Source organism: Triplophysa dalaica, chromosome 18, assembly GCF_015846415.1.
Source record: "Triplophysa dalaica isolate WHDGS20190420 chromosome 18, ASM1584641v1, whole genome shotgun sequence".
NCBI classification, from domain to species: Eukaryota; Metazoa; Chordata; class Actinopteri; order Cypriniformes; family Nemacheilidae; genus Triplophysa; species Triplophysa dalaica.
Window position 1 is genome coordinate 224,881 of NC_079559.1, and position 69,527 is coordinate 294,407.

At 41.1% G+C, this 69,527-nt stretch overlaps 6 protein-coding genes across 12 annotated transcripts in view; 1 reads left to right on the forward strand and 5 right to left on the reverse strand.

The window, feature by feature from the left end:
* Positions 1-3,603: 3,603 nt before the first annotated feature.
* On the reverse strand, positions 3,604-7,752 carry ppic (peptidylprolyl isomerase C). Of its 4 annotated transcripts, XM_056773464.1 has the most exons (5): positions 7,561-7,750; positions 4,667-4,780; positions 4,495-4,588; positions 4,140-4,324; positions 3,604-4,062 (listed from the first exon to the last, which is right to left on the reverse strand). In XM_056773464.1, exons 1-5 carry the CDS (start codon positions 7,663-7,665, stop codon positions 3,934-3,936), a joined length of 627 nt encoding a protein of 208 aa, XP_056629442.1. In that variant the 5' UTR covers positions 7,666-7,750; the 3' UTR covers positions 3,604-3,933. The 4 variants fall into 4 exon arrangements, with proteins under 4 accessions (XP_056629442.1, XP_056629441.1, XP_056629443.1 ...); XM_056773463.1 differs by having other exon boundaries at positions 3,604-4,324; positions 7,561-7,752; XM_056773465.1 differs by lacking the exon at positions 7,561-7,750 and adding an exon at positions 5,871-7,198 and having other exon boundaries at positions 3,604-4,324.
* Positions 4,484-29,574, forward strand: prdm6 (PR domain containing 6). Of its 4 annotated transcripts, none has more exons than XM_056773461.1 (8): positions 4,484-4,622; positions 10,969-11,407; positions 13,081-13,388; positions 18,254-18,381; positions 19,951-20,075; positions 22,291-22,639; positions 25,701-25,887; positions 28,712-29,574. In XM_056773461.1, the coding sequence occupies exons 2-7, from the start codon at positions 10,975-10,977 to the stop codon at positions 25,879-25,881; spliced, it is 1,524 nt and encodes a 507-aa protein (XP_056629439.1). In that variant the 5' UTR covers positions 4,484-4,622; positions 10,969-10,974; the 3' UTR covers positions 25,882-25,887; positions 28,712-29,574. The 4 variants fall into 4 exon arrangements, with proteins under 4 accessions (XP_056629439.1, XP_056629435.1, XP_056629437.1 ...); XM_056773457.1 differs by having other exon boundaries at positions 25,701-25,877; XM_056773459.1 differs by lacking the exon at positions 4,484-4,622 and adding an exon at positions 7,724-7,784 and having other exon boundaries at positions 25,701-25,877.
* Positions 29,575-32,954: 3,380 nt separating this feature from the next.
* On the reverse strand, positions 32,955-44,089 carry cep120 (centrosomal protein 120). The gene is made up of 20 exons (XM_056729906.1): positions 43,931-44,089; positions 42,769-42,925; positions 42,583-42,697; positions 42,290-42,425; positions 42,011-42,159; positions 41,732-41,929; positions 41,417-41,641; positions 39,605-39,821; positions 39,347-39,512; positions 39,127-39,276; positions 38,582-38,764; positions 38,203-38,296; positions 37,982-38,122; positions 37,735-37,824; positions 37,465-37,557; positions 37,222-37,383; positions 35,214-35,336; positions 35,028-35,126; positions 33,829-33,974; positions 32,955-33,736 (listed from the first exon to the last, which is right to left on the reverse strand). Exons 1-20 carry the CDS (start codon positions 43,977-43,979, stop codon positions 33,535-33,537), a joined length of 2,895 nt encoding a protein of 964 aa, XP_056585884.1. The 5' UTR covers positions 43,980-44,089; the 3' UTR covers positions 32,955-33,534.
* A 701-nt stretch (positions 44,090-44,790) lies between these two features.
* znf608 (zinc finger protein 608) lies at positions 44,791-53,427 on the reverse strand. The gene is made up of 7 exons (XM_056730073.1): positions 52,511-53,427; positions 51,424-51,559; positions 50,974-51,061; positions 48,592-50,848; positions 47,892-48,276; positions 46,849-46,988; positions 44,791-46,634 (listed from the first exon to the last, which is right to left on the reverse strand). The coding sequence occupies exons 1-7, from the start codon at positions 53,234-53,236 to the stop codon at positions 46,464-46,466; spliced, it is 3,903 nt and encodes a 1,300-aa protein (XP_056586051.1). The 5' UTR covers positions 53,237-53,427; the 3' UTR covers positions 44,791-46,463.
* Positions 53,428-53,701: 274 nt separating this feature from the next.
* On the reverse strand, positions 53,702-65,822 carry LOC130440008 (solute carrier family 12 member 2-like). The gene is made up of 26 exons (XM_056772754.1): positions 65,003-65,822; positions 63,169-63,291; positions 62,773-62,848; positions 62,595-62,690; positions 62,370-62,509; positions 62,172-62,282; positions 61,990-62,098; positions 61,721-61,848; positions 61,552-61,636; positions 61,319-61,470; positions 60,646-60,753; positions 60,351-60,474; positions 60,168-60,269; positions 58,718-58,873; positions 58,538-58,637; positions 57,673-57,784; positions 57,462-57,602; positions 57,266-57,372; positions 57,112-57,185; positions 56,888-57,028; positions 56,512-56,634; positions 55,397-55,508; positions 54,927-55,013; positions 54,711-54,846; positions 54,420-54,487; positions 53,702-54,345 (listed from the first exon to the last, which is right to left on the reverse strand). The coding sequence occupies exons 1-26, from the start codon at positions 65,405-65,407 to the stop codon at positions 54,210-54,212; spliced, it is 3,252 nt and encodes a 1,083-aa protein (XP_056628732.1). The 5' UTR covers positions 65,408-65,822; the 3' UTR covers positions 53,702-54,209.
* A 216-nt stretch (positions 65,823-66,038) lies between these two features.
* Positions 66,039-69,527, reverse strand: part of LOC130439744 (GRAM domain-containing protein 2B) — a 5,254-nt gene continuing 1,765 nt past the window's right edge. Inside the window, exons 4-14 of the mRNA XM_056772257.1 lie at positions 69,448-69,517; positions 69,271-69,371; positions 69,097-69,192; positions 68,944-69,015; positions 67,492-67,551; positions 67,297-67,402; positions 67,130-67,216; positions 66,978-67,053; positions 66,797-66,898; positions 66,647-66,716; positions 66,039-66,532 (exon numbers count right to left, since the gene is read on the reverse strand). Coding sequence (XP_056628235.1) covers positions 66,485-66,532; positions 66,647-66,716; positions 66,797-66,898; positions 66,978-67,053; positions 67,130-67,216; positions 67,297-67,402; positions 67,492-67,551; positions 68,944-69,015; positions 69,097-69,192; positions 69,271-69,371; positions 69,448-69,517 — 888 coding nt within the window. The 3' untranslated portion in view covers positions 66,039-66,484. The remainder of the gene's footprint in view (positions 66,533-66,646; positions 66,717-66,796; positions 66,899-66,977; positions 67,054-67,129; positions 67,217-67,296; positions 67,403-67,491; positions 67,552-68,943; positions 69,016-69,096; positions 69,193-69,270; positions 69,372-69,447; positions 69,518-69,527) is intronic.

The window sequence follows — 69,527 nt, forward strand, 5'->3', positions numbered from 1 at the left end:
CTGGAGAGAAATAGAAATCTAAAAAACGACAAATATGAACTAGGGCCGTGTGAAATCACAAATAAACACTTTAAAACTTTACTGTAGTTTTGCAGCAGGTTTGCCAGTATCTTACTGTAGATTTAATTTAAAATTTAGTTTAAAACATAAACGAACTTAGTTCTTAAATTTTCTTTCATAAAATGTGTTAATGTATGGTAAATAGTGTTGGATAAATTCCTCTGAAAATGTAATCCATTACTAGTTACATATTCAATAGTGTAATTAGATTACTGTACAAATTACTCTCTCCTATAAAGTATTCAATTCCTCATTTCAATATTAAATTAGCCTACATAAAGTACTTTTATTAACAGTCAGACGTACTGCAAATGTGAGAATTATATATTAAAGCACAGAGATAGACTTTGTATTTTGATGTCAGCTCCACTATTGCACGCACATATATAACATACAGTATTTAGTTGAATTACATCAGAAGTAACTGATATTCAATTACAGACAAAATAAGAGTAATCCCTTACTTTACTTTCTCAAGGGAAAGTAATTCAATTACAGTTACTCATTACTTAGTAACTAGTGACAACCAACACTGATGGTAATTAACAAGTTTTAAATATTATTACCAGAAAACAAAACAAAAACGCTTAGAAAAAGAATGTCATTGTTTGCAGTGTTGCTGTGCTAACATCAGTGATGACACCAGTCTCTTCAAGCTTAGTTTGAATCTGACAAGTCAAAGTGTTTTCATTTGGATTAAAGTAAAGTTGAACTCAAATTAAAAATAGCACTAATAGGAAAATATTATGTACTAATTAAATCTACAGGAAGTTACCAGAAAACCTGCTGCAAAACTACAGCAACGTTTTACAGTGTATATACTGTGCATATATATATATATATATATATATATATGTGTGTGTCTCTAGATATTTATTATTGTTTGCTGTCTTATTATTTGCATATTTTGTCTTTTTGTATAACAGGGATATCATTTCAAGCAAAATAAAAGGTGTGCATTGAGCTAACAGTAAACACAGATTCAGGCCGAGCGTCACGCTAAATGTGACTGAATGGAAATGATCATACGGTTATAATGAGGAGATCAGGTTATCTGTGCTTCAGCACTTCTTGTTTCAGAGGTGATGAGAGGAGCCGTGAATCCCCCTCGCTCACCCGTCCGGCCCGCCGTGTCTCTCCCGGAGCTCCGGCCTTCAGCGCTAATGAGTTTCAGAGGGATCTGCTCCACACACATGAGAGAGAGAAGAGCTCACATTAAGCAGACAAATACAGAGAGGCTTTATCCTGAAGAAACATTCAGGCTCATCAGCAGTAATCTGTGTCTTTAGTTCAGCTCATTTGTGATGGTTTATTTAAGCGTCTCCAGCTCAAGATCAGCTGATCTGTGATGTGATGGGCGTTGAACGGCAGCTCATCTTCATGAGCACACAGAGTTGCTTTCATCTGTCATCCACCGTCAGCGTCTTCCGCTTCTTGCGTCTTGAGGTCTTGGGATGTGACGCCGTCGCCGGTGGAGGACTTTTAGAGAGATGTGATGTATTTTATCCGCTAACAAACGGCCAGTTTCATCGTCCTCTCTTTCTCCGTCCGTGTGAAAACAGGGCCGTCATTTGCTGCGAAAAAGTCTTATTACAGGGCCGTTTGATCCAAAGCGCTTTGAGTTGATTTATAAATAGTTCCTCTGGGCCGCGGGGCGGTCGAGGCTGTTTTGGCAGTGGTAATCTCAGAAGGTTCGTGGCATTCTCGACCGCGCTCCGAGAAGCCGGCTCTCCAGTTACGGCGGTAATTGGCTGATGAGGAGGCTCGGGCCCTAAAAAGAATGTCAGGGTTCGATTTCCCAGTGATACTGACTGAGGATATGTCACCATTTATGCCGCTTTCATGTGACACGGGCTGCTGGCAGAAACTCTGGGGAAATCATTAGACTGTTTATACCTCTCCCCTGTCGGACGGCTCTTCCCTCTGATATTTTCACAATGTTTTTCCGCTGAGTGATGGTACCTCACCCTGGGCGGGGAGAACAAGTCCCTTTTGTAAATTTGTGAGCGCGTTCTAACGGGTGAAAGAGAAAAAGGCAGACAATTGGTGAGGCGGAGGGGGACGAGTCTGAGGGTCCTGAAGGGACAATCGATGTCGTCCAGCAGGTGTCTGTTCAGCCTTCAGAGATGAAACTCCATCGATTTCTCACGCCACACACACACACTTTTACACCACAGAGGTTTTGGGCTCGCGGAACGTTTTGTCACTTTTATCTCATCCTGGTTCAGGCTCGTTTGAAGAGAACGGCCGTGGTGTTTTATTAAGATTGCGTGTTGTGATGAATTCATTTATTACGGAGTCTGAAAGGTCTTATGCAGAGATGATGTCGGGTCATTCATTTATTTCAATAGAGTTTTTGTGTTTGTTCGATGTGAGTCTGAGTGTGTCTGATCTCTGGACGTGTTGTCAGATCCGTCAGTGCAGTGATAATTCACTCTTTAATTGTAAAGACCTGCAGGACAGACTCATAATTGTCAGAGTTTCACAGGGTTAGATGTGCCATTACAGGGACGTCAATACGGCAGAAACTGAGAGGAGATTTCTAAATGATTCTCTTGTCAGTCCAGGGACGATCAATATACGCTCCAGACCGTATTGCACAAAAGTGCTGGTGTTGGCACAATGTTTATGCGCGAAACGTTAGAAGAAGGTTTTGTTTTTCAGGAATCGCCGCAGCCTCCCTGTGAGCCGGTGGTGTGATAGAAATGAGAGACGAGAGTTTCTTTCTTAGCGTCTGATGTCGGGGCAGAAGCGCCTCTATCAGCGGCAGTTTCAGATGCTTTCTGCCAGGCTGATTTGTCTGCTCTTGACCTTTCCAGCAAACTGTCCCATCATGCAGCGGGAGCATTCCTGAGGGACTCGAGCTGTGCTGTAATGAGGCCTGTCATCTCCGCTCACCTCCTCGTTCAGCTCCAAACAGCTCGTGAATCGATTCTCCTCTGAAGTCTCCTCCCAGAGCTCCTCGCATGTTCACTTGTTGGTGGAGGAATCAGAGCTCGTCATGTGTGAGTCTTGTTTGCTGTTCTATGAGGTGGACCTCACTTTAAAATAAGAAAAATCTTCAAAATACGTCTTCACAAAAAGTTCAAATATGGAACATTAATGGTCTCAGAAATAGTAGTGTCACTTCATAAACCTTAACACCCCCAAAACCTGTATTAGTCAAGAAGACAAAAGAAGATATTTCGAAGAATGTTGATAATCAAACAATGCTGAACTCCATTGACTTCCATCGCATGAACATAAACTCGGAGACATTTCTCAAAATATCATCTTTTGTGCTCCACTGAAGAATGAGTCACAAACAGGTTTTGACAGAAATGCATTTTGATGTTTTGGTGAAATGTTAAGCATTCAAGAGTGTTGTGACATCATCACGTCTACACAAATTCTTCACGCGTGTTCACGTCATCTTTGACCTTTCAGTGTTTCTGTCCTGATCATCACAACATGAAACGCAGGTGAGATGAACAAATGGCGTGTTATTTTGTGATTCAAACCACCAGAAAACGCCGGAGCCGTTACATTACATCATAAACTCACTCAGGATTAAAGTTCTTTATTCTGATACAACAGGGAAATCTCTGGAGGATCTTAAAACACAAACACATCGACAGAGCAGTTTTACATTTCACATGCGTCTTCACGAGTGAATCTGGGTAAATTAGGACAGTCTTTTTTTACATACAAACATTTGGCAATTGCACAAGAAAGCATCACATATGGTGTGAATGACCTGATGACGATACAGATTCTGTGATTTGAGACCATGAGACATGTCAGTGTAGAAAAGTGTCTGCATAGACGTAGAGATGATTGTTAGTGTGACGTGTGCAGTACACGCGTGTTAACAATGAGAACACATGCCTGATGTTACCAGCCCTCCACTTCTACTATGAAGGGCTCTTTGACTTTAATGCTTCCGCTGTTGATGATCACACATTCGGTGTACGGCAGATTCCTCTCGTTAGTGTCCTGAAGTTCGATGGTGTGAACGACCGACTGAAAGAGACAGACGGACAGATGTGTGACATTACGAATAAAAGATTTCCTGCCGTGTCTGTAGAAGATCTCCTCACCATTCCCTCCAGAACTTTGGCAAACACAACGTGTTTGTTGTCCAGCCACGGAGCTCTGGCCAGTGTGATGAAGAACTGAGAGCCGTTGGTGTCGGGACCGGCGTTCGCCATGCTGACCCACCCCGCACCCAGATGCTTCAGTCTGAAGTTCTCATCGGCAAACGTGTGACTGTGAATACTTTTACCTGTACAGACACACACGCACCGACACTGAAATACACTCTACACACACTCGTGATGATCAAATGATGATCGGAAGGATCTTCTGTGTTCTCTAACTGTGTCTCCATGTAGATTCTGATGATGATGATGATGATGATGATGATGCAGAGGGGACGGTGTTGCTTCTCCTCACCTCCTGTTCCATCTCCAGCTGTGATGTCTCCTCCCTGGATCATGAAATCTTTGATCACACGATGGAACTTGCTGCCCTTATAGCCGTAACCTTTCTGAGGAGAGAAGTGTTTTCACTGACAGCACAGGGTAAGTGACACAACAGTTATTTCTGTTAAAAGAATGATTCAAACCTCTCCGGAAGCAAGCGCCACAAAGTTCTGCACGGTAACGGGCGCGACCTCTCCGAACAGACCGATGACAATCCTGCCGACCTCATGTCCTCCTACAGTGATGTCAAAAAACACCTGCAGCACAAAGAAACCAGCAGCATTTTACACAAAACAATGACATCACTAGAGGCTATTACTGTACTTTTTTTTTCCCAAAATAGAGAAATAAATAAAATATTGAATATTAATGATAAAAATATTTAAAAACTAGCACAGCTTTATTCTTTCCTATAAATTCACATCTATGTATTCAGTAAGATGATGATGTTATGATGACGCTGCTGTGTGTTTCTTATAGGAAAATTAACCAAAGTGTTTGGCAGATTGCATAGGAAAAATGACTTTCTTACTTAGTCATTTTCTCTTGTTTTTCTGTTTAAAAATTCTTGAATCAAGATGCATTTTCTTGATGAGCAAACTGACCTGAGAAAATAAGTCTCGTTTTTTGTAAAAATATATATTTATTTTCTCAGGTCAGTTTGCTCATCAAGAAAATGCATCTTGATTCAAGAATTTTTAGACAGAAAAACAAAAAGTCATTTTTTTCAGTGTGATTTCAGTTTTTATAACTACACTAGTTTATAACTACAAATAAAGGCGCTCACAAGGTTCCTCACAGTGATATCATACAGGAGTAGAAGACCATTCAGTCAAAGGTTCCCATCTCTTCATAATCTGAAGAACATATTTTTGCCACAAAGAACCATTTGTGAAACAGAGATTTACATTTACATTTACATTTACATTTAGTCATTTAGCAGACGCTTTTATCCAAAGCGACTTACAAGTGGGGTAGGTAATGGAAGCAATTAGGACAGCATAAGTACAACAAAAGCATAAGTGCAATTAAAATGAAGACTAGTCTCATATAGCCTAACACAGTATACGTAACCATTCACTCATTCATACATTTTTTTTTTTTTTTTTTTTTTTTTTTTTTTTTTTTTTTTTTTTTTTTTTAGTTGAGTAGAGAAGAAAAAGAGTAGAGAAGAAAAGAGTGGAGAAGAAAAGAGTCAGAACAGATCAGTCAGATGTTGGCGGAAGAGATGTGTTTTCAGGCGTTTCTTAAAGATGGCTACAGAATCTGCAGATCTTGTAGCAGCGGGCAGATCATTCCACATAGGTGGAACAGATCCGGAGAAGGTGCGCGAGAGAGATTTTTTACCTTTATGGGATGGCACCACAAGACGTCGTTCGTTTGCAGAGCGTAGGGATCTGGTGGGTACATATGTCTGCATTAGCGATTTAAGATAAGGTGGTGCCGAACCAGTAGTGGTCTTGTAGGCCAGGAGCAGAGTCTTGAATTTGATGCGAGCGACTACGGGAAGCCAATGTAGCTTAATGAGTAGAGGAGTGACGTGTGCTCTCTTTGGTTCATTAAAGATAACTCTTGCCGCAGCATTCTGGATCATCTGTAGAGGTTTGGTTGTGCAAGCTGGAAGTCCTCCCAGTAGTGCATTGCAGTAGTCCAGTCTGGCCAGGACAAGAGCCTGGACAAGGATCTGTGTAGCATGCTCTGATAGGAAGGGTCTAATTTTTCTGATATTGTAGAGGATGAATCTACAGGACCGGGCGGTGTTGGCAACTTGATCTGTGAAGTTGAGCTGATCATCGATTACCACTCCCAGGTTTCTTGCTTTTCTGGAAGGTGTGATGGTTGATGAGCCCAGTTGAATGGAAAGGTTGTGATGAGTCTTCGTGTCAGCCGGGATTACAAGCAGTTCTGTTTTTGGAAGGTTCAGCTGCAGGTGATGGGCGTTCATCCAGAGCGAGATGTCGGCTAGGCAAGCTGAGATGCGTGCAGAGACAGTCGGATCGTCAGGGCGAAAAGACATGTAGAGTTGTGTATCATCCGCATAGCAGTGATAGGAAAAGCCATGTTTCCTAATGACAGAGCCAAGGGATGTCATGTATACAGAGAATAGCAACGGACCAAGCACTGAGCCCTGAGGCACACCTGTGTCGAGATGATGTGACTCCGACACCTCACCTCTCCAAGATACTCTAAAGGACCTACCCGAGAGGTAAGACCTGAACCATTGTAGCACCATTCCAGAGACCCCCATCGCCTTGAGGGTGGACAGGAGGATGTGATGGTTAACGGTGTCAAAGGCGGCAGATAGATCCAGTAGGATAAGAACAGATGAGTTAGAGGAGGCTCTTTCCAGTCTCAGGGCTTCAATAACAGAGAGCAGCGCAGTCTCAGTGGAATGACCGCTCTTGAACCCAGACTGGTTGCTGTCCAGGAGGTTGTTCTGGGAGAGGAAAGATGAGAGCTGGTTACAAACAACACGTTCTAGAGTTTTAGCAGCGAAGGGGAGTAGGGATACCGGTCTATAGAGAGATGTTCCTAAGATGTTAAAGGTTCTTTACGGAACCATTTATATAAAAAGGTTAATTTGTTGCAAAAAACAACCTTTTGAAGCACCTTTATTTTTAAGAGTGTATACCACTGAAACTGTGTTCACTGTAGTCAGGCAATGTGATTATGTTTTACTAGTTAAACTGTGGTTACTGACAGTATCTGTGTGATTTTGCACTCAGTGTTGTCACGTGATTTTGTTTAGGTAAATAATCCAAATTAAAATAAAAAACGCAAAGCTTCGCCCTCAGATACGACAAGGTTGAAATGCAATGAGCAGAAAAACATTATCCACGCACGCGCTTGATTCCTATAACGGCCAATAACAAATAACACGACGAAGACATCATTTGTCTCTTTGTGTATTTGTATGTATATATAAATCTATTTCGTGTTTGTGTGTAAAGGTGAATCTATGCAGTGTTCTCGCTGTGATGATGCGCGTGACACGTCGCCTCGCGCTACCAGTATGCAGAAAACGCGCGCGTCTCACCTTGTCCGTGACTTTCGGTCCGGTTCGCGTTTTGAAATCTGCATCGATCCCTAAAAACGGCAAATAAAACAAAGCCAACGTGTGCCAGATCTGAGAGTGGTACATCGCAGCGCGTTGGACAGCGGTGATATCTTCCTGTGTGACGCTCCTCCTCCCGCGCGTCACAGCGGAGCGTCAGATGCGCTGCGTCTTTTCTGCAGTGTGTGAGCCCCCTCGGCCTTACAGTAAGTGAAAATATTGCGAAAGTATCTTAAGGGCACTTTTTGCCTTTAAGATGAATGTGGATCGATTTCTATTGATTCAAACTTAAAAGTTTAAAGTGCGTGTGTGAAATTAAGTGAAATAAACGAGTTCTTCCGTGTTTTTTACTTTGAAGTAATCGGAAAACGCCAGAACTCAGACACGCCACTGAATACGTGTAGTAATCGTGATTTTCTCTTGTGTTGGTGTCAGGTTGGGTGTGTTGTTTTCTCAGTGTACTCAGTCTATAGGGTCCAGTGGTCGGGTCTTTAATCTCTCTTGTGTTCTTCATCATGTAAAGCAGCACTCTTCTGTTCTCCTGACTGATCCAGTCTCTGCAGAATGAAATCAGCCCTATACTCTGACTTGTATCAGCATGTGGAGCATATTACATATTTGAGAATTTTCTTTTTGTGCATCACAACTGTAAATCAGTAAATATTTCATTATATTTATTAAGACATGAGCTAGAGTTCATGTGGGTTCAGCATCTGTTCTGGGGTCAGTGCTGTGATGTAGATTACAGCTCCTCCTTCAGTGATTCTACAGTGACACTAAACTGTTCAAGTCATGTCGGACAAATGACATTTCATTCGAATACAAACCTTTTGTTTCTTAACTAGAAACAGTGTAACTCACTAAAGTGTTTATAAAATATTTGTTTTATATGAACCCATAGAAGAACCATTTATGGCTGAATGGTTCCAGAAAGAAACATTGCAATTTGAAAACTTAGTTTTCTGTTCCACACAAGTTTCTCTGCATGTGTGGAAAAAGGTTTTTAAAACTGAAATAGGTTTTATAAGAACATCAAATGATTCGTCGTGGCATTGCTGTGAAAGTAATGTAAATAAGAATTCAAAGGTATTTTCATAGGTGATTTTCAGATTTAAGGCATGAGGCCTTCAGTTAAATAAAAACCTTGAAGTCTTTTTTTTTACAAACGTGTGTTACTGAGAAACATGTCTGGTGTGTATGTTGAGACAAAACAAAGGCAGTGATTTATTTGCAGGTGTCAGTGCGAGTGGTTTCTAACATGTATTTGAGTCTGGGACTGAAGCTCTGTCTCTCATGTGTGTGCAGTGAATCACATGACTTTAATATGTTTCTTTCATTCAGGCTCTCGTGCGCCCTCTCTGTTCTCCACAGCACGTTCAATGATCTTTTTCCCTTTGACTTGACATTAGACTAAATGAACATTTAAAGACGCATAACTTCATTCTATCTCAAGAAAACACCATGTGAAACAGAAGACATTTAACACGAGTTAACATTCAGTCGAATAACAGAAATACTAGAAATATTAGTAACCCAGAACGCACGAATGTCACAGTATCGTGAAGATTTTAAACTCGGTTTAATCCTGGAAAATATATTTATAGACAGTATTAAAAGAAACAACCCAATCCGTGCCCTGCACATGATGTGCCACTAAAAAAACCGCAGTCACAGATCAGGAGTGGACAAATATTAGATTTTATTTAACGACAGACACAAAAATAGAATTTTACTTTAACGAATGGGCAGCAAATATACTGAGAATTAAATACAATATTTACATAATTATTAGATTTCACTAAAACGCACCCGCATTAACATACATATATAATATTTTCGCCAGGCCATTAAAGGGAAATGTAGGGCTATATAAATTTGTGAGGTCACGTGTGTTCAAAAACGACCATCATCTCCCATCTGAATATACGTCTATATTAATGAATTATATACTCAGCAGCCCGTGACCTTAAAACTATAATAAGAGGGCTGGTGGCTGAATTCTTTATCGGACTCCTGTCACACAGCCTCGTTCATTTGTCTTTCAGCCAACAGCAGAATTCATTAACAAGAAATGCAAAGGGTCTAAGTGAATGTCAAACAGTGGTCTATGCAAATGAAACACTCTTAAAAAAATACAAATGAAGCCCAAGTTTCCACGCAGCTTTGATAATGCGGGCTTTTTTTGGCACAGAAAATGATATATTTGGGCAGTTAATGTATTGATCCTCTCTGCCCCTCGAGTGCACTTTATTTCACTAGTCATTTATCAATGAATAAAAACACCAATACGCTGTCATAATAGCGATGTTATTTCCAAGTATGACAACTAAATTGTTTTGAGGTTAATTTTGACACGAAGCACTGCGATGACACGACGAAATGAGACAATGTATTATTTCTATTAATAACCATTTGATTAGTTTAAATTATAGTTGATTTTTTATGAAGGCGTGGAAGTGTCGAGTTAAAATGTTGCGCATTACATCCTTTTAGAAAAATTTAACAATACATGTGAAGCCGGTAAAGTGCTGTTATTTCTCGCATTCTTTACGAGTGAAATGCATTTGTAGACAAGAATTCATGTTCAGACGATTATGTTTGTGTTTTGATTTGTTATCAGAGAGCTGTGGATGATGAATGACTCTGTCAAAATGTTGCCAGTCAAAACATTTAGCCCCTGGACGGGACGCTGTGAAATGCATCATGATACTGAGAGTCTGTGGAAACTCTTTCACGAGAGTCTGAATGATGCGAATAAAAGCGCGTTACACGAACATTTTCAACCAGCAAGAGCGCGCACCCGTCACCAAATGAAGTTTGCTAGCTGTGCTTGTAATTAATTACAAACGAAACTTCAGTAGAAAATTATGCAAATAATGTTTTATAATGTTTACAAATATTAAAACATTAATATCTAATCTAAGTGTTTTCGTTCAATTTATTTTAAGTTGAAAGGTTTATTTTAAATAATCGTTTATCGTGAAAGATTAAAATCTAAAATGATATAAAGAAAGTGAAGAGCAATAATATGAGTAAATATGAGTGACAGTGTGAGAGGTAAAGAGTAATAATAAACATAGAGAGGATCAGCATCAGTTCACTTCTGCGTGTCCCCCACAACCCACGTGCTCGTGCGGGAGCGCGAGACGAGGACACGCGTGAGGGTGGGAGGACGTCTCGCGCAGAACTCTCACGGTCAATACTGTGATGGTGCGAGTGTCCGGGAGTCACAGCCTGGACTCTTCCTAGAGGGTAAGACTTTCAGCAAAAGAACAGCGCACTATAGTTCCGCTCGTGCCGCGTGAATGGCCCACGAGCGCTGTGTTGGAGAAACTCTTTGGTCGATTCTAAGTTGAACTGCTAAACGTCGTCATGTGTTCTGTGTTACAGTCGGATATGCTGAAGCCGAGCGAGCCCAGCGGTTCTGCTTTCCTCAAAGTGGACCCGACTTACATCCAGCACTGGCAGCATCTGTTCCCGCAGAACCCGCTGAAAACAGCCGCGCTGGAGAACCTCCGACAGAGACCCAACCTCATCTCCTCGACCTCATCGGCATCGTTACCGGCGCCCTCGAGCGGTCCCTCCGTGTCGTCTTTAGCGGGTTTGAGTCAGCTCGCGGTCCCGCAGATCGCGCTGTTCGGACAGACGGAGAGCAGCGGCAGCGGCACCGGCACCGGCGGCTCGTGTCAGGCCAGAGAACTTTCAAACTTTCAGAATGATCGCGCGTCCCGTCTGAAGCTGAGCTCCGAGGAACTGGACTTCTATCTGTACGGCCAGCAGAGGATGGAGATCATCCCTCTAAACAACCACAGCGGAGACGTTCATAACCGTCCGTATAGCTTCATAATTCCATATATACAGCAGAATGAATGACGAGTGTGTGTGTGTGTGCTGCAGGTAGTATACAAATGTCGCAAATTATTATAATAATTCGCCTATTTTAATTTCAATTTAACATCGTAAATTAATTTCGGTTTATGATAAAAATAGGGGTTAGTTAATTAACACTTTTCTCGTTCGTATTTTTGTATTAGGCCAGAGTGAGCAGCTAAATAATCTTGTACAGGATAAATTGAATTTATGCACGCGCAGGTGCGACTCGATCTTTACGAGTTTTACTGAGCAATCAGATGAAATATCGACGAGTTTTAAACACATCGTCGCACGAAATAATTAACGCGCTTTAAACAAACATTATTAGAAAAAGAGGCTGGAATATTTCTCAGGAAATTAAAGAAATACAAATAATAATAAATGTAGAATTTACAAATTATTTGCTGTCCAACAAAACGGAAAAAGCTTTTGCTTCGGTTATTATTTATATTGGCCAATTAATAAAGATTTACCCTAAAATTCTAGTTATTTACATATTTAATTATTTGCTATTTATGTAGGCTATTATAAATTAAAATATGGAAAAATATAATTGTGTTAATTGTTTTTTTATTTTAAACGCTTTATTAATAGAAGTGAGGCGCTGAGTAGATTTGTATCTCCTCCCGGTTTTCGTCTTTAATTAAAGTTTTTTATTTAGTTCACAGTTTTTTATGGGATAAGAAAATAAAGTTGATTTTTTTTCGTCTTGCATGAGTGTAATTGTGAGGTGTGAGAGGTGAAGAGTGTTTATTTAGAGTGATCAGCAGTAATCTTCATCGATATATGCCGCATCAGATGAGCGATGATCGGACTCAACACAATTAATTGCTGTATAGTTTTGTAGAGGAGAGTCACATCACTGATCGATCTGAAGCATCGGCCAACATTCATCATCCCAACACGGGATATGTGTGTCTCCCGGGGACACAAAGACTTCTTTATCTACATTCGCGATTTTAAGCCCATATTTCACACCACGGGAGCTCATTTATAAAGCGACACTTGTAGTTTCAAGCGCGAGCGGAACAAATTCTGTGTGAAAAACAAATCGTGTTTATTATTGTAACAACACGCGCTTAAATGAGGGAAAAACAGCTTCATTACTTTACAATACAGAAGACGTATAGTGATAAATATTTCATTGCTTTTAATGTTTTAAATTACCGGGGCAACATCAAATTATGAATCTCACATTGGGATGAATAAAGTACATAAGTAAATGAAGAAAAAGATGAATAAAGGGTCTTATTTATCACAGCTAAATAATGAAGCATTACTGGCGACCAGTGCAGTGTTACACATGTTCATCTCCAAAGTCTAAAATTATTTAAAAACGTCACAACAGTTCACACCAAATAAGGCCGTATGTCAGTCATGATATTTAGGTAAATACTCTAAATATTAAGATAAATAAATTAGGTGTATGCAGGATTATATGACAACTTTTTGAGTACCTCAGTAACACACTTTTTATTTTATTTCACTCATGCTAAATCTTGAGATATTTTTAAGATGTTCTAAAATAAGCGCATGACTTGTCTTTATTGAGTGTGAGTGGTCAGGGTGCACAGGGTCCCATCTGTGTCCAGGGTAAATAACTGCCCCTCTCGCTGTGCCGTCCCCCAGGCTGTGACATGTGTGCGGACAACCGGAACGGGGAATGCCCCATGCACGGCCCCCTGCACTCGCTGCGGAGGCTGGTGGGGACCAGCAGCGCCTCGGCGGCCGTTCCCCCCCCAGAGGTCCCGGAGTGGCTGAGAGATTTGCCCCGTGAGGTGTGTCTGTGCACCAGCACCGTCCCGGGTCTGGGCTACGGCATCTGTGCCGCCCAGCGCATCCCACAGGGCACCTGGATCGGGCCCTTCCAGGGAGTGTCTCTACCGCTGGACAAGGCTCAGTCCGGTTCCCTCCGAAACACAAGACACTTATGGGAGGTGAGAGAGTTTGCTTGTCTGGTTTTTCTTGATGTGAATGTGAGAACCCTAAACACACACACACACACACACACAGAACTAACTTTAAAGGGTTTGACACATACAGAGAGAGAGAGATGGCACTGAAGTTCATAACAGTACACTGCAGTTAGAGCATAAATTCTGGTGGCTGAGACGCGTTTACAATCTGAACTGTCTAACCATAAATGTGGACGTTTATGTGTAAAGTCAAACTTCTTGTGTGGCAAATGAGAGATTTTTATGTGATATAAAATGTGACGTGAAAATATGATGTGAGAGATGTTTAATGTTCTCAGGAGACAGATGGAACCGAACATTCTTACACTGGTTCTCATGTCAGTTTACAGTGGAGCTCATGGATGACTGTAAAAATTCCTCAAGATTAAACAGACCTGTGGTGTGTGTGTGTGTGTACGCGTGAGTGTATGTGACTGTGGTGTGCGTGTGTATGTGCGCGTGCGTGTGTATGTGCATGCATGTGTGTGTGCGTGTTTGTGTGCGCATGCATTTGTGTGTGCTTGTTTGTGTGCGTGTGTGCATGATTGTGTGTGTGGTGTGTGTGCATTTGTGTGTGCGTGTTTGTGTGCGTGTGTGCATGATTGTATGTGTGTGCGTGTGTGTGTGGTGTGCGTGTGGTGTGTGTGCGTGTGGTGTGTGCATGTGTGTGTGTGCGCATGATGTGTGTGCGATGTGTGTGTGTGTGTGTGTGTGTTCCCGGATGAAATCGCTCTTATTGTGGCAGTAAAGTGTAATATCCAAACATGTGATTCCAGATGTGTTGTGATGTTGGATCTCTTAACATGAAGAGTGAAGTTACTCTCTGTATTCATCAGGAAATCAATCACAGGACGCTTTTGCTGTTCTCTTTAGATTCTGTGAGATCATCTGTGACGTTTAATAGCAGTTACACACATGTGACGTGTCTCAGATCTTTGTGTGTTTGAGAACGTCTGACCTTTCATCGACAGCGAGCGCTTGGGTTTGTTTGTTTTGTGTCAGCTACTGGTTTGGTGTTTGTCATGTATTTAACGCTCACGTCAGTCGTGTGGAAGATCTGACGGCAGTCATTTCTTCAATCTATTAGGAGAAAAAGAGAGTTTGTGTTCAGACACAATATCAAACAGATATGACGAGAGAAACAGATTTATATGAACACAGATGTGCGCTGTATAGCGGCCGGTGATCTCTCTCTCTCTCTCTCTCTCTCTCTCTCTCTCACTCTCTTTCTCTCTCTCTGTGTGTAAATGAAATCTTTGTGATTTATTGATGTAAATACAGAGACATGAAGACAGATTTACAGCACAGAAAGCATATTTACTCTGTGGTTCTCAAACATGTTTATTCTTCAGCTGGTGTCTGGACATTCGGCTCATAGCGCTGGAGAATTATTTCAGGATTTCTCCCCCGTGTCTGGAATGCTTTTCATCGCTGATATCAGCTGTTATAAGTCATATTTAGCAGCTATAAATGCTGTTTTAAGTCTCTGTAGTGACACGCTCATCAGGTTCATCAGTTTTATGTTCGTACAGTTATAATATAAAGCAGCTGTATGACAGTGACATGATCGCTTCTGAAACCGGTTGAGTCACAATCTGGTGTTTGTGCTGAATTCAGTTGGTTTTGTGTGTTTTTATAACGTGTTCAATATTCATAGGTGATGATGGGGTATAGTGACCTCCGATGGGCATCATCATATTTTCAACGGTGGGCAAAAGGTCATTGTCACGCCTGTGGTCTGCTGTCATTGGTTGCAGATGACAAAGCCTGATGATGTCATTCTCGCAGCGGGTGTTCTGAGTGAAATGTATTGGGCGACGGGCCAGAGTCATTATTATTATTATTTGTGCTCTTGTATGGAGGGGAATTGTTAAACGCGGGTTTGCTGATATAGAAAAGCTGTGCGATTTGTCATCCAAGGGATTTTCTAGTTCATCGGTGTCTGTGTTATGAGAGAAAGCATCTCGATGGTGATCCGCACTCTCACACCTTCAATAAAAACCTGAAAACTGAAATGAATTTCCTCTGGCTTTTATTTCCAATAGTTCAGCTGTGGAATGGGAGTGTTTGGACTGGATGTTTAGTCTGTGTGTTTATAACCCGCGTCTGACACTTTTAAAACACTCTTATGATGTTTTTTTTCACATTTCAGAGATGATCACGGGTGATATTTCTGTGTGTGTTTGAACAGCGTGTGCTTTATGTGAGCCGAGAAGCAGGTTGTTGGTGTTTCCCGGTTGAAATTTTGCAAATGCAGTTTGAATTATTTTGGTAAAAACGGGAACGGTTCTAGAACAAGAGTGTTTCTGGCACAAAGCCGATAGAGAGAGAGTGAGAGAGCAGAGGCCGGCGGCTACAAGAGGCTCTTTTAATACAGTTGAAGTGATAACAAGGCGGCGGTGACCTCCAGAGACACACACGGACTAAATCGCACCATTTACATGCTTGAATCCTCTGTTCTCATGGCCTCTGCTGTGATAAAGCTCTCGGGCTCCATTATCCAAAGTGTCCGTCTCTCCCGGCGCACCGGACGCTCTCGGCACGCTGGCTGCAATCAGGAGCGCAGGACTCGGAGCCGAGCCGGGCCTCCACTTACCCGCTGTAATAAGGGCAAAAGGTCAAGCGTCTGTCAGCGCTCTCTCTGCGGCCCACTCATCGACGTTCAGATGTTCCAGGACTATTTACGGCCGCCGGTCAGTGACACGCTCCAATCAGTTCGGCGTAAATGTCGTCCGGAGAGATTGAGCAGTAAGTAACAGTGTGACAGATCCCCGTCAGGTCCGATCGATGGCTGAACGAGGGGCTCTGGAGTCCACCGGAGTCTTTTAAAGAGCAGAGATGCGTCCACCGTCGCTCTCCTCACCAGCCCCTGCTCCGTTTAACAACAATCCCAGAATCCCCTGCAGGCGTCTGTGCTTCATATGCAGCGAGCAGAGGTGATTGATTTGATTATTGAGATCATTTACTGTATGGATCACTATAGACAGATTGAGATGAGGAATAATCACACACACACTGATCTGTCATTACAGTATAAATCCTTCAGCAGGTTTTCTGTAACTGATGGTGAAAGTTGATTTGAAACTGAGGGAAAATCGGATCCGTTTCGTTGATGAATGAATCTAATTGTGTGGAAACAGGCGTTTGGTTTGACGTTGCTGTTTGTTTGTTTGTTATGATGTGGGTCAGTATTTCATCTTTTGCTGTCAATCTAAATCCCCTGAATCACGCGGTGACTAAATATATAGTGTCATTGACAATAATCATGATATTAATAATCGCATAATATTGTAAATCATTCAGGGTCAGTATCTGGTGATCTTGCACCCGTTTAACATTTTCAAACTCTGTCTCCCTACATTAGCATTCTGAGTGACATTCATTGAACAAAAAAATAGAAATTACAGATGAATGTGATGGATAGCATAAATATTTGTATTTTATATCATTTTTAAATTCAGTATTATTGTCACCAGTGTTGTGTTTCACTAGTTACTAAGTGATGAGTTACTGTAATTTATTTACATTTCCCTTGAGAAAGTAAAGTAAGGGATTAATCTCATTTTTTCTGTAAATTAATTACAGTTACTTCTGATGTAATGAAACTAAATACTGTGTGTAATATATGTGCGTGCAATAGTGGAACTGACATCAAAATACTAACTTTAAAATTCTCACATATGCAATACTTTGGTCAGTTAATAATAATAATTAATGTAGTTTAATATGATTTATTTGAATGAATTATAAGAGCCATTTCATGTCTGTCATTGAATAACTGAACTAATCCAGGTTGATGTAGGATAAAGAAAGTCATTAGTCATTAAATACTTATTGGAGAGAGTCATGTGTACAGTAATGTAATGACACTATTGAATATGTAACTGTAATGAATGAGTTCTTCAGAGTAACTTACTCAACACTGTGTTGTGCTGATACGATTCTGTAGATATTGTGAAAGAAATATGAACAATAATTAAGTCTATCATGTATTTTTTGGTGACTTTCATGCTTCTTTACAAATGTAAGTGCTTGATATTATTTACTGCTTGTTTAGTGCCTCTCTAAAGGTAGCTCGGGTAAAAAAATGAATGCAAAGAAATCCCCACTTGGACTACATTTACATTTACATTTAGTCATTTAGCAGACGCTTTTGTCCAAAGCCACTTACAAGTTGGGGAAACAAAGGAAGCAATTGGGTCAAACATTAAGACTACAAAAAGCATAAGAGCAATAAAAACATGTCTCACAAAGCCTACTATAGTGTACAGAGTCAGGTTTAGTTCATCTAAGCTTAAATAAACATCCTTTTTTTTTTTAGATATTATAGAAAAGATATAGAAGTCAGAAATGATTGGTCAGGTGCTGACAGAAGAGATGTGTTTCAGCCGATTCTTATAGATTCTGTTGATCTTGTAGCAGCACGCAGATCATTACACAAATGTGGAACCGATCCAAAGGAGCATCGTAAGAGCAATTTTCTACCTTTTTGGGATGGTACCACAAGACGTCGTGCGTTTGCAGAGTGTAGTGACTAAACTTAGAACGTTTTATAGGGTTCATTTTCTCTCTCTCTAGTTCATGTTGTACTGTATTTATGTAATGCTGTTTGACAAAGTCAGAACACATATTTAATAGGGTTATATATTGTCTCTATTCTAGTGAGATACTGCCAAAAAGGCAGCCTATTTGCACTAATACATTTAGAATCGTTTTATTTTAAAAATAATTAAGATTTTTGGTTCCACCCCAAAATAAAACATCTCATGGTGTGACCCCCGCATACAGTTAGTGAGACATGATTTGAGCGCTGAGTGAATGTTTGTTTGTGACTGTTTCTCCTGTAGATTTATGATCAGGAGGGAGCGCTGCAGTACTTCATTGATGGTAATGAACCCAGTAAATCCAGCTGGATGAGATACATCCGCTGTGCCAGACACTGTGGAGAACAGAACATGATGGTGGTACAGTACAGGTCAGTCTCTGACATACACATCAACCCAACCAATCACAAAAGACACACAACTAAACCCCGCCCACTCTGAATTGAAATATCAGTGAGGCGATGGTGAACTTTCGCCTTTCAATTGAATTTTTTGTTGTAGAGTATTTTTGTTGTTGTTGTTGAGTTCAAGGTGAGATAAGGGTGAGATAAGGGTGAGATCAGGGTGAGTTAAGGGTGAGTTAAGGGTGAGATCAGGGTGAGTTTAGGATGAGATCAGGGTGAGTTTAGGGTGAGTTTAGGGTGAGATCAGGATGAGTTTAGGGTGAGTTTAGGGTGAGTTTAGGGTGAGATCAGGGTGAGTTTAGGGTCAGTTTAGGGTCAGTTTAGGGTGAGTTTAGGATGAGATCAGGGTGAGTTTAGGGTGAGTTTAGGATGAGATCAGGGTGAGTTTAGGGTGAGATCAGGGTGAGTTTAGGGTGAGATCAGGGTGAGTTTAGGGTGAGATCAGGGTGAGTTTAGGGTGAGATCGGGGTGAGTTTAGGGTGAGATCGGGGTGAGTTTAGGGTGAGATCGGGGTGAGTTTAGGGCGAGATCAGGGTGAGATCAGGGCGAGCTAATGTTATTCAGAAAGATAGATTATATTTTCAGATAAGGCTCTTTATTTAAAGGAGGCACTTTGGGGGAGAGACGTTCCCTCATGTGGGCTGTTTTTCCAGGTCATGCAGGTTGTGTGATGAGAAATGTAATCCGTCTGCTGGATTTAGTTCCATATGTTATGATTTGCAATATCTAAATGGAATTCTCTTCAAAGACGACATGATGGATGAAGACTGAACGGACTGTTTTGTTTTGCTCTGACAATAATGTCCATTGGCATGTTCTTCACATCTCCAGCGCTTGGACGTCCCGCCGTGTCTTTATGAGTCATCCAACCACAATACTAAATACATGTCAGCGCGGGAAACGTTTTCCAAGACGCGGGAGAAAAGCGGCCTTTGATCCGCTGGAGATTTGTGTGCGTTTGGAAGTGACGGCGGGCTTGTAAGAGATGGTGTACGTTTACAAACGCTGGCTTCTTCTGAACGTGTGTGAGACCACCCATCGCTCTGAAAACAGCGCTCTTTCAGCGGCCCGCTGACTCATTTAGTCCCACTACATTTATTTGTTGTTCCAGTGTTTATGTTGAGTGAAGCCAAACTGAGAGACAAACGGCACATACTGTACTAGAGCCACTGTTACGGCATGTGTCTCAAATATTTACCATTTATTTCACCTCAAATCACACAGTCACACTAATGACACACACACACAGTCAGATACATCACATGTCAAGTATACACTATATATAACCACACATACTGTACACAGCCATATGAATAATACTGTAGTATACTGAAATATTTACTGTAGTAGAGTGTAGTGAAGTCTATTATCAGTATGTTTCAGTATTCTGTAGTATATTGTGTAATGCTTTAATCCTTACACTATAGTATATTAGGATTTACTTCAGTTTACTATAGTAAATATGTTTCATGTGAGTATAAGGAAAAGAAGTGAACTTGTGTTGGATGATACATGTGTGTGAACGGTGTGTTTCAGGTCGTGTATTTTCTACCGGGCGTGTACAGATATTCCTCGTGGAACAGAGCTTCTGGTGTGGTATAATGACAGCTATACGTCTTTCTTTGGAATTCCGCTACAGTGCATCGCTCAGGATGAAAACTGTGAGTCTCTTTCAAGAATGAGAGTTTGTGATGGTGTGTTATTGTCCTTGTGTATTTGATAGTTGTACAGTAGTATATCACTGCTGCTGTATTTCGTATTGAGGAACTCATGAAACATTCCTGAAGGCATCTGTGTGTAGTTTTCAAGTAATCATTGATTCTCTCAATATGAACCAGCACTTACTGCATACAGCTGAGTGTTGTTTCGGTTCTCCGGTTGAGATTCTGGACATGAGACAAAATCTGACAGTTCACTGTTTATATCAGACAAACTTTATCACTTGAGTCTGCTCACTGTGTGTCTATCTGTGTGTGTGTGTGTGTGTGTGTGTGTGTCTGTGTGTGTGTGTGTCTGTCTATGTGAGAGAGAGTATGTGTGTCTGTGAGAGAGTGTGTGCGTGTGTGTGTGTCTGTGTGAGAGAGTGTGAGTGTTTGAGAGAGAGTGTGTAAGTGTGTTTGTGTGTGTGTGAGATTGTTTGTTCATGTTTGTGTGTGTGTGTGTGTGTGTGAGAGAGTGTGAGTGTTTGAGAGAGAGTGTGTAAGTGTGTGTGTGTAAGTGTGTGAGAGAGTGTGAGTGTTTGAGAGAGAGTGTGTAAGTGTGTGTGTGTAAGTGTGTGAGAGAGTGTGAGTGTTTGAGAGAGAGTGTGTAAGTGTGTGTGTGTAAGTGTGTGAGAGAGTGTGAGTGTTTGAGAGAGAGTGTGTAAGTGTGTTTGTGTGTGTGTGAGAGAGTGTGAGTGTTTGAGAGAGAGTGTGTAAGTGTGTTTGTGTGTGTGTAAGTGTGTGAGAGAGTGTGAGTGTTTGAGAGAGAGTGTGTAAGTGTGTTTGTGTGTGTGTGAGATTGTTTGTTCATGTGTGTGTGTGTGTGTGTGTGTGAGAGACTGTGAGTGTTTGAGAGAGAGTGTGTAAGTGTGTGTGTGTATGTGTGAGAGAGTGTGAGTGTTTGAGAGAGAGTGTGTAAGTGTGTGTGTATGTGTGAGAGAGTGTGAGTGTTTGAGAGAGAGTGTGTAAGTGTGTGTGTATGTGTGAGAGAGTGTGAGTGTTTGAGAGAGAGTGTGTAAGTGTGTTTGTGTGTGTGTAAGTGTGTTTGTGTGTGTGTAAGTGTGTGAGAGAGTGTGAGTGTTTGAGAGAGAGTGTGTAAGTGTGTTTGTGTGTGAGATTGTTTGTTCATGTGTGTGTGTGTGTGTGTGTGTGTGTGAGAGAGTGTGAGTGTTTGAGAGAGAGTGTGTAAGTGTGTTTGTGTGTGTGTGAGATTGTTTGTTCATGTGTGTGTGTGTGTGTGTGTGTGTGTGTGTGAGAGAGTGTGAGTGTTTGAGAGAGAGTGTGTAAGTGTGTTTGTGTGTGTGTAAGTGTGTTTGTGTGTGTGTAAGTGTGTGAGAGAGTGTGAGTGTTTGAGAGAGAGTGTGTAAGTGTGTTTGTGTGTGTGTGAGATTGTTTGTTCATGTGTGTGTGTGTGTGTGTGTGTGTGAGAGAGTGTGAGTGTTTGAGAGAGAGTGTGTAAGTGTGTTTGTGTGTGTGTGAGATTGTTTGTTCATGTGTGTGTGTGTGTGTGTGTGTGAGAGAGTGTGAGTGTTTGAGAGAGAGTGTGTAAGTGTGTTTGTGTGTGTGTGAGATTGTTTGTTCATGTGTGTGTGTGTGTGTGTGTGTGTGTGAGAGAGTGTGAGTGTTTGAGAGAGAGTGTGTAAGTGTGTTTGTGTGTGTGTGGGGACCAACACCTGAATGCTTTTTGAAAATCTAAACATGATCTTTAGGGGATAAAATATACAGTTTGTACAGTATAAAAACAATTACGCCTATGGACCGTCCCACGGGGGCAATACACCAGACATGTGTGAGTGTGTGTGTGTTGAAAGAATGCACAATGATTGTGAGAAATGAAATAAAAAAGAACTGCTGAAGAAGAATAAAAGACTTGAAAAGCAACAGGACGTGATTGTTGTACTTCATGTTCAGTTGTGTTCTCTTTATGAAACGAGACGTCTCCCACATGTCTCTTCTTACAGTGTTTATGTTCACAGTATGATGTGGAATGTGGTTTGCTCCTCTGCGTTACTGAACGTAAAGTTTCCATATAAAACTGAAGTGACTGTAGGAGACTCAGAGCCGTTTTTGTGTTTGTAATGATCATGAATAACCTGATGGAATGATGCTAATGTGGCGTTTTAGAGATGGAAGGATACAGAAGTCTGAGTGGTGTATGTTTGTGTTTCCTTTTCAGTAAACGTGCCGACAACTGTAATCGAGGCCATGAGTCGACAGGAGACGCTTCAGTCCTTCAGTAAAAGTCCCAAATCCTCTTCACTGGTTCTGCAGCGTTCACTGGTGTTTCCCCAGTCGCCCTCCTCACGGAGCTTCTCTCTCCTGGACAAGAGCGGACACAATGTCACAGAGTCCGTTTTGAACCAGATGAGCTCTAAAAACCAGCGCGTGCTGGCGAGTCCCACATCCACCAGTCAGCTGAGTTCAGAGTTCAGTGACTGGCATCTGTGGAAATGCGGCCAGTGCTTCAAAACCTTCACTCAACGCATTCTGCTGCAGATGCACGTGTGCACACAAAACCCCGACAGGTAACACGCTGATCTCTCACCTCACTAACACCTGACGTGATGATTGTGTATCGTCTCATTTCATTTCTGTTGTTTTAACTGACCCAGCCATTTACATTTAGTCATTTACAGACGCTTTGATCCCATTTACACATGAGGTGAACAATAGAAGCACTGGGAACAAAATAAGGACAAAAAGCATAATTGTAGCAAAAACTGGTCTCACAAAGCCTACCATAGTATACAGAGATACGTTTTTAGTTTTTTTAAGAGTAGAAAAGAGATAGAAGTCAGAAGTCATCAGTCAGGTGCTGATGGAAGAGATGTGATTCAGACCATTCTTAATGATAGATACAGAATCTGCTCTGATCTTGTATCAGTGGGCACAGACTGATCCGAACCAGAGAAGGTACATGAGAGTGTTTTTTCCCCTTTTTTGGATGACACCACAAGACGTGGTTCATTGGCAGAGCGTAGGGATCAAGCGGGTACATACATCTGCATTAGTGAGTGAAGATAAGTCTTGAATTTGATGTGAGTGACTTAATGATGAGAGAGAGAGAGAGAGAGCGAGAGAGAGAGGAGTGACGTTTGTATCGTGAGTGTAATTCCGTTTGCAACATCCCATATTTTCTGTTACTGTACGCACTCGACTTTTACATGTTTAGCCAGAAAATCATGAGGTTACAAATGTTCACTCAAGAAAAACACAACAACCCTGCTGCCGATATAAAACTAACACACGCGCGCATGCACTCACTCACACTGGCACACAAACACATGGACACACACACACACACACACATTAACAAACATGCACACACACACGGAGAAACATGAACAAGCATGCACACACATATGCCTACACACACCAGTGCACATGAACAAACATTCTCATGTAATCATAAAAGGACACACACACACATGCACACAAACACGCACACATAAACCCAAAAGCACACAGGCTTATACACACACATGAAAGTTAGAGAGGTGAACATGTGAACCGTTTACAGATGTAGAGACACGTACAGGTCGTGTCTGATGGTAAGACTGTGTCTGTAATCTCTGATGATGAAACACGTCTGGGTTATTTTCTGCTTAGCTACGTTGTCTCTGGCACACATTATATAAAGGTATAGATCAGGTGAAGTGACGCCGATGAAATACTCCCAGAGAAGGTGATGCAAAGGAAAACACATGCCACTTATTCAATAAACTAATATTCATAGAGAAGAAAAATGTTTGCGGGATCCTCGAGCAGATGAAGTCAAAGTGAGGCTTTGTCAATATTCAACTTTATGACCCTGAGGAGCTGATGAAATTTAGCTGAACAAGGCATTCTGGGATTGGCTGTTGTTTGCTAGCGGATGATGCTGTGAATCTGTTTAAAATGATCTGGGATTTGCTTTATGGTCTTTGGCTTATACATATTTATTGATGTTTAGTTTATGTGTTCGTTTTAGAGAGGATAAATTATCGGATCATTGCAAAAAATCAGTTTTCACTGCTGTGTTTTGCTGAGCTGTGTGCTGTGTTTTTCTTCGTTCTGTTGGAATATCAATCAGATGTATGACACCCGTATGTTAATGAGTACAGCCCTCAAAAGACTCATTCATTACAATATTGAGTGTTGTGAAGAAGAAAATACTGCCCCTAACAAGCTGAAATCAAGAATCCAGCTCTGCATCACGCTTGCAAACACCGGAGGACTGTGAATCGGAAGGTTTTGGGACGCCAGCGGTTTATTTATATCTGGAGGTGTACTGCAGTAATAAACAATAATGTGACGTTCATCTGGAGAGCTGCTTCAGTTAACACACCACAAACATTCATCATCATCATCATCATCACTGTCAGGGCCGTCAAGAAAAAACACTAAAACACCAGCAAACCTTTCATATCTGTTTTTCATTTCATAAAGTTACTAATACATTTTCTCAAAATCTTCTTTTCCACTTGAAGTACGAGGACTGTCATGTGATCAATGAAGAGATCGAACAGACACATTTAGCCTCAGACCGGCAGCAGATGTTCACAGCTCTATTATAAACATTAATGTTGAAATCCATACATTTACACATTTACTGTTTTACTCAAATGAGTTAAACACTTTATCATTTTTTCATCAGACGCTCAAAGAGTTCATAGAGAATGCTCAGTTTTAATGGTTGAATTTGTCACTTGATTCGGTTCTGATTTCTTCAGAGAAGTTGAACATGTTGGCGATAAAAACGAATAAAGACAATTTAGTTGTTTGCCAAACAAATGACAATAACTTTTTAAATAAGATAGATTCCTTTTTTTTTTCTCAAACAAGCAATACATTTCAGTCAGATGTACCTCAAATATTATATTGAATATCTTCATATCAAATACATACACGTACAAATATATGCCAATACATACACCATACAGTCGTGTGTGACGGACATCTACTCATCAGAAATTTAAAACCTTTTTTTTTTAAACAAAACAATAGATTCCTAAGATATTTGTGTTTTTCAATGACAGATGCTCACATACATTTGTTAAGCAATGTACATCAAAACCATTACACAGTGAAAGCATGAGAGTTTATTTTCACTAAAGTGTGGGTTAAACCACTTAAACTTGAGTTGAAGAATTTGAATCAATTTATGAAATGAGAATCACATTTATTTACTTCGTCTCGATAAAGACATAATCACAATAATATATATCAGTCAAGTTCATCTTGAATTTTGTTTTGTGATTTTTTGTGGTCGGAGAATCACACTATAATATAAAGAGACATTGAGTTTAAACAGGTTTGTGTGTTTGTGTAACATTAACACAGTAATCGCACATCAGTGTCTGCTCAGATACTTTAGTTTGTTAAACACAGTTTATTCACGTCAGTCGTTTGTCTCTGATGTGACATCACTAAGGAATCATTCATGTAGAAGTTTACTGCGGTACAGACCGTGATGAGAGTCTCTGAGCACAGCGTGACCGCTGAAAATATTGATAGATGGACCAAACCTTGTTCCTGCCCTGTTGTTGATGAGGGTCATGTTGCCGTGGTAACAGCTTAGGGATGCTCTGCTCTGTGTGTCTCCAGACCGTATCAGTGTGGACACTGTTCTCAATCCTTCTCTCAACCCTCGGAGCTGAGGAATCACGTGGTGACACACTCCAGTGACCGGCCCTTTAAATGCGGCTACTGCGGCCGGGCGTTCGCTGGGGCCACGACTCTCAACAACCACATCCGCACACACACGGGAGAGAAGCCTTTCAAGTAAGTAACAGTGAGTACCATCCATTCTTATGTGTCCAGTGGGTTCACTTACAAACACGTCGAATGGTTTCATCATGAGATCGCTTCTTTGTGTAAACTCACACACGGACCACACGTCATGCTTTATACACCAAACACTCAATCATAGTTTGAAAAAAAAAAAATCTGTCATGTGATTGTAAATCGTATGACAAGCCCAATTAGATTTAAATCATTCTCAGGATATGATTTTTTGATATCAACAATTACATTTTTACCATTTAACAATTGTAATTCTAGTATCAAAAAATCATGCTTTTTACAAGTAAGAATTGCTGATATAAGAATCTGATATCTGAAAGATTTTTGACATGTAAGAAATGAATTATTGATATCTGAAATTGAATGGAACACAAAAGAAGATATTTTGAGAAATGTCTGACTGGTTTAATGTTCAACGAAGGAAATCGGGTTCAGTGTTTTTGTTTAATGATCAACATTCTTCAAAATATCTTCTTTTGTGATCTGAAGAAGAAACTCCTACAGGTTTGAATGAATGATGACAGAATTCATGATTTAGGTTAGCTGCAGAGATTTGTGTGTCTGTGTGTGTGTGTGTCTGTCTGCTCTGTGATGAGGGTTTGAGTGTCATCAGCGTTTCAGAGGCTCCAGAGAGACACACACAGACAGAAGCACAAAGACAATAATGACTACAGCAGAGAAATCTTTAGTCAGTCGATGATCTCACTTCTGCTCATTGAGCCGATGCGCTTGAGAGAATCCGTCTGTCCTGCACAACACTGACGCTCAGCAGTTTACCTTAAACATTCATAAACTATTCAAGTGTTCTTCAATGATTTCAATGATGTGTAATGTGACTCTGATGCAGCAGCTTTCAAACTGAATCAAACTCACACACACACAGTCACAGTTCTTTCACATGCGTGCTCTCATGATTTAATCCACACGTGTGTTTGTTATTTACTGTGTTCTCGTTGTAGGTGTAGTTATTTTATTTGTTTGTGTTATTGTGAGCAGCAGCTGTAACACATCACTCAGAATGAAGGTAAAGCATTAAACACAGCTCAACACACACGCGCGTTTGCTTTAATAGAGACAGAAATAATGACCCTGGACACAATCATTTGTGACCCTGGACAACAAAACCAGTGTCATGTGTCAATTTTTTGAAATTGAGATTTTTACATAATCTGAAAAAACTGAAAAAATACGATTTCTATAGATGTATGAGTTGTTAGAATAGGACAATATCTGTCCGTTTAGAAATATAAATATTGAGAAAATTGCCTTTGAAGTTGTTAATCAGGAGAACTGTAGCAGGACATCCACTCACAAAAAATATTTTTTTTATATTTAAGGTAGGAAATTTAAAAATATCATCATGGAACATGATCTGTACTTCATATCCTGATGATTTTGGCATAAAAGAAAAATAGATCATTTTGACCCATACAATGTTTCTTTGTCTTTTACTTTAAAAAAATCCGTACTACTTAAGATCCAGGTTCATATGTATAAACTGCACATTCTGTCCCATAACACAAAACCTCACTCACAGAAAATCTTCTGCGTTTTTACAAAACATTCAAAGGAGAATTTGTTTTGATTTACGAGCTGTTCCTCCACAGGTTGCGTAGCGCCTCTGCACCACCAGGGGGCCCCATGAGTACCGAATCAAAAACACGATACGCTATTTTTATGACTTGCGGGTTCGACTTTACAGGAATCATTTGGAAATGTCCTTTTAAATACGTCATTTATTGAATTACTTTGACAAAACCTTCTTGATCTCGGACATCGTGTATAGTGCGCGGCAGGCGACGACATGCGCGTGATGTGAGGATGCACGTTCACATTTATCTAATCGTGCCTAAACGGAGTTATAGCGGGAAAAAACGCCAAAAAAGAGAAGCAAAACAACAAGAAGACATGTTTAGATTTTTTTTAAAATCTTAAATTTTAGTTTTGCTAAATTATGTCCAGTACAGATTTACAAATTCAGTATTTGTCCACTGGCATAAAGTTGGTTTTGTTCGATTCTGAATTTAGGGATCGTCTCCAAAGTTACACAGGCTACACATTAATGTACACGCTTCTAACTTCACTGGCATTTAAAGGAACATGTACAGTGTTCACGTGGGTGTCACCACTGCAATCCACTGTATTTCCTTTGCCCATGATAATATGTCATTGTTGTGTCATCATAACACAATCATGGTTTCAGAGCCACTCGTTAAATCAAAATGTGAATTTAATTTTAAACTTAATTGTTCTTAGTGTCAGTTGAATGTGTTTTGTCTTTCAGTTTTTATTCATTTAAGTGTGTTATTTGATTTATTATTTCTTATAGATTACAGTTATGCTAATCTAAATTTAATCACGACAAGGGACCCCACAAAGGTTTGCGTAGGGCCCCCAGACGTCTAGGGTCGGTAACATGGGTTGGTTTGTCCTCACACTGAAGTGTAAACCAGGACCTCAGTCACGCGACACTCGTCTGTGATCAGCAGCCTCCCGAAATGCGCGTTTTCTTCTTTAGCTAACGTGACAATGATGCGCGTTCTTATCTCGAGCTCGTCTCCCGGGGCCGCACATCCGCTCTCATTATTGACAGTTTGCATGTTGTGAGGCGTTCGGGCCTTTCGCCCGTCACCGTCATCACGAGCCTGGGCGCGAGGGCCAATTTCACCGGCAGCTTCACAACGCTTTCAAGTGTCAGTTGTGGTTAAGTGTGCGCGGGATCAAACGTGCTGTCAGCGGTCCTCTCTTGACCATCTCTTCTCTCTCTCTCTGTGTGCGTGTGTGTGTGTGTTTGTGTGCGCGCGCGAGTGCAGGTGCGAGAGATGCGACCGCAATTTCACGCAGGCCACGCAGCTCAGCAGACACCAGCGGATGCCCAACGAGTGCAAACCCATCAGCGAGAGCAGCGAATCAATCGAGGTGGATTAACGGATTGACCGGCCGCGAAAATCATGATTAAATGTCACGGACACTTAAGCAAAACCAAAGATTTCCTCAGAGAAACACTCAATCACGCGCAGAAAACCAAAAGCAGTAATAAAATAAGTGAGATGTTAAGAGACATCGATCCTGGCACAGGGTGGGGTGGGGCTTTTATTTATTAATGACTTAGCGAATGAAGACGTGTTTAGAAGAGCTGAAAAATAATAGTAAGTGCGGGATAAATCGACTTTATAGTGAGCTGCGGCTGCGCAGACTGTAGGATCGCTCGCTCTCGCGATACTTGGATGTCACACGCCGATCGCTCTCTTCGTGAGGTTTATCTGTAAGAAAATGAATGTTCTTTGTATAAAATGTAAATTCTGAATATTACACAATATTGATGGCACTTGGGAGGATTATTTAATTTTCAAAATGCACCAAAAATGTCTAGTGCTGAAATCACTGCTTACTTTGAGCTTTCGTACAGTAAATCTTTTGCTGTTCAGCAGACTCAGAAATCCAGAGTTTTATTACGGGACACTTTTTACTGACCAAGAGCCATAAGACACGATTATTGAAATACAGTTTATCAGAAAGAATCTTTATGATGTAAAACCAAAGCAAATGAAACGTGCTTTATTCTTGATGGGCTCGTGATACACGTCTGTCTGATAATCATGAATTGTGATGAAAACGTGTTATGTTCAGATCCATCTTTGACTTTTTTTGCATGGTTTCAACATTTATCTTTGTACATAAACAACAGGACAAAAATGTTCTTGTGAATAAAGTATTGAGTAAATCTTCATGAAATGTTCAAATGATTTCTTCCTCATTCCAGAGAGACCTTTGAATACAATCTTCTGCTTTTTAGTGGTTTTATCTTTTAAGTGCAGATACGTTCTTAGCTGCAAAATAACCGACGGATGAAGAGAGTTAGAAGCTTGTTTGTCTTGTGACACGCTGCTGTTTTGCTAACACAACGTGAGTTTTTTCTTCCCTCTGTAGTGAGCGTGACATCCATCTTTGGTTGTTGGTGATGTATCAGGGTCGGTGTTGGGGTCTGGGCCCCTGTGGTGTGTGTGGGGAAGGTCACGTCCCAGAGTGCCTCGGTGTCTCGGGTTCGGGCAGCTGTCGAGGGGTTATTCCTCTGACCTGAGCGCCACTGGCCCGAGTTCTGCTGATTTATTGGGCCGTGGTGTTCCAGCCGCTTCCCCCGACAAACACACCTCCAAAAACAATGTGGCCCGCGTCTGATAGTGTGCTGAGACCAAACGATTGAACTGTATTCCAGCAACATTATTACGGACGTCTGGAGGTTTTGCTGAATGTTTTTATGTCCTCGATTACAGATAATTATTAGGTCGCAAAGTTCTCAGTGGTAAAGAGCTAGATGGCAAGAGTTTGTTTTTGAGAGATGAAGACAAATGAGGCGTCCCATCCCTGATGTTGATTTACGCTCATGGGAAACTCATTGTAACGCTGACGTGTGCGCACTTCTGGTTTTGAGAGGGTGCAAACGTCCACCTGTTTTTTCTTCTTGCCCAACATTTTGAATAATTCTTCAGACGTTCAGTAGAACGTTCCCAGTTCTTGGATATTGCAGAAAATTGCTCCCAGGGGCGCATTACGCGTTTGTTAAACAAATAGTTCAACTGTAGTGCATCAATCACGGCACTTGGCCATGGGAACCGAGACCTGTGAACCCAGAGGCCAAACAAATGATCAGATGAGAATTATTCTTCTGAAAACATACATGTGAAAGTGGCCCGCGGCTACTCGTCGACTCTCTGCCGTTTCTTTCTGGAATTTCCTGCTGGAGCAGACCGAGGTCACACTTTCACAACCGATTAACTGTAAAGATGAGGTTTTTTCACTTATCCAGTAAGCGTCTGATCGGAAGCGTAGAAAGAGATGGAGAAGCGTGTGAGAAAGGTTTCTTCCGTGTGTTCATCAAAGCTTTAATAAGAAGTGAAGCTGGTTCTGTGTGGACTCTCAGTGGAGCGTGGACGGTAGTAGACCTGACGAGAGAAAGGTTCAGACGCTGTTTTCAACACGTCCACATTCTGCTCCAAACATCACACGGGTTCGTGAGTTCACGGCAGTATTTATGAAAGCGTGTCAAACGCTGATATTGTGTGAGCACATTATAATAACAGCATTTCTGAAAATATGTGGCCTTGTATTATTTTTAAGGGGACATAAAACACATGAAGGCACTTATACTGTCAACAGACGCATGTTATTCTTTTAGTTGAAACCTCAGAAACAGGTCAAAGTTAAGAGTGACTTTATTAGTTCATTATCATGTGAGGATCTGTGCTCAATCACTACATTCTCTTAATACACATTCTGAATGACTGTGGTCAATGCAAGTAACAGGTCAGATGTCTGACCACTGACATAATGATATACTGTATATTCAATTCAATTATTTATTTTTTATGTTATCATGTTTTTATTGTGTCAGTGAGCTGTTATTTTGTTTTGTTATTAGGGCTTAAATCAAAACAAACCATCTGCAGTTTGTCTGATATTCATGGAACACACAATAGAAAAACACGCTTTAAAAATAAAATAAAAACAGAGTTATCTCATTTTGGAACCAAACTTTGTGATGGATGTCATCATGACCAGAACGTAAATAATGTGATGTCATGATTTTTACTACATTCTTCAAATATTTTGAATGTTTGTACAATACATGTTTCAATCAGAGCTCATGGGTGTTAATGATAAAATGTGTGTTTCATCACAAGGTCCATTTAAAATGTCTGATGTTCATTCCACATGTGCTGTAACTTGATTCAACTGCTTTAGGGTTTGTTACATCCAATATTAAACAAGTGGGTCAAATGTGTCCAGGGTGGAAGGGTTAAGAAATAAAGACTTCCATAGGTTTCTATGAATATGTACTATAAGCAAGAAAGAAAAATATATTTAAGGTTCTTTGGGAGTTGTTCTCTTCAGGTTTCAGAGTGTTTGGAGTCTCAACATCATTGAGGATTGTGGTCATATTTGTTGACCTTTGAACTGTAAATCCCTACATGGTGAAGCTGAAGGTTTACGGTGGATCTCTAGCTCTGTTATTCAGGTGAGATCTCTTGAAAGTTCAGCGGGGAAATATGAAAACAGCACAAAGACAAACATGCCTTTAGATGTGTGTGACAGTAAGATGTGTGTTTAAATACTCAGAAGGGTCAGAGACAGAAAGAGCTCATAAATGTGAAGATACGGCGGTGTGTGTCTATCAGCTGTGTAAACTGTTACTGATGGACTGTCCTCATAAGTGCTGTTCAGACATTCACACACATGACATCTATTCCTGGAAACTTATCTGTCAAACTGTTTCTGTCTACACAACCAAACACAAACAGTTTATTTACTTTCACAAAATGAAAGAGTCTGAAGTGCACAGAGAGCATCATGACATCATCAAGTGATTTCTCTGAAACATTCACAGTTACTGACCTACGTCCACTTTTATGGCATAATAACATCAGGACGTTGTCAGCAGAGTATCTTTGCAAAAACACAACTCAGTTTTCTGTGTATAAATCGTTATTTCATCATGTTTTTATTGTGTTAGTCAGCTGTATTTTTTAGTTATTGTTACTTAGTCAAAACAATCCATCTGCAGCTTGATTGATATTAATTTGAATGCACAATAATAACATGATTTTTTAGTTTTCAGTTTGTTTTTTAAAAAATGAACTCTTCCTATGCTATATATGATAATAATGTTTTAATATAGCCTACTACCAGTCTAGTGTGGAACAGTTTATATTTTTGTTCACATTTTGAAAGTCTAAACTCATCAAAGCTATGGAGGAGATATATGTTGTAAACAAAACCAAATCACATTAATTAGAACTTCTAAATTTTCACACATCCTTTGTCTAGAATTCGGCAAAATCTTTCTCTTGTAGTTTTTTCATTAAGCTTCTTCTGTGAAGCTTTCCACACTGTTTCGAGGTTCATATTCAGGGCTCTTATCAGCTCATTTTCTTCACAGTTTTGTCAAAGTCATCTATTTCAGCAAATGTTTTTGCTCACTTGGCATGAAAGTTTAAAGCATTTATTTTTCCGCGGTAAATAAATCATGTAAGTGTTTCTTCATTATTACATTCATATCGACTGCTGTTATGGTGTTTAAGTTTGACATGAGAAAGAAAAACACAAAACACGTAAAAAAAGAACTAAAGATTATCATTAATTATAAAGAACTAAATTCAAGACTTGCATATTTGAATACAATGTAACTTAGGCACTTTGGACTTTGTTTTTCAAAAGCAATGTCGTATTTTTTAAAATGTTATAATTTTTGTCGATGTTTGAGTTTGAAAGGCTCATTTACAGTTTTGTTTCTGTCAAAGAATTTTGTTTTTATTTACTAAAGACACAAATTAACAGACTAACAATGAAACACATCTATACAGAAACTCACACAAAAATATTTAAAACAGAAAACAAATCAAGTGTTGAGAGACAGCGCCATCTGCTGACGACACAAACACACACGTGACATCGACATGACATTGTGCAAAAGATCATGGAACATTTTTGTCTATTCATTGGTACATAACAATAAAAACACGAAATATTACAAGGAAACAAAATGAAACTCTCTGCTCTGCTGACCTTCACTCACAAACATTTATAAAAACATCCGAGCACATGATACAAACACAACTGAAGATGTATTAATGAGATCTCAGCGGTCTCTTCTGTTACTCATTGCATCTTGAATCTGTCTGTTGAGTTCAGAAATGATTCTGTCCTCATGTGTGTAGACGCCTGTGCGCAGCAGAGCGTCTCTCTCCTCCAGCAGACGCGTCAGGTGTTCATCTGCGAGGTCATTCAAACGGACGGGTGATGCTTCTGTGCGGCTGCTCGATTCCTCCGCCTGCTTCAGTCTGATGGACATTAAAAAGAGACATTCAACATTCACATACAGCCGCTTAACATCTGAACTGTGAATGAGGTGAAAGGTCGTGTGATGTTTGACCTGTTCAGCTGGTTGTGGATGTCCTGAAGTTCTTGTTTCTCATGTTTGACGGCTTCCTTCTCTTCAGCGGCCAGAAAGCGCAAGCGCATGTGCTCCAGTTCCTGCTGCTGTTTCCTCAAGCGGGTCATTGCGTTCTCCTGCTCTCGCTGGACAACAAACACACACAATCCCAACATCAGACAGACTCAAAGATCACACTTTACAAATCCTGAAGTAGTGCGGTGATAAACAGACTCTTCTTCATCTGTCCACAGCTTCTGTCAAGCAAACAACATCTCCAGATAAACGTAATGTTATTGATGATGTTTTTAAGAAGTCATTTCACTTTTAGTGTTCCTAAAGTATTAGTAAAACATCTGCTGCAGCAAGAAAAACTATCCCAGACGAACCTTGACTTCTGGCCAAACACGAGCTGAAGAATAACACAGACACAATTATATCCTGAAGATTTCTGCTTCTTCTGCTATCTGCAGTCATCAGACGCTCTGAACTCACTGACATGTGTGTGTGAGAAATGCTGAAGATGCATGTTAGCTTGTGTAAATAAACACACGAGGGCCGCCCGCCAGTGCTTTAATGACCAGCGGATGACCCCTGTAGCTCTGATCCAGACACCAGACCCTACTCAAGAGCAGTTTTCTGGACAGAGTCAACCGACAGAGAACACAACACACACTGCTGATCTGTTCTTACACTTCTACTGGTTTACACACACACACGTATGTATCTGTATGTTTTATATATGAACTCATGTGAAGAGAGAAAAAGTCTCCCCGGATCTCATCTTAATCTTCAGTTGTTTGAACACTATACACGTGTGATTTATATCTGCGCTTCATATGAAGTTCTAGAGGCTCATGAGCTTCATAAATCAACAGATGTTTTCTTGATCTGTGTTTGGCTGCTGAACAGAAAGCTGCGTCAGAGTTTCCAGCTGGTTTGTGTCTCTAACAGTTATTAACAGGGTTGATAAGCTCGTGTGTCTGCTCTGTTTATACTCTGAGGCTGCTTCAGAGTTCAACTGTTTCTCTCTTTAACTCATGAGAACTCTCAGCGCCTCAGTCCAGACTAACGCTGTACATCTGATCCAGTTTTCCTCTGCTGGTTCTGACCAGATTCAGTCTTCAGTTTTGCTGAGAGAGCTGAAACACCCAGCGCATTATCTCAAGACATGACTGACATCAGCGTGCGTGTGTTACCTGTTTAAATCTGGCCAGCTCTTTCAGGGCTCGACCCCACTGCTGCTTATAATGGAGCTTGGATTTCATGGTAGATTCTAACTTTCGTTCCAGTTCCACCTTGAACATTAAAAACAAGCATGAATGTCAAGCACACGTGACAGGAGCTGGTGTGTGAGGTGTGGAGATGAGCTGAGGGTCTCTGACCTTCTCAAGGGTCAACAGATTGATGTCTGACTGCAGACGGACCTCTGGACGGACGTTCTGCTGCTCCCGGAACTGATGGAACTCTTTCTCTAACTGCTTGTACTTTTTTTCAGCCTCTTGAACCTATCGAGAGAAAAAACATCATTCTGAAGAAAGTGTTCAGGGTCAACATCACTGCCGGTTCATTCTGTGACTCATCACGGTTGAGAAACTTTCCCACATACAAATGTTTATCATTCTATTCATGAAGAAAGAAGCACTTGAAGGACGAAGAAAAGACAAAACATTTACTGTCACATGTTTGTGTATTTACTGTGCGTGTCTCAGTGTGTGTGTGTATTTACTGTGTGTGTGTGTGTGTATTTACTGTGTGTGTGTGTGTGTGTGTGTATTTACTGTGTGTGTCTCAGTGTGTGTGTGTGTGTGTGTGTGTGTGTGTGTGTGTGTATTGACTGTGTGTGTCTCAGTGTTTGTGTGTATTTACTGTGTGTGTCTCAGTGTGTGTGTGTGTATTTACTGTGTGTATCTCTGTGTGTTAGTGTGTGTGTCTCAGTGTGTGTGTATTTACTGTGTGTGTGTCAGTGTGTAAGTGTGTTTATTTAGTGTGTGTGTGTGTGTGTATTCACTGTGTGTATCTCTGTGTGTTAGTGTGTGTGTCTCAGAGTGTGTGTGTGTGTATTTACTGTGTGTGTGTGTGTGTCAGTGTGTAAGTGTGTTTATTTAGTGTGTAAGTGTGTAGTTACTGTGTGTGTCTCAGTGCGTGTGTGTATTTACTGTGTGTATCTCCGTGTGTTAGTGTGTGTGTGTGTATTTACTGTGTGTGTGTGTGTATGTGTATTTACTGTGTGTGTGTCAGTGTGTAAGTGTGTTTATTTAGTGTGTGTGTGTGTGTGTGTGTATTTACTGTGTGTGTCTCAGTGTGTGTGTGTGTGTGTGTCAGTGTGTGTCTCAGTTTGTGTGTGTGTGTGTGTGTGCTGCTACTGCTGAAACACTTGCTGAAGGGTGTTGGAGCAACTAAAAGCTTACAAGCGCTCTCCATTCCCTCACCGCTCGCTCTCTGACAGAAAGCAGATGTCAGTGAAACTGGACACGCTGTGCTTGAGATTCACAAACGAGAAGAGAGAGAGAGAGAGAGAGAGAGAGAGAGAGACAGGCCTGTGTGTGTGGACGCAGGACAAATGTATGTTTACACATCACTGACACGAGAGGGAAGACTAGATAAACCACTACATGACAGATGCACACAAACATCTCTCATCGCCGGCTCTCCTCTTTTAGCATGTCAGAAACCTACTTTGCCTGACTTGTTAGCGCTGGAGCGGGCCAGATGTTTTCTGGGAAAAAATGAGACTGCAGTCTGTAGTATTTCTGTCTGATGTTCTACAGAAACACACAGACACAGCAGAAAACAGACGAGGTCTGAAGAGATCTCACTCCTGCTCTTTGATTCATTAAGACGAGGAAAACAAGTCCTGGGAAAATACTCCATGTAGAAAATACAGAAACATGCCAACGGTGTTAAAGTCCTTCAGTCTTCTCAATGACACACATCAGACACAACCACACACACAAATATCTTACTTTAGACAAAATCAGAAAAAAAATTCAAAGTCAAGTTGTCCTTTGACGGATGTCTTTAAAAACGTTTTATACATACATAAACTTTAAAACAATGAATAATACAGTGCTGCAGAATACTTGATTCTGATTGGTCAGTGGTGATATTCTGAGGTCTGTAATTCCCTCCACCGTCTCTTTTCTCATGTCAGCTTTGATTTAGTTAGAAATGAACTCTCATGAGCTGATAAACAGGATCATGTTAATCCAGTCAGTTGTAAAACTCTGCTTGGGGATGTGTGTGTGTGTGTGTCACTGGATTAACAGGAAACACATCATCAGTGAATATGGACAGCCGTCTCAATCATCAGTAGAGTCGCTGAGGGGGGTCTTGAACTCATGACCTCATGACCCCTTGTGCACACAAATCGACACGTCAGCTCGTGTTTACCTGCTGTTGCTGTCGGCTCAGTTGATCCTCCAGCTGCTTGACCTTTGACCTCTCCAGCTCCACCTGGTGAGCGCAGTCCTCACGCACACGCCTGCCGCTGTCCTGCAGCTCCCGCACGCTCAATTCATGCTCCGCACGCATCTCCTGCTGCAGCCTCTGCGTCTAAACACACATCAAACAAACAAACGTCAACGTCTGATGTCAAACTGAAGTGTTTAGAAACCGTCACGGCAGTCACATGACCTCCATCTCAGCGTGAGCGAGCGCTTTCTCTCTCTTGTCCAGATCGGTCAGAGTCTTCTGTAACTGCTGCTCCAGAACATCATATTCCATCTCCTGAAATACAACACACAACATCAACACAAAACACACAACTACACATAGCACACCTTCACTTACGACATGGTTTAACCGCGGGGTCAAACTACAGATGTTTACAGAAATCATGGAGCTAAATTGAATACTTTTAGACTTTAAAGACTCTTTTCATAAATTTGAACATAACATACAAACCTTCTTCTTGATGAGAGCTTCTCTCTGCTGATCTCTTCTTCTCCACTCCTCAGCGAGCGCCTGCATGTGACTCAACTCCTTCTGTTTTAACTGATTCATACATCATACATCAAACATCATCAGTGATTACACAGAGAAACAAACACAGATGATGTTCTTTTACACACACACACACAAACGGTAACACACAGCTTGAGGCACATGTATTGAAATGTTTGATTGTGTTGTGTGTTGTATGAGTGTGAACCTGATTATCAAACAAGTCTTCCTGCATCTCTTTCCACATCTCAAGCTCCAGCGCTGCCTTGTACTCCAGGGTCTCTCGAGGTCGTGTCACAGTGTCCACACCCCCCTGACCCTGAGGAGGAGGAGCTACCGCTGTCTGCACCTGCGTGACAAACATTACCCATATTGCCACTGCTCACACGAGCACAAACAGTTTCATCATCCAGAGATCATACACTGCACCTGTGATGATTCAGAGACCATGATATCCTGAGCGTTCACCAAACCCAAATCTTCAAGAACAGCCACGTATGACAGTTCAGCTAACTTCTCAGACCTGCACAAACACAATTCAAGACAAACTTTAAACAATGTTGCGTTTCTATGAAGAAACTACTACTAGATATGATTTAATACGACTGAATCAAGCGGACCACATTAAACTACACAAACATTCTGTTTGAAACAGTTTGTAATGACAAGAGTCACACATGAACAGTATATACAGTGTCGTGTGTGTGTGTGTGTGTCAGACTGACATCTACAGGTTTACTCTGAGTACTGCAGAAACCTTCTGATACTGACAGAAACACAGGAAGTGATGTCATGAGGCTGTACGGACCCGTGTGCGGCAGTGATAGGTCTCCTCTCTGAAACACACTGTCTCCAGCGCTGCCGGCCCGACGCGTCAAGGGATCGACTCTTCTCTGAGCTGAGGAGATGAGACAGCTGAATGCTGACAGAACCCAACACAACATCTGGAGAACTTGAGTCTCTGTGCCACATCTCCACCAACAGAGGAACCCTGAAGAACACAAACACCACATCCACAACTGAATCACAACAACATCTCATTTACATACGAGATTCAATCTTTTAACATCAGAAACTCTCTGTTGGCAAACTAACGCCACGTGTCATATCAAGAACTGTGTGAAATTCTCCATCCCACATCACCAGAGCGTTCAAAACACCTTCTGTGTGTTGATAGTCAATGAGTCAATGTAGATTTAAAAGAAGCTGCTCTAAAACATTCAGCGCGAATGAAAGTGACTTTCTCAGGTGCTTTGATTCATAAAGTCATTTGTTTGTAAACCAGGCAGTGTGTTTGACATTTGATAAACGTCATGACACAATGTCATAGTGAATGTTGTGAGGTCTTCTGACCTGAGGAAAGTCTCTTGAAGCTGATTGGGTAGAGCAGCGAAATCAAAAGCGCAGTAAGACTGAGGCAGAAAGACCTCTGTGTTCCTCCTCAGCTGTACGGCCGGATTGGTCATGATGGGAGCTGCGCTGCCGAAGAACTGATACGAGTATCTGAAACAGAGCAATCGCTTTCATCAGCGGCGGATCACAGGAGTGAGAGAGACGAGTGTGTGACGCTCACCTGAGAATGCAGTTGACGGGGAAACTCGTCCTGAGGTCACGGACACTCTGCAGGTCCAGAGAGAAACAGTAGTGATGTGCAGAGGCAGGAATGGAGATCTTTGGAGCAGAAACTGAGACAGATGTGTCCTGCGCTTCAGCTTCATGTGTGACAGCAGCAGGTGCGTCTGATTTAAACACAAACATTAAACCACTCAGCCTCAGCTTTACCACATCTAATCTTTAATCAAAGCACTCGATTAGGTCTACAATCACATGCCATGTGCAGTGGGCGGAGCCTGTGTGACATCACTGGACAGAGTCTCCGCATCACTCTCAGACTGATGAGCCTCAGGAGACGCTGCTGGTGATGTCAGAGGGACATGAGGTGACGGTGTCTGTGCTTTGTGTAGATCTGCAGGACGTCTGCGAGGAGCATCTGAGACCGGACATTTCTTCACTGGAGTCTTCGGCTCATTTTCCTTCTGCACATCATACTGATGACAACAACAGCTGTTTATAAACTCTGATGAAGACGACAAGGTCAAAACAAACTATAAACTAAACTTCATGAAAGCACATTCACACTTCTGTAGCACCTTCTAGACAAATTCAGTCAAATGCTACAATTTTGTTATACATTCTGAAACGGATAGTGGAGACAAAAAACAAGAAACGTATGAAATATATGGAATACATGGTATAGAGGACCTTAACGGTCAGTTAATAACAAAAAATAACAGACTACTAAACAAGTGTGTGGGTGTGTGTGTGTGATGTTTTCATCAGATGTATACTAGTCACTGTCAAATACTTGTGTGTGATTTGTGTCTTAAATCATTTCAGGGAAAAAATCTGATTATCCGAACCAGAGGTCACTTCATCAAAATGATTTACAGTTGAAGTCAAAAGTTTACATCCCCTTTGCAGAATCTGGAAAATGCTAAAAATTGGGAAAAATAAGAGAAAGTTGAATTAAGGGATAATGTCCAGGCAGATGGTTGTTGTCACAGAAATAATCTCCAATGTGTGTTCAGGAAGTGAAGCAGAGGGTCTTGTATCACACTGAAGGGGTTTATTTGGCGATAAAAACCAAACCAATGCTTGTACATTATCCCGCTTATTACACGGCTTCTTGACACGTGAGAAGAATTTAAATATTTTAGCAGCTAATTTTTACTGAATGCACGCCTCAATCTGCCAGGAATATGATTTGAAGTAAGAAATGATGTTCAAATGTCACAAACAGGCAATTTGGTTGAATCATTTGAAAATGTAATTAAATGACCGGGTTACCATGTGTTATTAGTTTTGAGAGGTTGTTATCTGGGAATAACGATCCTGCAAATGTCACAACTGGCCAATCAGAATCAAGCATTCTTACCAGCCTTGTAATAAAAATGAAGGTCCATTTTTAATTTAGTCATGCTCTGAACAAGTTATTTCTCAAAAGAAAATGAACTTAGTTCACAACAAAGAATAATAAGAGAATTTCTTAAAATAGCCCAGGTCAAACATTTACATCCCCCTGATTCTTCATTCTGTATGATGTAACCTGAACACTTGCAACACGATTCATTTAAAGTTCACATTACTAAATGAACTAAACAATAATAATTTACACCAAAAACGCTTTTCAGAGGTTTCACCCACGTGACTTTAAGTGAATGGTGTGGCCTTCATGAGCATCACTGAATGTTTCGATTGATTTTAATAGTTGTGTGTGAACCTCAACATCACACTGTTACTGCTGGACAGGAGTCAAATATAGAGAAACGGTGAAAGATTCTGGAGGACAGTTAAATCACAAACAAGAATCCCTTAAACAACTGTAACAAAACATTAAAATTGATTGTTCAGGAAACAACATACAGCAGAGGATCTCAACTTTTGACCGGGGCTATTTTAAGAAGTTCTGTTTTAATTATTCTTTAGTGTGAACGGCTTTAACATTTCTTTTGTGGTATAACTTATTCAAGGCAGGAATAAATGAAATATAAACCTCAATCTTCCAGATTCCTCCAGATTCTGCCAGGGGGGTGTAAAGTGTATATGCATGTGCAAAACCCAAAGCAGATCTGAAGAGCGGCACCTGATGATTGAGGTCTTCTACTCTCAGTGTCACAGACACACCCACAGTGGGCTGCAGCTCCGGCGGGACAGACTGTAGGTGGAGTTTGGAGCGATTGGGAGGCTGCAGGATGAAAGCTCCCTCTATAGTGATAGAGCGTGAAGTGAGATCTGTGCTGCTATTCAATAATCCTGCCAGACTGACGTCAGTGCTGCCCAGAGAGTGATCTCCACAGCACAGGTGAATCTGTGTCAAACACCTCACCATTACTACACATCACAGTCAAATCAACCCTGCGGCCACCGGACTGACCCAAACATTCATGTCCAGCTTTACCTGAACAGCGGGCTGCTGGGAGAGAAAGAGGCGCAGAACTCTGTCACTGCTGCGGATCCGCACGGACGCACGCTCAGGCTCAAAGTTTGGACTCAGGAGGTTCTGGAACGGTTCACTGGTGACGTCATTCCCCAGGAGGTTATAACAGAAAGAGAAGTCTGAACCTTCTGAAGAAACCTTCACGGAGCCTGAGATCAACTGAGAATTCAGAGATGAGAAACATTCAGTTGTCCAGAAGCGCATCGCACGCGACATCACATGAGTTTATCAAACGCTCACCTGCTCCAGCCGGCTAGCAAACGCCAGCGTTACAGACAACACAAACATGTCAGTGCAGAGATCTTCAGCTCCGATCTGATGATAGCCTTCATCTGCATTCAGAACGGATCGGAGTTCACCCGCGTCCACAGGAACTCGTGCTGGAGAACCTATCAGAATGTCATGACATCATCAACCGCATGAAACAACCTTCCCAAAACTCACTGAAGCGATGATGGCAAGCAGAGAAATGGAAAGAAAAGAAAGACGAGTAGATTCACGAGAGGAGATGTGAGATACCTTCTCTGGGAGGAGCTTTCTTAGCCTTGAACTGCTCAGGCGTGTGTTTGGTGTCATTCTCTAGAATCATGCTGATCAGAAGAGCTGGTTTCACTTTTGTGTACTTGCTGCTAAGCAACGGATGCCGTTTAGGAGCCTGAACAAACACAGATTCATCAGAAGAGTCTGATAAAGCCGACAGCTCCGTCGGCGGAAAATGAGCGAGATTTAAATGTGCTTTCTCTGAGCATAACGCTCCATTCACACATACACAACGTTTAAATAAACACAAAACAAATATATTCACGGCTCACCTGTTTGATCTCCTGAACCGATCTCAGATCAAGAACGATATATCCCACACATTCCCTGGCTGACGTGCTTGCATCGACAGCGTAACACTGTAGTTTGATGGGTGTCCTCTGTAGTCTGAGGAGAAGAACATTGAGTGATGATGACAGATGTGAATCAGATGAATAGAGATGGGATCAGCAGGTCACCTGTGCTGATGAAGAGTCTTGCGGTCCAGCTCCCACGCCAGCTCCGTACAGAACTGCGGCTGCTCTTTGTGTTCTACGGGATCTGTGGACAGAGTTTCTCCATCAAAACGAGCCTCCACAACCAGACTGTGCTGAGGTCTTCTGGGAAACTGATGACCTGTGACGGAGGAAAATACATCCTTAATGTTTTTAGACAATCTGGATCAAAGGCTGAGGCACATCGAATTAGAAACACGTCACAAGCCGCCATATGATGGATTGACTTCTACCGGACATTTGGATGCTGACGTTCCTGAACGTGAACCAAACAAACTCTGACATTCTTATGAAGTGTTTTGGTCTTGTTTTGTAGTACGAGTATCTAAACATTCTTAAATCAAGATGCACTTTCTTGACAAGAAATATATTAATTATCTTTTTAAGGAGAAACATAAGAAATAAGTAGGTTTATGGTAAAAACAAGCAAAGAAATCTTCCAATGGGGAGAGAAAAATAAACTTGAATTGTGTGCTTGAGAAAAAGGTTTATAAAGTTTATGTTTTTCACTCAACTGGTAGATTTTTTGCTTGTTTTTACCATTAACTTACTAAATTCTTATATTATTTTTCATAAAACAATACTAACTATCTTAGGTCACTTTTCATATCAAGTAATTGTATATTGTCATATTGAAGTTTTAGATATTTTTACTAAAAACAAGAGGAAACGGCTAGTAAGAATGTCTTTTTGTGCAGTGTATGTGTCAGTCAAACATTGAAAACTAATATGAAGTCCTGAACATATATGAAGCTTAACACAAACAGAGTACAAATAAAAAGACAATGAGATTATGACAAATAAATGAAACAAATACACAAGAATACAGTGATTAAAAGACATTTACATTACAAACATTACAGACGGAAATTCGGCCTCAATTTCAAAATCACAACGATTGAAGAAAATAAAAGCTCTTAACAGACAGTAATGCTGTACATTAGATATCTTCTCACTGAATGTTTGCTGTGTTCTTATACTAATACATTTACATAAACATCAGTGTCCTCCTAGAGAAGATCATGGTGTTACTATTGTTGACAGATGTGTTCAATCACTGACACAGACTTGAATGAAATCTTTACGTCATCTTATCTGATATGTTACTGTTGTTTGTTCGTGTTACCTTCTAGTATGGACACAACGACGAGCAGCGGGTCACATTTAGACGCCATGTCATTTCTGGGAGTTAAATAAAGACTCTCATGATGACTTTACCATCATTTTCATCTGTCGTTTGTGTTTAGCGCGTCCGTTCAAATTACCACAGCAACTCCTGTAACTGTCTTCCTATGTCACTTCCGCCGGATGCAGCAGGAGCGGCGATCACTATCGGTTGCGGGGTCGCGCGCCCCCTGCAGGCAAAGTTAGGAAAATACAGACTTTATATTTGAAATTCTTGGTGTTTCGTTGACTAATAGACAATGAGGTGAGTTTTTTAAATGTGTTATTGATGAAATGTTTTGCTCTAAAGTGTAAATGTCTAAACTGACTCATGTTATTATTGTGTTTTTAGTGTTAATATGGTCATACCGGACATTTTGATATTGGTAATTAGTGCACTAAATATTATTATATTGACCTGAATGTTTTTTTTTCACAAGTGATAATTACATTCTTTCGACTTCTTCACGCCATGGTCCTTTATGTTCATTAACCCAAACTATGACGGTCTTTTAAATAAACAAGAACGATTAAAGTTACTTAACTGTATTTATTCATACATGTCTGGTTTATGGTTGTTCGGTTGTTATGGTACATTTTTGTGAGGGAAACGTAAAAAGAAGTTTATTCATGAGTTTCTTTCTTCTACAGAACACAAAAGTTTAAAAACAGAATCAAAAAGCACTGAACTCCATTGACTTCCATAGTACGAACACAAAACCAATTGACATTTCTCAAAATATCTTCTTTTGTGTTGAACTGATGAAAGACAGAGACATATCACACAAACTCATTTCGGCTAAACACACGATGAGCCGAGTGTAAAAACAACCTTTCATTTTTATTTGGATTGCCAAACATGTTAAGGCAGAGACAGTATAAAAAGCAATTGCAGTGTGATGGTAAAGATCAGCTCAGTGGTTCTCAAACTGACGGATCCAGGGGGAGGGCACAGATTTAAGGGAATTTTATGAAATATAGAATGATTAATGCAATCAAACATCTAATAAATAAGCCCATCGTCCAATAGAATGAATGTTCCAGCATTGTATAACTGAATATGAAGAGTTTGTTTCCAAAATGAGAAATTAACAAAAAAATCATGTTTTATATTGTGCATTCCAATGAATATTAATCAAAGTCCAGTTGTTTTTTTTTGATAAAGCCATAATAACAAAAAAAACAGTTAACTAACACAATAAAACACACTAAAAACATGATAACATAATAAAAAACATGATTTTATGCATTTGTTTTTTAAACAGAGTTATCTCATTTTGTAACAGAACTCTTCATATGCATTTGGTTTAATAAAAATTCTAAGTTTAAGATTATGGATGGTTATATAGAGGACTGCAAACGGTGCACCCTACACAAAGGGGTCTTACCAGGGAAAAGTTTGAGAACCACTGGTACAGCTGACATCAAGAAACCTATTGACACAACTCTTTCTGTCCACTTGTAAACGTATTCATGTCGTGTTTATCACTGTTAAAGTAAAGAAGGACGAGGCCTGGCGCTGTGAAGCTGAGGTGGGCACTGGGCAGACAACCATACATTGCACCGAGTCAATACAAAGGTACATAAGCTCATTATAGTGGCTGTTCAACTCTGTACATCTATATACATCACAACAATACTGTATGGCACTGAGAGATGAACTGTTCATTAACATCCACTTTTTACGATACAACAGATTAATGGCTGTTCATGACAGAATATTCATGTGAACGCAGATCAAACCACAATCTCTTATCATCTATTGCAAACCGTCCGTGACCACATGGAGGTGACGAAATAGCAAATACATTCAATATTATGCTTACACAACAATATAGTGTGAGTGCGTACAAACAGCTAGATGCCGCAAAATCCACCGATGGGAAGGTTTCTACATGGAGCTCGTGTCACATCAGCACATACTGAAATAACAAACAGGTCTTTCTCCACGAGTACATTCATTGGTTAGAAATGAGATAGTAGTTGCCGGCTCCTATGGAGGCGATGAGAAACACTTTGAAAGTGAGTCTCACAGCTTCTTCCCAACATTATCTGCAGGGATGACAAGAACGACGGGAAGATTCTGGAGCGTTTCACAGGTTGTTTTGCTTCGTTTGACTTTATTGCAGTGATGATGTCATCTGGTCACCACTGGTCTTCAGGTCTGGAGTGTTGTCTCTTGCTGGTTTGTGAGCGTAGTCGCTGGGTTTAATCCTGTGAGAACATCACGATTGCCCTCTTCACACTTCAAGTCAAAAGGAAACCGCGTCCTCAACCCACTTTGCTTCCGTGGTGATTTCCAAACGAAACAGAAACATGTGAGTCAGTTTGTTTCTGCTGTAGATGACCGGTGGGTGAATGTAAGAGAGCTGGGCGATGTCATCAGAAGAGGTTATTACATCAGATTAGAACAGAATCACAAACACACATGATCAGACCAGAAACGTGTCTTCAGTAAGTAAACGGGTCCGTTTTGTTTTCACGTCGACCGCAGTTCAGTTGTTCTTGACCTTTTCACTTTGAAATGGGTCATACTGTCCAGGAACCAGTGTGTAACTCATGCCCAGGTGAGTGAGATGATGTGTCTGGAGGTGGCGACCGAATGGAACCGGTTCTCTTTCCCGTTCCGTGTCCCGTTCCTGGTCTGGAGATCCTCTCTCTCCGGGCTGACGAGGAAAACATCGTTAATATTCATGAAGGTTTTGTTTCACCATAACACACTTTGAATGACTAAGACAGCATGTGGATGAGTGACTGATGCATGTGCTTTTGCACGTGTTTGTTCTGGTGTCTGCGTGTCGATGGAGGAACTGGTGCTTTACATACAGAGTCTGGTGTCATTTTGTTCCCTGTAGGAGGGAATAGGTGTGAGATACGTACAACAGGAGATTTGCCATGATACGGCAGGAGGGGATGGGATAGAAGTTCTAATGCTGGAGAATCTGTCACTGGTTTGCTGCTTTGAGCTCCGTCTGAATCTTCTCTCCCGGCAGTCTTTCCATACAGAGGATAATGGAAACCTAGATGCACAAAGACACAAATTAGTCTAGACAAGAACACTATAGATCGTTTCATCGGACGCGTGTGTCTAGACTGCAGAACTTCCGGTCTGTGTTTGGCTAGGGTCTGATAACTATTGATAGTTTATTTAATTTATGTTCACATTCATTTATATTACTATTTTACTGTATAATAAATCTTTTAAAGGGATAGTTCATCCAAAAATGAAAATTCTGTCATCATTTAATTAATTTGTTCCTACGAACAGAGAGAAAGATATTTGGAAGAATGTGAGCAATAATAAAATATTGTATCTTTTTTTAGTTCTGTTGGAGACATAATGATATATTTTGAAGAATGTAGTTCTCGGGCACCTTTGACAACCATTTATTTCCTCCTACTATGGTAGTCAATGATGTCCCACAACTGAAAGTGACTAACATTCTTCCAAATATCTTTCTCTGTGTTCATCGAAACTATGTCATTTATATAGATATGAAATTACAAAAGGTTAATGATGATAGAATTTTCATTTTTGGGTAAACTATCCCTTTAAGTAAACAATTTGTGGAAATTTGTTGTATGTTCATTTGATTAAATAAACGATTAGTTGAATGTGTCCTGTAGTTCGGTCTCATTTAAAGAAAACGTATGGTATACAGACATCTAGCGGTTGACCTTGGTATCGCAGTCTAAATTAAAATATTGAAGAGACAAGTTTAGCCATCCGACGCTTCTTCTCGGTTTCTTTTGATTGTCATCAGAAATCATCTACAGGCGCTCTATTGTTTGTGAATGTGTACCGGAAGTTAAGGGCGGTCCACGAACGTGTGCATGCGAGTAATATTTGTTTATGTTGTTGCTTTGAAACCGTCAATAGTACAACACAGGTTGTAATATGTGTTAACGCTCTGTAAGATTACCTGGATAATTGTGCACCAGAGCTGGAGACATGACACTGTAAGCATTGCTATCCGTCTCATACAGGTGTAAACAAGGGTAGGAGTGCTGAAACTGGATGAATGACTGTTGGGGCGGTGACACGGCTCCTCGTGCCGTCTGCAGGTCTTCAGACGTGTCGTCTCCCCCGTTTGATCTGGTATTGTCCTCTGTGACTTCAGCAGCCGTCGCACCTTTGACGCTCTGAAGTTCAGCATCCAGTCTGGACTCGGGCTCCAGAGGAACGTGCCAGTCTTTCCCCTTGTCTGGATTGAGACTCGTATCCTCAGTAATCTTGTTGACCTCCTGATTTAGCTGCTTCACATATTTGGACTGATAAGAGTGGCTCCAGGACTGAGATTCTGATGCCTAAACCCAGAGGAACATCTACTGTCAAACAGTTTACGGTCTGGCAACCAATGAAATTACACAGCTCATAGGGAAGCCCAACAGTAGCGTTTACAGCGTGGAAAACCTTTAAAGGATGGCAACGTCTTACAAATCAACATGATCTCAATCATCAAAACATCCAGACAGTTTGATAATTTGATGATTAAATTGCAAAACAATAGTCTTTGGATTGTTAGGGTTTACCAAAGGGTCAACCATCAAACCAAAGACATTTCTAGAAGTCTTTAAAAGAACATTATCCTCAGTAAATGAGAAGTAACATCAGTAACTTACATTTAGAAATGTTACATTTGTGTCCACATTTGATTTTGAGTTTGAACTCTCCACACTGAGGTCTTCAGACTCCTTGTTAAGTCCTTGTTCTTTTGTCATAGCGATATGAGACATCTTTCCCTGTGGATATGACGGCTGCTTGTCCAGCTCCACGTAGATAAATCCAGGTTTTCCACAGCTCATTTTAGCAGTGGAGTTTGTCCCCTTATGAATGGATGGAGGAGAGCTCATGAATTGCTTTTGGTCGTCTTTTGTTCGTTCTTTCTGATCCGACCCACGCCTCACTTGACCTCTGCTCTGTTTGTTAAACTGTCCATGATTCTCACAGCTGGACTCGTTGAGTGGTCTCTGGCTACTGGACATCATCAGAACCTTCTGGTCGGCAGAAACCCCACGGCTGTACTGTCCGTAGTACAATGACTGAGCCAGTGCTGTGTGTGTCTCTGTCACAGAATACTGAAGCTGGGAGTGGCTGGAGGGTTCAGGACTTTTCATATCTTCACCTAGATCTCTCAAATCATCCTTCGTCCGGCAATACGGGGAAGCCACCTTATGGAACGAAGTGGAAGTGGCTTGTCCGGAGTGCACGTAACCTGGGATGCAGTGCGATTCATATCCATGAGCGTGAGTCTCTTTACCTGCCGCTCCTGTGACAGCTGCACTCATTGAGGACATTTTGGGATTGATGTTGCCGTTGGGGTTTGAGTCTTGTGTGGAGTTTCTTCGAGATCTTGAGTTGGATCCACCGTCTTCAGCTGCATCTGATATGTCAGAGTACGCCGGGCTGGTTGTTTTTGCTGTGGCTCCATCTCCATTTGTAAGAGGTCCACAATCTATTCTCGCTGAGCTCCCAATGGAAGGACTCGGTGCATTGTCAGAGAAAGTGTACACTTTGTCTGCCTCTGCTCGGATGCTCGCCATACGGCTTTCTTGCGTTTCGCTCGGACCGTTTACGACGTCCTGCTTGCTCAAATGCTCTTTCAAGAGGCTTACCGGGAAGTCTTTGCCTAAACTTTTCACATCATCCATTTTTGCGTACATCGGGTCGCTCTTAGGACTCCGTGGATCCTTGCAGTTCCTGTCTTTTAGTTTATGCTTTTCTTTTCGCTTACTGTCTTTGCTTGGGACTGTTGTGGCATTGGCTACGTTAGCTTGTGCAACGGCATCCAATTTTGGCTTTATGGCCTTCAGCGAGAGGTTCTTGGCCTTTGTGAGAGCGATGGTTGGAGAGGCCTGATGGGAAGGAACCTCTGTGACTTTAGCAGAGAACGCAGTGGGTGGAATAGCGGTCAGTTTTGGTGGAGCTACGGTGGAAGTAATGAGTCTGTTGGTTCTAGATTTAGTGGAGCATCTTTGAGCGAATCCACTTTCTTTTTTAAATTTGCTACAGATGTCTCTCTTATCAATAACACCCTCTGCTTCAAGCTTAGGCATCTCAACAGACGTGTTCCGATCCGTTATGAGACAGTTCTCCAGCACGACAGACATGTTGGAAATTAGTGGGAGGTTGCTCAGATCATCTATAGACCCGTCCTGACTTGTCACGGTCCTGCGTTGTTTAGCGTTGGCCCCGGCACTGTTGTCATTGTTCAGCAATGCTTTCCTGCTCTTTGGAGAACTAACCGAGTTGAGTTTATACATGGATCTGGGCTTCCTGGACATCTCAGATGAATCAAAAGTTACAGTGCTGAGCGAATCCTCAAAGTCTGAGAGTCTGTCCTCACTCTCCACCTCAAACTCTTGCTTGCTGTCGTTGTTCAAGTGAGCGTGTGACTGGTGGTACCGCAGTCCGTTTATGTGTTTATACTTCTTGTTGCAGTTTGGATGAGGACAGTCTATGAGAATTGGGGACGCGCAGACTTGGTCGAGAAACACCGGATCAGATTTACCCTGAGGGGTGGAGGGTGCACTCCTGGACTTGGCGCGTATCCTTTTCCCGTTTCCATTCCTAATGTCCTCTGAGACCAAGCTCAGGTCCAGATCAGCCGGGGCTTTGCCTTTTCTTTTCCCACAACTGAGTGGATTGGATTTGATGTCATCCACAGCATAGTATCCAGGTGTCCTGCAGACGTTGAGGTTCAGGCTCCCGCGTCTTCCTTTGTTGCTGATACCCACGCCGCGTCTCTTGTGCGTTAGTCCTCGTATCTTGGAAAGACTCGGGTCACCGGCTGATTGTTCCGGTAGGGTCAGCCTCATACGTTTACCACGTCCTCGTGCGCAAGCCATGTCAGAGTCGCTCATCGGTGACTCACAAAACCTAGTTAAAAAAAGAAACAACCCTGGTTTCAGTCAGACTGCATCTGAGCTCAAACTCTTAATACTGGACCTGAAGAAATGTGGACACAATGCATGTCAAGCATGCTTTATGTGTAAATGTGTTACCGTGGTGGAGCCCAGTCATGCTTGGTGCAGTCCAGCAGCGTCCCTACATAAGTTCTCTTCCTCCATGTGACATTCACAACTAGAACCCCTGGAATAAAAAGTATTTAGAAGAACCAGAATTCGTTAAACACCTGCACAAATCAACATCATGTGGTACAAAGTGCAAACATCTCTACAATAAACAACTTCACCTTAATGCGTTTTTATTGTATTTTTCAACAGATTCAGTCTGTGCTTGGTCACAGTGATGGAAGAGAAGATGGGGGTCTGCAATTTTAACCCGCTTAATCAATATTCAACCAGTGTCTTCTCTTCCTTCTCACAGCTGCTTTGAAAACACAGTCAAAACTCGCCCTTCAAGTGTCCCATAAAACACATCTGAATATGTCTGTTTACAATGCGAGGAGGACACAGACTGAAAAAAACAAGAGAAGAACGACATGCTCTCACCTTCTTCTGTCTCGTGCCACACAAAACCCTCTAGATTGACACTTGTTCCTGGTCGACATGGCTCCATGTGGCTGGACTCCACGGCTTTCTCAGCTTCATTCGTGTTAGTTCCAACTGACCGTGTCTTTACGCTGAACTGCAGAGAGACACAAACACGACACATGCTGAAGCACGTGTTCGTCGATCAGCTCAGAGCAGTGTGTACGTCCCCTAGGATTGAACCCACAACCTCGACGCTGCACATTCTGAGCTTGAGTTGTCTGCTTTGATTGTGCAAGTGGATGCAGAGACTGTTAAATATCCTTCATTATTTCCTCATTAGTGGTTAAGCAAATTAACTTGTGAAAGTGTTGATGTATAAAATCTGGTGTGGATTTCAACACTGACATCACGCTTAAATGAAGCAGACATCTGTGAAAGCTTACAGGGACAATGGAACAGAATGGCCAAGACTGAGGGGTGGAGCTTCTCCCTGTGATGTTAAAAACTGTAAATAACACACGAACAACATCTCAGCGTCAAACATGCATGTCTTTGTTAAAAACCAACGGAGGAAACGATGTTGCTCGGGTCTCCAATAGAGACAGACATGAAGAATTGGACAGTGTATGTGTGTGTTAACAAAGGAAATGGCTGACAAACAAAAGAAATCACATGTCATTAACTTGAGACTGGAAAGCGAGAGAAATGTCTTCACCGTGTGTTTGGTGTGTGTTGAGGTTTTTTTGTTAATTTGAGAAGAATCTCTTCGTTTAGCACATGCACGAGACACACGAGAGATAACGCGCAAAGGTTCGCACAACACAAGCTTTCCTGCATATATAATGTGATGATGAACATCGCGTCCATCGTCACCTCAAGACACAATATTTACTTTTCTGCCCGTCGTGAAAGATCTTGACATTATCACATTCTATGTTCATGTTATAATGTTTTGCTGTCAGCTGGACTACATGACCGAATTCACAAACAGTAGGCTATCGATCTCGCGCCTCGACGGATCAATCATCATCATAACTTATTTAACCGCGTGCAGCCCATTTCTCACGAGCTCGTGTTAAGACGCATAGGGCAGATTTGATCTTACCGTCCTCAGACTGTGTTCTTCTGTGCTCGTGTCATCAGTGTGTTCAACAATAGCCGCGTCCATTCCGCCCCTGAGATTCTCCGTCCCTCCGAACGCGCATCCGTTTTCTGACAGCGGGCCAATATCATCCCCGGCCTTGTCTTTGCGCGTCCTCGTGGAGTCTTTCTCTCGTTTCAGTCCTTTGCCCTGATTCTTCCCTTTCTTGCCGTCTTTGACTTTGGCGTGCGGCGCGGTCGAGGTGGCGCTCGCGTCGCTGGCGTCGGGGTTGCTGTCCGCCTGCGGTGGTGCTGAATCCATGTCGGGAGTCTCTGCGGCGCGTCCTTGACCCTCCCGCCGTTTAGCGACGCATACTTTAGGAAGTCCGCTCACGATCTCCGGCGACGGGAATTTCTCCGTGCCGTTGGAGGAGCTCCGTCTTTTTAGCTTGAATTTCTTGGGTTCTTTGCAGAGGTATCCGTGTTCACCGGCGGGCTGCGCGGACGCTCCCGTCAGGCCGTCGAACGCTGCGCCTGCGTTCGCGCAATTGTACTTGAGCTCCTCGCGACCTTCCGCCGCGCTTTTAACGCTCAAAACGCGATTCATCTCCAATCTCCGTCTGTCTTTCTCCAAATCGGCGTCCAAGTCAATGATCAGATTCCCGACACCGATCTCCCAGTCATCCCCGCTGTCGTATGGATCAACTCCGTTTGGCTTGATACTCTGTTGAAGGGAGGAACTGACTGACATTCTCTACACGCGAATTCTGACAGAAAACGGTGATGAATCCTAAATCAAGTGGATGGGGGGGTATTAATCACACACACGAGTGCTAATGAAAGACGATTGAGTGTGAGCTCTAAAGACAGAGTGATGAGCTGATAAACGCTTTCAAACAGAGCTCTTAAAGTCTAAAAACACTTTTGAATCAACATGTGTAAAAATGCAGTTAAACACTGTTGAAGAGTAGAAATCATATTCAAGTCAATGCGGTATCAAGCATTTTAACACAGACACTGGACTGATGTCCTTCTTTGTATTTTTTCTTTAGTTTTTCTTGTCTTTTGGCACAAAACATGTCCAAGCTGTCTGCAATAATAATTCTGTGACTCAAACATCCATGAATAAAAGTATTTCAGTGAAGTTCCATTTTATTATTTGTTTGGACTCATGTTTAACACTTCTTCAATAACAAAGCATGAAAAACACAAGTGATATTGTTCAAACAAAGACTTTTTATTTAATGAATTCAATCTTTTAATGTTGTTTTGGCAACACTGGAATGCTCACCGTTCAGCTAAGTTCATTCAGACATTTTAAGAGCATTTTTAGTACGTAAAGCATTAGAAACATAAATTAATAAATTAAGTGTAACATTATTAATTTACAACAAACACCTGCATGTGCGCAGCCACAACCTTCTGTAACATGAAGAACTTTAGAAGTGTTAGTGGACTCTTGATAAACTCAGCACACCATCCGTCCACAGGTCCAAAGGTTGTAAAACACTAAACCTGACAACAACAACAATCTCACACAGTTCTCCGCACCCAACAACATGACAGATAACAGAACCCTTTAAAATGCGCATTCTGTGTATTTCAGCCCTTTAAAATTTCAGATCTGATAATTTCTCTCTGAATATGTACTTAACGCGAGTGTTTGACAAGTGAACATATATCTGGTGGATATCCAAAGTCATGATTGTGGCATCATGTGGTGCTCACGAGTAGAAGGTGAGAACACTCTGATGGTTTCCTCGGACCAGAAGAATAGGAGGCAGATCTTTAGATAATGTGTCCAGCCAGGCCATGTAGAGAGCGCTGGACACTGTCCCCTTTCTGGCCAGCGGCATCGTTCTAAGAACAGATCAGACAGATATCAGACCCGTGTGTGCGTCACATGAAGTGTGTAATGCGTGATGAATACTTACATGACGATCAGGTTTGCTGTGCTCGAGTGTTCCTGCAGCAGCTCGTTCAGTCGGATTTGACGATTAGACTAAATGAAATGGAAAAGCAGGTTAGAAATCATCACCTGCCTGAGAACTGCAATCTTCTCATGATCCATGAATAGACCTTCAAATCAACCAGAAAACACCCGAGACGTTATATTTACACCGTTGGGGTGTACTTCTGTCAGTTTATGTTCAGTTTATGTTCAGTTTATGTTTCAGTTCTGTGAGTGATTGAGTGTGTGATGATGATGATGAGGATGATGAGACCTTTGCTCTGTAGAGCTCGAGCTCATTATCAGTGATTCTCCAGGGCTCTTGTGTCTTCAGTCTGTCAGCATCTTCTTGCTCCATGTCATCTTCTTTCAGTCTGTACGGCTCGATCATGTTCTGAAACACCTCCTTACTGAACACACCATACAGAGACGTGTGTGTAAACTCAACTGGACATCAGAGCAGACCATCATCTTATCAATCTAAATTTACTTGTGTTTCTTTGGCTTAATGTTGATGTCTCCGAGAACGGTGATGTCTGAGAAGTCAATCCTGAATTTACTGAGTAATGCAGCCATTCTGTGGAGGAACAGAAGCTTCAGATTTCTATTAGCTGATGATCTCCATCATGTATTTCTGTGGTTCTACAAACACCTCACGATCTTATAAAGCTGTGGTTCCCAACACTTGTGCTTAAAGGCTTAGAAACACTTTATAAATTAATCTGAATTATTTCTATTTATCAATAAAAGCTTGGTTTAGGGTATTATTATTACTATATGAAGACTTTGGTTCCAAAATGAGATAACCTTTTTTTCAATAGTTTGAATATCAATCAAACTGCTGTTGTTTTGTTTTGATTTAAGTCATAATAACTCAAAAAGTACAGCTAACTAATACGATAAAAACATGGTAACACAATAAAACACCAAACTCTTCATATATATTGTTATGTTTCTCACGCTCTGCGGTCATGATCAATCCGGTTGATCTTTCCACCGATGAACACCCGGATCTTGCAGTCTCTCCATTTCTTCTTGTTGGTCAGAAGATATGGTATCAGAAGAGTCAGGCCTACAACATCATATGAATGATTCAAAATATGATCTTACAACATCATCATTTTATAATAATTGATCATTTTTCTTGACAACAGACAGCTTTACCGTTACTAAACATTGTGAGGTGTTTATCTGGGTGGACTTGAGCCAGGAGCATCACTAATGCTAGGGAGCACGTTTTGTTTGCTTGCTTTTTGACAATGACTAGAATTTTTTTTAATCAAATTTCTATATGTAAGGTCACACACTGTCTAGGACTGCGATTGTTTTTGAAATAGTTAACTTTAACACTATGAACCTGGCCGACCTGTACGCCATTGTTCAATGGATCCTGACAGGATTACCTCCAGTAAGGAGGTCTGACATCTACACCCACCAGACAGAGAAACCAAGCGTGTATAGTACAGATAAACTGAGATCTAATTCAGCTTTAGATGCCTGCGTGTGCTAACAAATCATTTACTTGAACACAAACCTGACACATCACATGAGCCTCTCAGTGTTCTCTCTCCCTTTATACTGATGCACTTGTGACGACTGAAGAAGAAGAGATGACAAACACTTTCCTTTATCTTTAGTTTCTGGCTGATAGTTAACTGCTCATTGTATAACTTACAAAGTTAGCGAGCATACCCTGTGCGTTCCAAAGTTAACACTACGTGAAAAATAATCTTGTTCTTCAGGTTCTGATTTGGGCATACATGAGATATTTTTAGACCCAAATCATAATCCACACAAATTTAAGACAGTAATTTTTTATTCTTAGGTGTTATGAAGTAAAACGCAATATTTTTTGATGATAGTTTCTGTTCAGTCGGCTCGTTTTATTGTGTTTAACTACAGTGTCGTCAGTGTTTTACAGTTAAAATATGTATGCATGTCGATTGTGGCACCAAACAACACAACAGGATGATATTTTGAACTCCATATGTAGCCCATTCTGTGCTGGTTTGCATTGGCCACCTCCAGGTCATGTCATGACGTAAGCGTGACTTCGGTTGTAAAGGGGTCTATACCTCCATCATCAAACAGCCACCAGACGTCAATAGTTCCTTTGTGTTGTTTCTTCTTGAACTGTTGACCGGCTGTCAGAAGTCTCTCGTCTGCTGGACTCAGATGAGCAGGACGACTCTTTGTGTCTGATATTACAACACAAGAACACGTCAAAAGCCAATTGATATTTATAATTTAAGAAAGATTTCATGAAGGAATTTTAAGGAACGTGACTTCATCATTCTGAAGCATAAAATAATCTGTACCACATTAAATAGATATCCCAGAACATGTCACGTTGAGAAGGTTAATCATCTTCAATGACCAGGATTAAAGTCTCACTTCTAATATAAACGGGCTGGGAGTTTATAATCGTGTGAATATTGTGAAACACGTGACCTTTGAAGATGAGCGGACTGCTCTGACAGCTGGTGGTTTTGGATGATGGTTTAGAAGAATCACTGTCAAAGTCTTTGATGTTGACGGACACCAGCAGATCCTTCATTCCAGGAGTTTTCTCATGTGTGGACAGAAATTCATCTGAACAAGGAGCGGCACGAGCTGAGCTAAAGCATTATTTGTCATATCTCAATCTAAAAGAGTGGCTCATGAAAAATCCTGACCTTGAATGTGAGAAATGTCCAGACCTTCCTTCAGTCTGAGAACAACGAGACCATACTGCAGATCAAACGCATCACTGAAACACACACACACATATCAGATGACAGACGGATCTCACTTCTTCTGTTGGGGATTATAAACCCATTTGACACTCACTGGAGGGTGTTGATATAGGTTTCAACCTCCTTCATTTCACCGTCTCTCCAGTTATTCTTAAATCCAACTACAAGTGTGTTGGGTTTCAGCCGACCCAAACCCGTCGTCTGTGAATTCACAACAAAGCAACACTCAACACGTGACATGGATGTAACCGGGACGTTTACAAGCATTAATGTTGATAATGTGCAGTGACCTGTAGAAGAAAGCGAGCGCCCTGTCTGAGATCTTCAGCAAACACAGGTGTGTAGAACGCTTTGATTTGTGTCTTCAGGAGCCAGCGCTGATAGCGCACCTGCTCGTTCATCATTTCTTTATGATTCGGTCTACGGTACCCCTGGAAACACAAACACATGAGTCGTTTGCACAACGAAACATTTGGAGAAACCCTTTTTAGCGCTACTTACAGAGCGCACATGACCGCAGATCATCAAGCCCACGTTCTTGGTGAAGGCGTGCACGAGATACACCAGCGCGGGTCTGGAGTCCGGATAACCGCTCATCATGAGACACTGAGGTCTGAAGGACAAATAAAAACATGGGCTCATATTTGAAGAGTTTGGTTCCAAAATGAGATGAGCTACATTATGTTATTATGGCTTAATTCAAAACAAACTAGGGCTGTCAAACGATTAATCGCATCCAGAATAAAGGTTTGTGTTTACATATTATGTGTCTGTGTATTGTGCTTATTATTTTGTATTTTTAAAACATAAATATTTATATTTTTAATACAATTTTGAGATATATTATTTATATTTACCAATATCTTAAATTACATACAAACGTTTATTATTTTATATTTTTCTTAAATATATGCAAATATATGCATGTGAGATGGTGGTCTAGTGGGTTAAACCACTGAACTGGTAAATCAAAGGTTGCTGGTTCAATCCCAGCAGCCACCACCAGTGTGTCCTTGAGCAAGACACTTTACTCCATGTTGCTCCAGGGGGATTGTCCCTGTAATAAGTGCACTGTAAGTCGCTTTGGATAAAAGCGTCTGCCAAATGACTAAATTTACATGTAAATGTAATGTATGTGTATCTACACAACATTAATATGCACAGTACACAGACATATATAATGTAAACACAACCCTTTATTCTGGATGCGATTAATCGTGATTAATGGTTTGACAGCCCTAAAACAAACTGCAGATTGTTTTATATTCATTGGAATGCACAATAAAAAACATGATTTGGAACCAAACTCTTCATTTATATTTAGCGTATATCTCTGATGAATGTGTGTGTGGATGAGGTGGATCACCTGAAGTTTTTGATGTGATCTTCCACTCCGGTGAGATGAAGACAGTGAGATAAGGCTTGATTATACATCAGCGCTTGTGTGGATGAGCCCCAGTTCACATCTACAGCACAAACACTGGTGTCACTGTCCTGAATCTGTCATTCACAGCATCACACATCAGGTCTGAAAGCAGGTCTTTACCAGGTTTCTTATAGCTGACGTATATGTAAAGCGCCAGGACGATGACGTTGGTGAAAAGAGCGGCCCACCAGTTTATGACAAACATCACCACACAGCACAGCACCGCTCCACATAACGACACCCATTTGTTGTAGTATTTGAAACTGGGACGCCATCCTGTTTCAGTTCAGAACCATCACAGTCACACACCTCTTTCATTTTATTAACTGTAACTCTTGGATAAAAGCGTCTGCTTCATGATTAAATGTTAACTTTCATGTGAACGACGCAAACCTGGGGCCGGATTCACGAAACTGTTCTGAAGACAAAATCTAAGATGGTTCTTAAGATAAATTATAGGAAGTTCGTAAGAATGTTTGTGAGAGCGATTCTCAAACATTTCTTAAAACGTTCTCAAATATTTTCTGAAGAACATCTTCATTTTTGTTGTAAGAATAAAATAATGTGAATTCATTTGCTTGCTCATGTGGTAACTGTAGATGTTTATCTAATAAACTTTATGTATGTAACAAGCACATTGCATTCTTATGTAGCATGTGAAGAGTTTGGTTCCAAAATCAGATAACTCAGGGTTTTTATATTAATATCTGCAGTTGATTTATTATGATTTAAGCCATAATAACTAAAAAATACAGCTAACTAACACAATAAAATACAATAAAAACATGATATGATAATAAAAAATATGTTTTTTGAAAAATGTAAAAATCTTATCTCATTTTGGAGCCAAACTCTTCTATATATTTGCAATAAACGTAATTTATGATGATTGCATGTTAGCTAATATGTTAGCAAGCGTTCAAAAAATATACTTATTATAATACTTTTTGTTATTTACTACGGCATTATACTTGTGACCCTCTCCATTTCGAGCCACTTTGTCCAAGAATAATGTAAAAAGCACTCTGTGTTTAATAATGAAAGCTAAAGTGAGGGATCTAGACCTCATCATTATTATGTCAAAATAAATATTCTTTAATGGGAAATAAATGTCAATATTATGATTCTGGCTCAAAACAATACATGTCACATGTGAAACATCCAAATATATGTATTACGAGGATGTCATAATTTTAAGATGATATTTACGACCGCTTTTGTTTCGAGAATTTTGAAGAAAAATTCTGTCTTAAAAAGGTATTTTTCGGGAATACGTAACGTTCCTAACTTTTTTTCTTAAATTTGAATATAAGAAAAAACGTGTCAGTTAAGAAGAATTTTCTTCTTAAGATTGTTTTGTGAATCCGGCCTATGAACTCTAGTCTTGGATTTTAGCACATTTCAAAATTCTAGTTTGATAAATTCTAATCCTGTGAATGGATGAAACACTGATAATAGAGATATCCGTGTAGAAGATTAAGCATCAACGTCTGAAAGTCTAGTGTGACCGAGATTATTTTATTGTCGTTCACACTGAATTAAGATCGTGACAGACGGATGTGACGCTTGCCTGGAGAGTTCGCCAGGGACGCGTGAAACACAGAGAAGTTGATCAAAGCATAAGAAGCCAAGAAAAAGTTGGAGATGATGGGAGCGATGATGTTCAACTCGGCTGAAAAACAAATGCATTCCATGCGTCAGTAAGAACACATAACGCATGCGTGAGGTTTATATGCAGTAGCGTGTGATGTACCGATCAGAATGAAGGCCAGACCGATGATGAACGTGAGGACGTACGCTCGCAGCGGCTCATTGTTTTTCCCGTAACCCTTTGCGAACACGTGCAGTCCAGGGTAGATGTTATCTCGACACAAAGCCTACGAAAGCACACACGCATAACAACAGGACAGCACGAGAACTGAGCAAAGATATATAGAGTACAAAACAATACACAGTTCATGATGATGAGAAAGATCATATTTCGGTCACATTCAAAGCATGCTTATCCAACAAACGTCCCAGAGGATGAAGACATGTGAAGATCTCACCTGGAAGACTTTAGGAGCGCTGACCAGTGAAGCCAGTGCAGATGAGAGAGTGGCAGAGAAAATCCCAGCAGTAATGAGAGGACCAAACCCAGACACCAAACTCATCACCTCACAAAACAACAATTCATCAGATTTAATAAACATATTATTTCTCCTGAGATTCTCTCTCTCTATCATTAGAGTTCAACAGAGCTCAGATTTGTCTGGTCTGCAGTCAAATGTGGGTATTATTGAAGATCTTAATTCTCTCGTTATTTGATTAACTCAAATCCACACTATTTACCTCTACAATCTACATTCATTTACACCTCCATAACTGTTGTACTGAAATTTGGCTCCCTGTAAGATTTTGACTCTATATTTGACTCTTGATATTTCAAAATATTTCTCACTCGAAATTCAGTTTTATTCTGAATTGCATTAAAATACAGAAGTAAAAACACACGCAACTTCTTGTTCACGAGGACTTAAACCCCCTGTAATGGAACCAAGAGGCAAAATAAGAGCAAAGCAGGAGGAGATTGGGAGGAGGAGGGATGCTGGAAGAACTGATGCTTATATACGCTCTTACAGATGAGTGTTTGGGCTCCTCCTCAACCATGATTAGAAAGTCATGTTGCTGGACCCGATGTGTGGATCAACGGATGGATGGAATGACATTTGTGTGAGATACCTGAAAGTCATTCTGAAGTCCGTACTTGCAGCCTCCCTCTTTACAGATGGAGAAATCATAACCCAACGTACAGGCGGCGTCTGTGCAGTTCTCCAGTGAACCCAGCATAGTGTCATTATCATCTCCTGTAGCGTCTCTGACTATACAAGAGCCTGAAAAACACAAACCTCCTTATATATCAGCTCTCACGTGTCAGTCCAGATAACAGACAAACACTGCGTAGCTCTCTTTACCGTTGGAGATGGCCACGGCGATGTACACCACTCCTGTAATAATGATGGCCAGCAGGGTTCCTTTAGGGATCGCAGACTGTGGATCCTGAACACGTCCAAAATCCAGTCGGAACAATGGTTACTCGTTCAGAGACGGACAAAACACAACAGCTAAGAGAATGAGTCTCACCGCCAGGTCTCCAGAGATATTAGCTCCTGCTAAGATTCCTGTAGCAGCCGGAAAGAAGATGGCAAAGACAGAGAAGAACGTCTCTTCGTCTCTGAAGTCTGGACCCATGTTCTCCATCATTATAGCAGCTGTGAAGAGAAATCAAACATGAGTTGGAAATCAAACCCTTTTCATCAGACACTTCTCTTCTCTACACATGAGAAACTTCATCCTGAACGATCACAAACGACTGACACGAGCAAAAGAGAAGAAAGAAACAAGAGATCCACCATTATAGCCGAAGAAGCCCTTAGGCATCTTTGATTCCATCGGGAGGAAGGATCCAACAAAGTAGTTGAAAATCGCTGCCAGGAGAATGATCAACAGCACAATCTGAGCCTGTGACACAAGAGAAACACAACTGAACACACATGTGACACGTGACTGAATGAACCAGATTGGATATACGGACCTTTGCTTCCCACTCCATCCCAGCCACAGAGATTCCCAACAGAAGAATAACCGTCAGCGTTCCCACGATCCTGATGTCATTGATCTCATCTGTCATGAGAGCATCTATACTCTGATACGCACACAAGACAACAACTGAGTCAAAAACAACATCTGTGTGAACAACACGATCATCATGTGCCCATCATGTTCCACTCACGTCCAGAAGTTCAACCACCGTCTCGGCGAAACCCACCACGTACATGGCCACGGCGACGGCGTTCGCAAAGGCAAAGATCAGACCGATGGATCCTCCAAACTCTGGACCCAGACTCCTGGAGATCAGATAATAAGCTCCACCTGAAAATAACCCGACACGCAATGACAATCATCCGACCGCACAATCACATTTACGCTCGTAATGAAATAATCTGCATGCTTTCACCTCCACGAACAAAACCGTTGGTGGCTATCGCTGACGTGGACAGACCGGTGATGGACGTCACCACTATAGCAATGAGAACGATGCCACACGACAGAGCTGCACACAAACCACACCAGAACAATCACCGCACACATCTAAACCAACGGCACAACAGAGTGACATCACGTGAGATACTGACCGATCCCGGCCTGACCCACAATCCACGACATCCTGATGAACAGCATCACGCCCCAAATGTTCAACATACACCTGACCTGCACACACAAACCTCTCCAATCATCTTCTCCTTAATTATGGGTTTATTATATTTCCTTAAAGGTGGGTGGACTTCAAAAGGGACATTAAAAGAAAGGAGAAAAATCTTTGGTTCAGTAGTTGTTGAATTAGGCTTTTACATAATATTGAGAAAAGAAAAGAAGAAGAGTAACTTGAGAGAGTAAATGAAAACAAAACTACAGTGTTTACTTATTACAGACCTGAATATAACCGCCCCACACTTTTATATTTATTGCTCTATGATATTTAAATCATCTTCTCAACGTGTCTGTTCAACCAGCGGTGTTCAGAAACTCACCAGAACTCCTTTGATCCATCCGAACTTCACTGTTCCTCCTTTAGAATCCGACGCTTCCTTCTGTGTGAGAGTCTCTGTGGTGGTGAACTCCTCACCGCTGGGAAATCCCTCCTCGAACGGCTCCTGACACAACACATTCATCTCCGTTAGAAAAAGAGTGTGTCTGCCATTAGAGTTTCAGAAGACATGTCAACAGTGAAGACAATTCAGCTTTCTTGTAGCTCAGTGGTAAGAGGATTGCTTCGACAACGTGAGATCGTGGGTTCGATCCCAGGGGATTTCACATACCTATATATAAATGTATGGGACATCACAATGTAAGATGCTTTGGATTTAAGTGTCTGCCAAATGCATAAATGTAAATGTCTGCAATCAAAAGTCTTTATTATTGAATATTAATATTATCTCAGTATGAAGAGTTTGCTTCCAAAATAAGATAACTCCAAAATCATGTTTTCTATTATTCAATCAAACTGCAGTTGGTCTGTTTAATCCATAGTAACATAAAAATACAGCTGACTAACACAATAAAACATGAAAACATAATAAAAAACGGGATTTAAAAATCTGATTCTCAAACTCTTCATATGAACTCAAATATTGTGTTTCTGTGTGTGTTCATGAGACGTTAATTTGCGTGACCTGTGATGTGTCAGTAAACGTCAGCAGTCATACACTGAACTATTGTGACGTGACCCAGAACTGCAGCGGGTTACACAGAGGGGGTGTGTGACAGACACTATTGTCTCACAACAACTGTGTGTGTGTGTGTTTTCTGACCTCACACATTTCATTAAACATTCAGTCATATGAGCAGAAACATGTGTGTTGTAGAATGTGTGGGCGGCAGAACACATATGTGCATATGATTAAACTACATGGAAATTCTCACCGAGAGACAAATACAACACAACACACGACCTCACATCATGAACAGCTGTACTGTTGATCTTCTGATAAACTGCTTGAGATCTTTAAGTTGCTTTTATATAAAAGCGTCTTCTAACAGAATGAATGAAATGTTTAAATGTACAATACTTTCTGTCATCGACAGTCACACACAATGTTATGTTTAACACAATAAAGAAGCACAACAGTCTAATGAAAATAGATTTGAAGTATGAGGATATTTACTCTGTCAGGTCACGTGACTTATATGTTGTCTTTTTATATCATTCGTCATCTACAGTTCTGTTGGGCATATGGGCAACTCCAACGTTTTGGACGTGACATAAAAATGTTCAGAGAATGAATTTGTTACGATTATATTGAATCATCTGTTTATATTTTACTGAACCCTTGTTGATAGATACTTAACATAAAAAATGTCAGTCTAAAAAAACATATATATTTAAAAAAAGGGAAATAAACATGTTTCACATGCATGTGACCAAAAATGAAGCGATTTTTGGGAGACGATACACTTTCTGTGAAATAAAATGGACAATCCTGAAGTAATAACACACAATGAATGGAGACGTGATGCCTCTTTATAGAACATCAAATAGTTTCTTTACATTCATTTTCATGTGTCCATTTATGAGGAATATGAAGCGTTATGATGTGACAATCCTGAAAATGGCTCTTTTCTGACTATGAAAAATCATGAAGTAAAAATAAAACAAATGCTTTACAAATGTGTAGAGAGATCTCACATGAGTATCTCAACCACCAAATGATCAAACCTGTGATGTTACCAGAGTAAAAATCAGCTTTTGCTTTATTCGTGGTAAGGTTGACATTTTTATTTCACTTTTCTGTGCTTTTTAAATGTGCAAAAACCCTTGAAATGTAGATTTGAATGAATTTGTGTATGTTAACACGAGAGACGCACCTTGTCGAGCTCATCGTGTAGTTCCGAAAGTGACGGTCGGATGAGTTTCTCTCCCAGAGGCGCTTCTGTCTGCCGGTAGAAGTCGATGTTCGGTACCGCGTCGATGGTGTTGTGACCGAAGGTCCGCAGGTAATATGTGTTGCTGTCTGAGAAATGACTGAGACCTCCAGTAGACGAGTGGAGACTGGCTTCACTTCTCACCGTGTCTCCATTCACACCCGCGTCAGGAGCTCCGTCAGACGGGCTGAGGAAGTTCACCGCCCGGAATCTGCCCTTCGACTCCTCACCTGCCGAAGAGCGCGAGCCCTCCGCCACCGGATCCACCTGAAACCTGCTCTCAGATGAGCCGGACACCCTGAGCGCGGATTTCTGTCCGGCTGGAGGAGACGATGGCTGATCGGACATGATGGAGATCAGGAGAACCAGAGAGCGCGTGGGTAAAAGTTCTTCTCACGCGCACCGTGCATCCATTACCGGTGATTTCTAATGAGTGTGAACGTAATGACGCTGTGTCGAGTCTGAAGCGAGAGGCTGGACGTAACGACACTCGTGATCGTCCACTTGGCACCGCTTGAAAGGAGCGTTTCAACTCCAGATGCCCATTCACTGGGGTCGTGTTTTATACGTCACGATTTGATTCGGGTTGTTTTGTAAAATGTAAAATAATTGGTTTAATCCTCTTTAGTCATCTTCAAGGCTACACGTGAAATGAAAAGTTTAAAATGAAAATCCAGTGATGTGTAAACGGTGCGTAATTACGCACTGAAAGATTCGCGTTATTCTAGATGTTCTATTCGTCTGTGTGTTCTTTTCTCTTTGTCGTGTATGTATAAAAGCAGAAAACATCAAACTCTGTGCAGCACTGGCACTCATTCCACATGAAGGAGAAAACAATGGTTTTCTGTGGAGAGCAGCGACGACATTCACTGACATTAGCATATAAAACAAGAAGCTCTTTCACGCACTGAGACCTCACAATGACAAACACAAAGAGATCATCACACTCAAAGAACATTGTGTTTCACACCACACAACATTAACAAAATATTGCCTTTATTTTTTTAACATGGCAATTAAACGTAAGTGTTCATCTGCCCCTCATACTGCATTTATACTGCATTGTTTCATTGAGATGGTTTGAAGATTGTTCCAAAGATCATTGACAGGAATCACACGCTCCAGCATCAGATCAGTCCACATTCATGAGCACTTCGTCATATATGAGCTCACATCACGTGAAAACACATCTAGACATGAAAACCTACGGCGCATCTACAGTATGACATTACAACACATTCATATTATTTACAGATCTGATTACATTCAGCTACATGTGTTCAGTGTAGTCATGGGGGAGAACTCCACAGACATGTAGTTGTGATGCTCATGTGTACCTTTTTCACGGTCAATGAAGCAACACATTCACATTTACATCGAGCCCGGCCGTTTCACAGATTCTCCTCCACGACGAACATCTGAATGTCACGCATCAGACAGAGTCTCCAGGAGCTTCTGCAGGTTTCTGTGGATCTGGAAGAGCATGACCGAGTCAATAATCGTTTCATGTCATCTTGTTTTTCTCTTCGTGAACACTTGTTTTGACATTGAAAGAAATCATCTAGTTCTGAGACGTCACAAACAAACCTTCTCCAACTTCAGAAGACTCGCAGAAATCACAGAGTAAATCTCTTCTGCATCCCCCACATATTCACCTCTGAAATCACATTCAAGATTAAATCACACATATCGCTCATGAGGATGCAGAGAATAATAAAAGCATGTGTTGATCTTCACCTTTCATGAGGAAAGTCGGTGGAGACCAGCGAGGTGAGCCGCTCTTCTAGAGACACAATCTTAAAGGCCATGTAACATGATGATAAAAGCAGAACACAAACCCTGAGAGAAGAGAGCGGCCGACAGTGAATCTTCTGAAGGAAACGTGCTGGTGTGACAGGAGTAGAGTTTATAAACTTACAGAGAGAGATAGACCAACACAAGTGTGTTAAATGAGAATGAAAGCGCTCCGGGTGTCTTTGTGACCTCCGCTGATCCTAAAGCACATGAAGCAAACGTTTAGAATGAAACACACCAGCTTGTGTTCGCATGAGCACACTCAACCTCTCTCACCTTTACACGTCAGATTTCCATCGCTTCGCTGGGGCTGAGAATCCAGATCATCTTTGCGTTTAGACGTTTGCGACAGTTTGGGGAATTCTGCGAATATGAATACAGAAACTCAAAGGTCACAAAATCAAGTGAAGTAATGTGACGTCTGCACATCTGGAGATACACACGTGGACTTTTGTCAAACTCCGGTGAGTCTGAAGCGCTGCTGTCGTCCGTGTGATGATGTGTCTGTCTGACCGGAGCGTCCAGGTCTGAGAGATCCGCTGAGAAGTCCTGCAGAAGATCATCACAGCAGACATGATGTGTCGATCAAGATCCATAAACACACATGAAGACAGAAAGAGAGAGTTTGTGGTTCTCACCGTGACGGGGTGACGCCTCAGATTCTGTGCTGGAATCTGACAGAAGCCCGGACTCTTCTCCTGTCAAACACAACATTCCCTCACATCAGCACTACACACAACCTCAAATAAATCACCTGTAGAATTTACTCAACAAAATGCTGCTATCAATGTGCATGTGCTGCTATAATTCAATTTACTAACCAGAATAAAGTCAATTCTACTGATGAAATACATCTTGTCTCAACTCAAAGTATACAAGTCAACTCAATTAAATGGGTTCAACATCGAGTTGGGTTTACTTAATAATTTGTTAAAAAAAATGTTCTTAGCAACCAAAATTAGAAGGTTTTATTCCCAAGATGTTTTCGTTGTTTTAACATACATTTTTGGTTAAAATTAGGAACATAATTCTGTTGAGTATATTTAAATAATCTACTGAGGCACATGAGGATTGTCTTCAGTGCATCAGGGCCCTTAAAGCTTCTAAAAATCCTCTGAGAAAGCTCTTCATTTAGTTTAAACACATCTACGTAGCTTTAAAGTGATTCAGGATCAAACTGAGAGAAAGTCTGAGCAAGGAAAAGACAAAAACTTTAATGTTAGTGAGGAGGCGGGGCTGACCCCTTTGCTATGTCTTCTGACGACTGTGATTGGCTGGTTGGCCAAGATGGAAAAAAAAGCGCTTTTAAGTATATAGTTATTAGTTTGAAATTGCACTTTTACCATACTCACTCACACACATATAATCTTATTTATTTTATATTTACCGTGCTGTTAATGTCAACGTATTTGATAGAAAATGAACGGCGACACAATAAGTTTCTGTAAGTGTGTGTGTGATCACAATAGAAGATCGTGACAGAACCAGATCATCTCTGCTGCACCTGCTATTCTCCAGTTGTTAAATATGTTCATGTAGTGATTTCTTCTATTTCTGATGCTATGGCATTTCTGTGCTGTGTTGGAGATGTTAGCATGTCTCTATAGGATCGGTCACAAACATCTAATGTGTTGTGTCTTATAACTCACTGTCAGTAAATTTAATGTCATTTAATGTGTGTTTAAAATTTCCTTGCATCCAAGCAGCTATACAAGAAAACCAAGATAAACCAAAGTTGAACACACACACACAAAGAAACTCTGAAAAACCTTTACAGTAATATGTAAACTGTCATGCGTCCGACACATTTCTTCTCACTTTTCGTGTTTCGTCCATTTTCTCTGCTGCTAAAGAAACTCTTAAGTCTCTTAAATGTCCTCCTCACTACTCCTGAAATGTTGGACCTTAAGGGCTCTTTTAAGGATTAAGATGCTTTATGAATTACTTTTTTCTTGACTAGGATCTTTTCTGTCATTTTAAGGGGAAACGCCCATATTTGTAAGAACTTTCTTAGGATTTGTGACTAGGAAAGATTTTGAATGAACACGGGCCCAGATCTGAACTGAATGAGAGTTCACCGATCAACTTACAACCAGATGAGGACAAACCGACATCAGAACCTTGAATGTGGTGTCGCGAGACAGAAAGGACACAAACACGTGCTGAAAAACATGATGAGAGCGGTTAGAAGAGCACATGGCTGACTAATGGTCACATTCACAAAGGCTTGAAGGGAGTTTTACTCGCTCGTCTGCTGTTGATATGATGAGTGCGTTTGGCACTAAGATGGCCGTATTTGTTTTCTTGATGACCGTCGCAGAAGTTACAGGAATCGCAATCTGGTGGTAAACAAAGATGATTTTAGAAAGTCAGAAAAATACACAACAGCGTTCAGATGTACTGCGGTTCTCCTTTACCTTTGTGTCTCCAAAGACCTTTGAATGGAAACAAATCCAGTTCTGAGACACAAACAGTCTTCCCTGGTACAGAATATCTTTCTGTAAAGCACACGTGTAACCTAAACACACACACACACACACACGTTTACTGTATTGACACTTGTGCGATCATGACATCAAACTGTGTGAACGTACTCTGTCGCAGTTCTTCATCGTCTCTGATGTCTTTGAAGACTTTGTGGTACTGGGAATTAGTGCGCAGAAACTACAAATAC

Coding starts and splice junctions, on each gene's coding strand:
- ppic (XM_056773462.1), bottom strand. CDS start 7,665: ATGTACCACTCTCAGATCTGGCACACGTTGGCTTTGTTTTATTTGCCG. Junction 6,961..7,560: donor GACCGAAAGTCACGGACAAG/GTGAGACGCGCG, acceptor TTCCTCTCCCAG/AACAACCTCCTGGACAGCAA.
- prdm6 (XM_056773457.1), top strand. CDS start 10,975: ATGCTGAAGCCGAGCGAGCCCAGCGGTTCTGCTTTCCTCAAAGTGGAC. Junction 20,076..22,290: donor CATCGCTCAGGATGAAAACT/GTGAGTCTCTTT, acceptor TTTCCTTTTCAG/TAAACGTGCCGACAACTGTA. Junction 25,878..28,711: donor ACGGGAGAGAAGCCTTTCAA/GTAAGTAACAGT, acceptor GCGCGAGTGCAG/GTGCGAGAGATGCGACCGCA.
- cep120 (XM_056729906.1), bottom strand. CDS start 43,979: ATGGCGTCTAAATGTGACCCGCTGCTCGTCGTTGTGTCCATACTAGAA. Junction 38,123..38,202: donor TGGTCTCTGAATCATCACAG/GTGCAGTGTATG, acceptor TTTGTCACGCAG/GTGCAGACAGCGGTAGCTCC. Junction 33,737..33,828: donor ATCCACAACCAGCTGAACAG/GTCAAACATCAC, acceptor AATGTCCATCAG/ACTGAAGCAGGCGGAGGAAT.
- znf608 (XM_056730073.1), bottom strand. CDS start 53,236: ATGTCAGTCAGTTCCTCCCTTCAACAGAGTATCAAGCCAAACGGAGTT. Junction 51,062..51,423: donor GTGGCACGAGACAGAAGAAG/GTGAGAGCATGT, acceptor TTTTTATTCCAG/GGGTTCTAGTTGTGAATGTC. Junction 48,277..48,591: donor CAAATGTAACATTTCTAAAT/GTAAGTTACTGA, acceptor CTCTGGGTTTAG/GCATCAGAATCTCAGTCCTG.
- LOC130440008 (XM_056772754.1), bottom strand. CDS start 65,407: ATGTCCGATCAGCCATCGTCTCCTCCAGCCGGACAGAAATCCGCGCTC. Junction 57,029..57,111: donor GGACATTTCTCACATTCAAG/GTCAGGATTTTT, acceptor CTCCTTGTTCAG/ATGAATTTCTGTCCACACAT. Junction 55,014..55,396: donor ATTGATCATGACCGCAGAGC/GTGAGAAACATA, acceptor GTTCCTCCACAG/AATGGCTGCATTACTCAGTA.